The sequence below is a fragment of the Cryptomeria japonica genome, chromosome 3, assembly GCF_030272615.1.
Source record: "Cryptomeria japonica chromosome 3, Sugi_1.0, whole genome shotgun sequence".
Classification (NCBI taxonomy): domain Eukaryota; kingdom Viridiplantae; phylum Streptophyta; class Pinopsida; order Cupressales; family Cupressaceae; genus Cryptomeria; species Cryptomeria japonica.
Genome location: NC_081407.1, coordinates 652,468,835 through 652,540,923, shown reverse-complemented (window position 1 = coordinate 652,540,923; position 72,089 = coordinate 652,468,835). Strand labels below are relative to the sequence as shown.

The 72,089-nt window shown below is 35.3% G+C and overlaps 1 pseudogene; it reads left to right on the top strand.

The window, feature by feature from the left end:
* The first annotated feature begins 24,892 nt into the window (after nt 1–24,892).
* LOC131033787 (uncharacterized) lies at nt 24,893–36,539 on the top strand (annotated as a pseudogene).
* The last annotated feature ends 35,550 nt before the right edge of the window (nt 36,540–72,089 follow it).

Here is a 72,089-nt window from a genome sequence, read left to right as displayed (position 1 = left end):
GATAAATCGACTCTTCCATATCTTGGTACATATGTCATGCATCTGCTTTCCACCATCATTGTACATATCAAAAATAAAACCTTGTGTACATAATCAGGCATTGCAACATCATCTCACCATGTCTCGGTGATCATTGTGTATATTCATAATAAAAGGTTTGTTTTTGGACTGGGGGCAAAATCCTAAACCTAATTAGGGCAATATGCATTGAGCTTACACCAAACGGGTAGCCAAACAACAATACTAACATCACAAAACAAAGGTCATTGAAAACCAATGGTGAACATTGAACCAAACTTCAAATACATGTAAAATCAAAAAATTCAAACTAACTAGCAGGATGGATTTTATCTAACAAATTACATGAATAAGCATGAATGTTCATCTATGGTATCTTGATTTTTATTATCATGTTTCCTAAGCAACTTCAAGATGTCATCAACTAGAGCAGCAAGGATGGGGCATGATATTTTCTTTGTTTGTTGTTTGTGAGTTGATCTGTATACATATTTGAGTAGGTCTAAGAACAAAATCTACAAATAGATCATCGAGGGCCATTCCAATTCACATATGAAGAAGATTAACTCTTGCATGTTTAACACAAGAAATACTCAAGTCATCTCAGTTAATCATACCTAGATGCTTGTAAAACTTGCAAAACCAAAAAACATTTAAGAAGTAACTAGGTCATCATGGTACTAAAGGAGAATCCCCACAATCAAAAGGATCGAGAAAAGAAAGGAAAATTTGAGCCTAATTGGCTAGGTCCTTTTGTCATCATTTCAGCATATGGATCAAGGGCATATCAGTTATCTACACCTGAAGGGGACCTATTTGAAGACCTTATCAATAGCTTCCACCTCAAGAAGTTCTACACCTAATTCATCCAATGCACAGATGGGAAAAATAATAATAATAAATTTAAAAAGCAAAAATAAAAATAAAAATAAAGCAAAAATTTAAAAAAAGAAGTGAAAAATTAGAAAAATCCAAAAACATAATCATAAAAGAAAAAAAAAATGTGCAATAAAAACAAGTGGTGAAAACTTGGAAATGGGCACTACTTGTGATAAATTGGCTCTTCCATCTCTTGGTACATATGTCATGCATTCGCTTTCCGCCATCATTGTACATATCCATAATAAAGCATTGTGTACATAATCAAGCATTGCAGTATCATCTCACCATGGCTTGGTAATCATTATTTATATTCATAAATAAAAGGTTTGTTTCTAGACTGGGGGCAAAATCTTAAACCTATTTAAGGCAATCCACGTTGATCTTACACCAAACAGGCAACCAAACAAAAAGACTAACATTGCAAAACAAAGGTCATTGAAAACCAGCAGTGAACATCGAACCAAACTCTGTACACGTGTAAAATCAAAACAAAATAAAAAAATTCAAACTAACTAGCAGGATGGATTTTATCTGACAAATGACATGAATAAGCATGAATGTTCATCTGTGGTATCTTGATTTTTGTTATCATGTTTCCTAAGAAACTCCAGGATGTCATTGACTAGAGAAGCAAGGATGGGGCATGATATTTTTTGTGTCTATTGTCTGTGAGTTGATCTTTATACATATGTGAGTACGTCCAAGGACAAAATATACAAATAGATCATCGAGGACTATTCCAATTCACATATGAAGAAGATTAACTCTTGCCTTTTTAACACAAGCAATACTCAGGTCATCTTGGTTAATTATACCTAGATGCTTATAAAACTTGCAAAATCAAAACCCATGTAAGAAGTACTCAGGTCATCATGGTTCAATTATACCTTGATGTTTGTACTATCTTCCAATATTTTAAAAGCTCGATGATGATAAAAAGCACAATGGGACAACTGAAAAGATGGATTTCATTGCATTCATTATTAGTTTGCATTGATTAGATTAAAGTGCATTCATATTGCATATCATTAAATAGATTTTCTAAGGCTCATGTCCTAGATTGGTTATTTCTTCAAGTCCTTATATTTCTTATTGATGATTGAGTACACTTGGTATTAACAAAAACATTTACATTCATAATCATTTCATTTAGTTGATCCCTATGATGGGGGAGTCACCACTTTCATCAAGCTACAAGTATCCTTTCAAAAGGCCTTGTTTCTACTCAGGGAAATATGTATGGTGAGTATCTTGGGAGCAAAATCATCTATGCTCTTGCACTGAACTTTTCACAAATATCCTCAATCAATAGAATGGGTGGGCTTCTAAAATAAGAGGTGTCTAGTAATGTTCAATGTCTTTGGACGTAAGTTCATTCTGCAGTGACTCACTTAAGAGCCTTGTAACTCACGGTGGGGCCCATATGTCCTTTCAGAAATTTACACTATAGGAACAATTACACCCAAGGCTACAACTTTCATTCTCACCTGATTTCTATAGCGGCTCGAAGGATTTACCGCGCAAGGTTGTCCTAAGAGTGATGTGTCTCTTGGCAAGCCTCTCTTAAAAATAGAAAATCTAGAGCGTTACTAACACTTTTCTCTTGCACCTAGGACCACGAGAGCCAAGGGAGAGAATAGTGTGTGTTAGAACTGAGACCACTCTACAAAATTGCACAAGCATGCCAAACATAAAAGACACTTGTTCTTTTTAACCTTGTTATTGCAATGTGATCTATTTGCTATTTGGAGATGTTGCTCCAACATATATGGTGTTCTTTATATCCCACAAAGAAATTTGTTTGTTTAATTGGGAATGAAAATCCTGGTCAACAAAATGAAAGCACATTGCTTAAAAGAAAATCGCTTTATAAGTAAAATGTACAAGTTGTTTGTTCTTTTTATAGCCCAAATTTGAAGTGTGAATCTAATTTGCAAAAAGAAATGTTAAAGTTGTTGTAAATTTTAGCTTTGCAAATGATGTTCTTTTTAAGCCCAAAAGACAAGTTTTGATTTGTTTTAAAGCACCAAAAACTAAAATGTGAGGTTCTTTTTACCAAAAAAGAGGAAATATGAATTCTTTTTAACCAATTTTTTAAAATAAGCTAAAAAGAAATTAAAATCCTAAATTTAACTCCTCCACCCTGCAAGAAATTGTTAAAAACCTGCAAATAAAGAAGTTAGTAAAATCCAAAATCTTATGTGGGCTTCCATAAGCCTAAATTTAATTTTTTCGGTTACAATTTTGAACTCTCTGGAACAAAAGTGCTACTCTATGAGAACATCTAAGTGCTAATTCAGACAACAACGCTGAATTATTAACAAAAGTGCAATACTATTAACAACAACGCTATACTATTAACAAAAACGCTATAATAAAAGTGTCAAACAAAATTAAAACTCATAGACAGAGAGAACAAAAGAGCTATATCAATACAAAGGCGATGATTAATGTGCAAAAGCGCTAAAACCCTAACTAAAGCACTAAAACTATCTGACAAAGGTGTGAAAATGTGGGACAAAAGTGCTAAAGCGTAACCTGTGCATGAAAATTCAAGAAAATCACAAAAACAAAGTCAAATCAGAAGGTTGCGTGTTCAATTGACGTCAGGTTCACCAAATGATGCAAGGCAAAAGGGGCACAAGGCACAAAATACAAGTTAAAACATTAGTAGATTAGTTACAACCAAAACTAAATACAAATGAACTTAAAAACCTTAAGATGCATATCAAGAGAGATATAAAGCACACAATAAAGAGTATACATAAACGAAAAAGGGAAAGAAAACCCCCCAAGATGCTCCCAAGGATGCTCATAGATGTTTCTCCCTTGTTCCTCTCCTCTCCAAGTCCCACATGAGTGTAGCTCTCAGCTTTTAGCACTATCCATGGGTGTCATATGAAGATTCAAGATGGTTGTAAAAATGAAAATAAATGCTTATGCAAGTGTAAATGATTTACTATGAGAAAGCTCCTGATTAGTCTATGTGAATCTTAGTATAATAACAATGCAAAATGTTTTCTAATGCTCTCAAAATGACTATAAGTTTGATGCACACAAGATTCTTATTCTGAAAATGAAGAATGAGAGCTCTATTTATAGGGGAAATAGGGCAATGGATGGTCGAGATTGAGTGAGTTTGTGAAGGGCTAGGATTGATGGGTTTGTGATCCATGTGATGGATTTCAACCCAATCCCATGATGACAAGTGTCAACATGAGATGGCTTGAGAGGAGAGGGAAGAAGCATTAAATGCTTGAGATGACATGAAGGTTACCCTAGGAGGGTTTGGTTAGACTTGAGTTAGTGGATAAAGCTTTTATCCAAGGGTAATTGCTTTTATCCAATGGATAAACTCTTGTGAAAGAGTTAAAGGGATAATCATGGTCAAAGAAATAAATGCTTGAAAAGACTGATGAATAATGATGAATAGTAAATACTCAACAGATACTGAGAGGGGGGGTGAATCATTATGGACAAAAACTTTCACAAACAACTCAAACTACAAAGACTACACTAATTGGTAAACAACATCACTGATCTAAATCAAGGCAATACCGGTAAAACACAGTGACTATAAAAGTCATAAACTGGTAACACTTAGATCATCACAAAACCTAATATAACATTTCCACTTCACCCATATTCTTAAACAAGTAATACATCAGAAATATAATGACCACTGGATCAACTTGCATTACCGCTTAACAAGAAGCACTAAAGCATCACATGAAAAAAGCATCACACATGACACACTTATTTTTCACATGGAAACCCAACTGGGAAAAACCACGGTGGGGATGAGTACCCACAAGTTGTTCTTGAACTCTTTTGAAGTTCGCTCTGTTAGGAGCCTAGTCTAGTTAAAGACTTTACAACAGGTTTTGCTAGGAACCGATCCTGCTAGGGATCACCTGGTTAAGGGATGGCTAAATACCCTGTTAAAGGTTAAAAACCCGTTAAATGTTACCTTGCAAGAGGATTTGAAGAACTCAATGATTTTGAGTCACCCTGTTAAAGGATTTACAAAAAGCCTGTTAAAGCTACCCGGTAAAGGGATTTTCCAACTGCTGAAATTTCTTAGAAGTCAACAGGTAATACACTGATCTGATAACAACACTTAATGCCAAGATAGATCCACTTTAGTTCCTTTACATCTGCAATTACACACTACAGTAATCTACTCACTTCTCTGGTCTGGCAAGAATCACCTCACATACAATCATTTGCCAACAAACTCAAACAAAAATAATCATCGACCTTATAGACAACAATTAGGTCGGTAGCATAAACCCTAAACCCCTAAGCATCTAGGTTATCAATACAGTCGGTCTAATCCCGACCGTTTAATCACATTGCATAGAGTAAAACAATCTTGAACAAATCTCAAGACGTTCTCCATCGTTCATTCTTCACCGCTTCCGGAAGCTGATAACCCATCACCCGCTCTCCACCATTTACTGAGATTTTGCACATTCCTGAGGTGGATAGAATCAATCTTCTTCATTCAAGATCCTCAAGAAGATTCTTCGCGCGCACAAGGCTGACGTGGCAATGCAATCTAATCTTCATTTCAATGCTAACTCATCATAGGATGTCGTCGATTGAATCACACAAACTTGGAATGCATCAACCAGAAACCCTGAAGCTGAGACTACCAGCCGGTAGTCATATCAAATGAAACCCTGATACAAACTTTGCATATACTGGTTCACCTTTTCACATATATCGGTTCATACCATCATACCAGTTCTCTTGCTAGTTTGCTTACTTCAATATACTAGTTCATACTTCGGCATATTGACATCAATGACAACATACAATACTATCATGTCATCATACTCTGCACATATGCCAACAAAGACCCCTAAGTTAAATGAGGGTTGAGTTAGAGGGAAAGCCTCTAACCATGTGGGTAAGTTGAGTTAACCATTAATAGTTATGTAAGAGCCATAAATGGTTATGTAAGAGCCATAAATGGTTTGGAAGACTTTGGGGGTTAACTTATTGAATAATAAAAACCTTTAATGCATTTCAAAGACTTTGGAGGCTTTAAGAAGTGACTTCTCTTTTCTTAGGAATGTGACAATAATTAGGAGATGAATTAGGCTAAATTGGAATGGATTAGAAGAATCTAGAAGGGGTTTAGGAGGCAAGTGGGTTTGGTGGGTGAGAGAAAATAGGATTTTATTTAAAAATAAAATCTATTTATTGGTGCAACTTGCATTTGTAGGAGAATGCAAGTGGGAGGCTTTTAGAGATTTAAATAAAGATTTAAATGAGGAAAGGGGTTAATTTAAACAAATATGCTTTATTCATTTAATTAATTGTTAGAGTATGGTTTAATGAATTAATTTAAATAAATTGAATAATTTATTTAATTAATAGAAGTAGAGGTTTAAGATGAATTAATTTAATTAATTGGTGATTGATGTTTTAAATAATCAAATAAATACTAAATATTCATTTAATTAAGTGGACAGATTCAAGTGTCTACAATAGCTATCTGCATTTGTTGTTGATGGGGTGGCACTACAATTTGAACTAACTTTTGTTGTGATGGTTGTGAATCTTGTGCAGTCAATGATAGCACATCTTGTAATGGAACTGATATCGAAGGTCTATCTGATCACCTCCTCCAAATTAAAGGTTGATTCTCCTCCTCCTCCTCTGTCTCATCATCCTCACCATCACCACCACCTCTCCCACCATTTCTCCCTCTCCTAGTTGCTCCTCTCCCCGCACTCGCCTCCAATCTCCCCCTACCTTGACCAACTCCCTCTCTTGATCTTTGTCTTTGCCCTCGAGGTCAAGGTCGGTCCTCTGTAGGTCCCGGAGACAACTGCGAGGTGGGGGAGTGAATCAATTGTCAAATAAATTCAAACCAAAATCTTATTAACCAACTTAATGCTTAATACCGGTAAGACGGTTAAGTATGCCAGTAAACAGTGTTAACAGAAAATTGCTATACCGGTAAGAATTAATACATGAAACATAAGCACAAAGTCATCCACAACACATGACACCAATATTTGTACGTGGAAACCCTGTAAGGGGAAAAACCATGGTGGGAAACCTTACCCATAATCAGATGATACTACTGCAGATAGTAAGTGTACAAAGAGGGGTCTGCACATGCAGAAAGGCCAACAGCCTAGAGCTCACTACTCAATCACAAATGGGAGTCACACTGACTACTGTTGGATGGTTAAATCCAATAAGAATGTACTACACAAAATAGCATCTTCATATGCTGGATTCAGTACCGGTGTAGTGCTGATATGCTTCTACAAAAACCTAACTTCACCTTCAAATGATGTCTTCGTGTATATCCCTGCTTGATCTCGCATATACCCTTCCTTAAATCTTTTTTCACATTTCTCACTTGATCTTACAAATAAGATCTTACATTTATATCATACCCTAAGACCAATTTTAGTAGGTCGGCTCTACAAGATATTACAATAAAAACATTTTACAAATAATACAATATCTGATGCAATAATCGATTGAACACGTTGGCTTGATGCATTTACAACAATAATAAATCATTTCCATAGCGTGCCATGCTGATCCGAAAAAGATAAGCTTGTCGGTGTAACCCTAGATAACCTGGACCTATTTGCCGGTAAAAGCAAATATGCAAATAAGAATATACCAATGATTATTACTTCAAAATAAAGTGTCCACATGATGTCTTCGACATTACCAAGTGTCTTTCATGTCATTTCAGGTATCGGTGAACATTATATCCTACCGGTTAACCATATACCGGTAACTGTTGCACAGTTTACTGTTTGCCAGTGAATGTTGTTGGATCTCCAAAGTAGGTGAATTTAGCAGGTGTTGACATCAATGACAAAACCATACCAAAATACCAACAATCTCCCCCTTTGGCATTGATGGCAACACAAGATGAAAAAACCATCAAAGTGCCAAAACAGAAATGCCAAGTACAAAAATCAACAATCTCCATTTCTCCCCCTAAGAGTAACATGTGTTTATTCAAAGATTTATTTTAAATACCAATCTCTCATACCAATCTCTCCTCAAAAAGATAATGCATTTTTCATATATCTTTCCCTAATGTTTTTCCATATATCTCTCCCCCTTTGACATCAAACGCCAAAGTCACAAAAAGTCAAGTTCATACAAAATACCAACCAGTTCAATATACCAACTACTCCCCCTGAGAAGTAGCTTCCTCATCAAATACCGGAATAAAATATTTGTCCATTTAATTCTGTCGGTTGATGACAATCATCAACTATCTAAGTCTCTACTGGTGGAGGTAAGACTCCGAGCTGATCTCTAAGATACTCAAAAGTTTCCTTAGGCAAAGGTTTTGTGAAAATATCTGCAAGCTGTTCTTTAGTATTCACATAAACCAGTTTTATCTCCTTTTCTTCAACTTTTTCCCTTAGAAAATTCAGTTTGATAGAAACATGTTTTGTTTTAGAATGTAATACTGGATTCTTAGATATATCAATTGCTACAGTGTTATCACAATATATAGTAATGGGTTCCTTGCATTTTACCTTTATGTCTTTCAACATTTGCTTAAGCCAAAGTACCTGTGTATAGTTTGTTTTTGCTACAACATATTCTGATTCTGCTATTGATAAAGATGTACAACTCTATTTCTTTCTTAACCAAGAAACTAATCTTTTTCCAAGAAAGAATGCTCCTCCAGTGGTTCTTTTTCTATCATCCACATCTCCTACCCAATTTGCATCTGTGTATGCATATAGATCAAAATTTTCATCTTTAGGATACCATAATCCAAGATTTGTTGTGCCTTGTAAGTACCGAAAAATCCTTTTTACTGCTGATTCATGATTTTCCCTATGATTACTCTGAAATATAGAAACTATACATACTGCATTCATAATATCAGGTCTGGTTTGCGTTAAATACAGTAAACCTCCTATCATAGATTTGTATCTAGTTGGATTAACAGGTGTAGATTCATCTCTTTGAGATAATTTGTCATTTGTAGTCATAGGTGTGCTTACCGGTTTAGAGTTTTCCATACCAAATTTCTTGAGTAGTTCTTTCAAGTACTTAGATTGACTCAAAAATATGCCTTTATCAGTCTGTAAAATCTGCAATCCTAAAAAGAATTTTATTTCTCCTATCATAGACATTTCAAATTCATGCTGCATTTCAAGAGAAAATTCTTTGCATAATCCATCTTCTCCTCCAAAGATTATATCATCAACAAATACTTCCATAATCAAGATGTCATCATTAGTTACTTTGTAATATAAATTGCTATCTGCATTTCCTTTAGTAAAACCAATCTTTAAAAGATACTTATCCAATCTTGCATACCAAGCTCTTGGAGCTTGTTTTAATCCATATAGAGCTTTTCTTAATCTGCAAACCATATCATTGTCATCTGTCAAGGAAAATCCATTAGGTTGTTCAATATAGACTTCCTCTTCAAGATCTCCATTCAAAAATGCACATTTAATATCCATTTGATAAACTTTGTAATCCTTGTGAGCTGCAAAGGCCAAGAATAATCTAACTGCCTCAATTCTGGCTATTGGTGCAAAGGTTTCATTGTAATCAACTCCTTCTTTTTGAGAATATCCCTTACACACTAGTCTTGCTTTATTTCTAACAACCTTACCATCTTCATTGAGTTTGTTTCTAAATACCCATTTGGTTCCAATTACATTTTTATTTTTAGGCCAGGGAACTAATGTCCAAGTATTATTTTTCTCAATTTGTCCTAATTCTTCTTCCATAGCTTTAATCCAAAATTTATCTTCACATGCCTCATTGATAGATAATGGTTCAATTTGAGAAATAAGACATACCTCTTCATTTGCCAATCTTCCTCTTGTCATGACTCCTTTAAATTTGCTTCCAATTATCTGATCTTCAGAATGATTCAGTCTTACATACTGGGGTGTCTTAGTCTGTTGTCGTTCTTCAATTACTGTGGAATCCTCTGATGATACCGGAGTAATTGGATCATCATTATGTACCGGTGGATTTATTGTAGGTTCATTTGTCATAATTTATGTTACCAGTTCAGAGTCTATATACCTTGAAGTTCCTCTGAATTGTTCATCAATCTTTACATTTGTACTCTCAACAATTTTTTGTAATCTTTTATTAAAACATCTATAAGCTTTACTCTTCGATGAATAACCAAGAAATATTCCTTAATCACTTCTAGGATCAAACTTGCCAATATACTCATCTCTTCTAATATAACATTTACTTCCAAAAATTCTGAAATACTTAAGAGTAGGAGTATTACCAAACCATAGTTCATGAGGGGTCTTACTGGTTTCACCTTTGATGTGAACTTTGTTGAATGTATAAACAACAGTGCTTACTGCCTCTCTCCAGTACACGTGGTAGATTTGCTTTTGATAACATACTTCTTGTTGCATCCAAAATAGTTATGTTTTTCCTTTCAACAACCCCATTCTGTTGTGGTGTCCGAGGTGCTGATAATTGTCTTTTGATTCCATTTACTTCATAGAATGTATTAAAATCTCTAGATGTGAATTCTCCTCCTTGATCTGATCTTAAACATTTAATTTTCTTACCGGTTTCATTTTCAACCATTGCTTTGAATAGTTTGAACTTCCCAAGTGCTTCTGATTTTTCTCTGAGAAAAGTAACCCAACACATTCTAGAATAATCATCAATAATTAGCATGAAATATCTATCACCTTGTAAGCTTTTAGTTCTAGCTGGACCACATAAATCAGTGTGAATTAAATCAAGAGCATTATTGGATTTTTCTGGAATACTTTTGAAACTAGCTCTAACTTGTTTTCCAAATTGACATTCCTTGCAAATTGTATTATGAGGTTTCACAATTTTAGGTAGATCTCTAACTGCCTTAGAAGTACTGATTTTTACCATGCAATCAAAATTTACATGACATAGTCTTTTATGCCATAGCCAACTTTCATCTATATGTGCGATTAAGCATGCCTTTTCACTGTTATTCAAATGAAAGATATTACCTCTAGTCTGATTACCGGTTGCAATTTCCAAACCAGTTCTATTCATGATTCTGCATTTTCCATTTTTTAACTGTAACTGAAAACCTTTCTCAACTAATTGACCAACACTTAAAAGATTATGTTTTAATCCTTCAACATAGTAGACATTGTCAATGTTATGTTTACCATCAAGAGATATTGAACCCTTACCTTTGATTGAATAGGCTTTGTCATCTCTGAATCTTACTAAATCTCCATTGTATTCTTGAAAGTTCAAGAATTTACCTTTGTCTCCAGTCATGTTATGTGAGTATCCTGAGTCAATAATCCATTCATCCTTTGATTCAACTTTAGCCGCTAGGGCTTGTTCTACCGGTTGAGCAATAGGTACCGGTTGATCTTCTATTAGAGCAACAAAGACCCATCCATTGTTTGCTGCATCCTCATCAGAATCATCAGTCACACCTTCATCAGCAATGTAACAGGATTTATCTTTGTTTTTGTTAAATCTGTATCTCTGATATTCAAGATTAGGTTTGTATGTCCTTCTAGCTTCTTCTTTCAGTCTAGCATGTCTATCAGGGCATCTTGAAGCCATATGACCAATCTTATTGCAATTGAAACATTTAAAGGGTGCTTTACCTTCATACTTGCTTCCAATTGGACCTTTTGACATTTTTCTTGCAAATAGTGCTTCAAGTTCTTCAAGCTCTTCATTCTCCTTCCTGGTTTCTTCAAGTTCTCTTGCATAAAAGGCTCTCCAGTCTGATTTGTCAAAAGATGGAGAAGATGATGTTGATGCTTTGAAGGCCAAATTAGTTTTTATAGTAGCAATAGGACCAAATTCCTCAATTTCAAAAGCTGAAAGTTTTCCAATCAATGTATCCCTAGTTACTGATGTATTAGGCATTGTTCTCAACTCATTTATAGCAGTAACCTTCATTTTATATGCCGGTGGCAAACCCCTTAAGATTTTTGAAACAATCTCATCTTCACTTAAGGTTCTTCCACAACATTTGATACCCAAAACAATTTCATTTACTCTTTCCATAAAAGCAGAAATCCTTTCATCTTCTTCCATTTTCAGATGTTCATACTTGACTTGGAAGCTTTCAAGTTTTGCAATTTTGAGTGTGGAATCCCCTTCATTCAATGTTTCCAAATGATCCCAGATAGCTTTTGTAGTGGACCTATATGATAATCCCATGATTTGTTGATCTGATAATGCGCTCAAAAGTGCTTCTCTTGCTTTGCAATCATTTTCTTCATCTTTAGCTAAAGTTATGGGAGCAGTATGACCAGCTACAACAGCAATATAACCATTCTTAGTAACTTCCTAGATGTCTTTACCAATGCAATTCAGATGTGTCTCCATTCTAATTTTCCATATCCCATAGTTGGTTCCATCCAGTTTAGGACTATCCTTTCTGAAATAATTAGTAGACATTGGATCTCCTCAAGTTGTTAAACTTTTGCAAAAAGAGGACTAGGCTCTGATACCAATTGTAGGTCCCGGAGACAACTGAGAGGGGGGGGTGAATCAGTTGTCAAATAAATTCAAACCAAAATCTTATTAACCAACTTAATGCTTAATACCGGTAAGACAGTTAAGTATGCCGGTAAACAATGTTAATAGAAAATTGCTATACCGGTAAGAATTAATACATGAAACATAAGCACAAAGTCATCCACAACACATGACACCAATATTTTTACGTGGAAATCCTGTAAGGGGAAAAACCACGGTGGGAAACCTTACCCACAATCAGATGATACTACTGCAGATAGTAAGTGTACAAAGAGGGGTCTGCACATGTAAAAAGGCCAACAGCCTAGAGCTCACTACTCAATCACAAATGGGAGTCACACTGACTACAGTTGGATGGTTAAATCCAATAAGAATGTACTGCACAAAATAGCATCTTCATATGTTGGATTTAGTACTGGTGTAGTGCTGATATGCTTCTACAAAAACCTAACTTCACCTTCAAATGATGTCTTCATGTATATCCTTGCTTGATCTCACATACACCCTTCCTTAAAATTTTTTTCGCATTTCTCACTTGATCTTACAAATAAGATCTTACATTTATGTCATACCCTAAGACCAATTTTAGTAGGTCGGCTCTACAAGATATTACAATAAAAACATTTTACAAATAATACAATATCCGATGCAATAACCGATTGAACATGTCGGCTTGATGCATTTACAACAATAATAAATCATCTCCATAGCATGCCATGCTGATCTGGAAAAGATAAGCCTGCCGGTGTAACCCTAGATAACCTGGACCTATTTGCCAGTAAAAGCAAATATGCAAATAAGAATATACCAATGATTATTACTTCAAAATAAAGTGTCCACATGATGTCTTCGACATTACCAAGTGTCTTCCATGTCATTTCAGGTACCGGTGAACATTATATCCTGCCAGTTAACCATATATCGGTAATTGTTGCACAGTTTACTGTTTGCCGGTGAATGTTGTTGGATCTCCAAAGTAGGTGAATTTAGCAGGTGTTGACATCAATGACAAAACCATACCAAAATACCAACATCCTCGTCATCCTCAACTACCTCTAAGGGAGGTATTGGCTCTCCAGGCCCTATCAGTCAAGGGAATGGATGCTTGACCATGAACTGTGAAAATTGTGGTATCATCCCCCATCAGAAATATCAAGATACATGTTCCAAGCAGAACAAGGGAGTGCATATAAATCTATTCTAGCCATATCAAAATCCAGCAATGGACCCCAATTTTCTCTATCCTTGTGTGTATGGGCATATAAGGCAAAACCCTAAGGCATACCCTAGGTTTGATCAAACTGCCTCCAACACACATGAGTAAGGATGAATCTCTCAATGATACATGGATTCTAGTCAATCAAGTATTGACTCTGCAGAAGATAAGGTATCTTTGTCACATCCTCCTGCCAGACCTTATAATCAATATAAGATCTCCATGTAACCCTATCCGAGTCGTCAAGAGCCCATCTCTAGTACTCTGTTTTCCCTAGCATAGGCTAGGAAACTGCACCATTGTACGCATGAATGTACACCTATCCTAGTGCACATACTTAGTCTACAACTAGTCGAGTCATAACTATGTGCTCCCAGGCCCATATCTATAGTGAAGTGACTCCAACTAATAAATTGGCAACCCTATCATATACCACCTGATGCAAATCATGATACAAGTGGGTTAACATACAAATCCCCCAAGCATATTGGCTGTCCTGTGTAACCATGCACTCTAGAATCTAGCCCCATCCCATCGTGAATCTATGAGATCTCCTGTTAGGATAGAGAAAACCTCCTACCAAACTAGTTAGGACTGAGGGCAAAGGCTCGAAGAACTGCACCATGTACTCCCAAAAAATATTGGGTCCCGCAATCTCATCACTCCCAAAGACCCTCTGCAAGGTGTTTGTCCCTCTCACCTCATGAAGATTGTACTAAACCAACTATCCAGTGATCAGGATGCGAAGAATCCTGTATACATCCTTGGGTGTCACTGTCATCTCTCTAGTGTGCAAGTGGGATGTGTTATGGTCACTATGCCACCTCTCAGCCAACACAGTCATTAAACCCCTATTCATTCTATACTCCAACTTGAATAGAATGTGTGATAAACCACAGGTATAAATGATCACCCTATCAACATTCGTGAGGTTTCCTCTCATAGAAAAAGTCTTTGAGTATCGCTCCTAAGACATCAACACACCTAGATCCTCTTGCAACGTAATATCAACAAAATGTCAAGTTTTCTTTATCCAATCAATCACATATCTATATGTCAATCAATTATCCTATCCGCTCACTTGAGATTTTAATCAAACTCTTTGGTGCACCTATCATCGATGCTCATCAATCATGAGGTCACGCAATCATCAAAATTTTGAGTTTATATTATTGACGCTCATCAATCATGAGGTCAATCAAACTCACCCTATCAATGACACCCATCAATCATGAAATCATGCATCTAATCTATCAGATCATCAATCTTTGAGTTTATATCATTGATGCTCATCAATCATGAGGTCAATCAAACTCAATCAATCATCTAATCAAGGGAACACATCAAAGCAATCAAAGAAATTGACATTTTCATCAATCAAATTTGCAAAAACAAAAAATTAAGTCTTTGTTTTAAATGTGCCAAAATCGTCATCATATGCGCTAAAATAGAATTTAAATGTGCTATTGAAATTATCAAATGCGCTAAAATCTATCAGATGCACTAATCTAAAATGTAGAAACCCTAACTCATATGCACTAAAACAAAATTCAAATATGCCAAAATTCACATTGAATGCGCCACGACAAAATTCAAATGTGCAACAAGAAAAATCGAATGTGCTAAGAGAATTCAAAAGCACCAAAAACAAGAAAAAGGGCATAAAAACGGAAAACTCGCAAGAAAATTTTTAAAAACTCAAAAACTTGCTCAAAAATAAAAAAAATTCAATCAAAAGTGGTTAGAAATCGACTTACCAAAGGTCCATACTCCACTGGCCTATTGAATTGATGAACTTTCTCAAATCAATGAGTGTGATAGGGTGACACCATTTTCTCTAAGCTCCTCTTCTCTCCAATGCTCTATTCACCAAATGACAAATGTGCAAATGAGGTGGAAAGTGCCCAAACCTCCAAGGCTTATATAGCTAGTGGGAGTATGTGAGAGGAATGTGTCATAGTGATCAATGTGTGGGGCATGTACATGTTGGATGTGTAATCACATAAATTTTAAACTAATCAAATAAAAAAATTAATAGGGAGATCAATTTCGCAAAAAATCCTAAAAATTAAAAAAAATAAAAATCCTAAAAGTCGAAATTTTAAAAAAAAATCCTTAAAAATAAAAAATTTTAAAAGACCAAAAACACCAAAAAATTAATTTTAAAAAATCATAAAAAATAAAAAAATCATAAAAAATCAAAATTTTCTCAATTGATCTCTCGAGGGGGCATCTATCCGTAATAAAAAAATGAAATCTTTGTCCAGGCAACTAATCGAATTTTTCTTTGAAACGATGTATTGGAAACACATCATCTCAAAGAGGGGCAAAATGTATACACCTCAAAATTGGCTTGAGATAATTAATTAAATACATGTTATTTAATTAATAATTCCTCTACCTATGAATAAATTCTTTAATTTATTTATATGGTTCATAACATTTTATTCCTCTTATCCTAAGATCATTTCCATATCATCTAACCAATTTGTCCTATCTTGCCACATCAACATGTGTCTCATAAATTAAATATCCCTAAATATTTAATTGATCAATTATCCTCAACCAGTTCAACACACTAAATGGACACATGGCATTTGTAAAAAATTGAGAAATTAAATTTACTAAATATTTAATTAATCAAATATCTCCAACAAACTTGGAAGAGACACATGGCATCTTCAACCAACTGAGGACACTTGGCATTCCTCTCTCTTCTCCATCCTCCACATAGCATTTGTTTCCTCTTGACGGAGCAAGATCCACTTTTCTCTCATCTCCAACCATTCAATTCCTCAAATCGCATTTGAACCATCCATATTTGCCACCTAGGACATGGGCTATGGAAAATCTATAAATAGGATCTCGTTTGCACAAATCAAGGTCTAGATTCTAGAAGCATTTTTAGCAAGCATAGAGACCATTTTAGCAAATCTTTAAGCATTTTCATAGTAGCATAGCAGACCATTTTATCATAGATCAATATGTAGAAGCATTTTTAGTATCATGTAGATCTTAATTTGCATATCATCTAACCTATCATCATATAGTGTAGGAAGAGTTTTCTTGCATTTTGATATATCTCATTATTTAGGTTGTCATTTTGAAAGCCAAGTGCACAAAATCTGAGAGCAAAATGGTTTAAAGAATCCTTAAAGATAGAGGACAATGGGACACTTCTAAGAAGGTAGAATTTTAGTTTATTTACTCAACTTGATTTCAATTTAAGTCTCGTTGATGTGTTTAGGATGTTAAGCGATTCACACATAATTCTTGATCACAATACCTTCTGCGATAATGTCTGCAAAATTGTACCAGACAAGCTCCTTTTCCCTTCTAAGCAAAAAAACCAAGCTCATTTGGAATTATCCCACCAAATTATCACTATCATGACCATAAATGAAGGCCAACATCGAAAACACATTCTACATGTCATCTTTAAAATTTGTAATCCCCATAAGGAAGTAGGGCAACACTATTTCATTTATGCTTTTGTTCATATCCTCATTGCAAAACAAAAGTGCCACATCCTTGCCTAACCAATACCATTCCATATTTTTGTTACTGAAAAATTCTATTGCTATCAGTCATAGAGAATGCAGAGCATGTCCCTAATGGTGTTTTGGCTGATGAAAAGCTTTAATACCCTCCCTCAAATGATTCCTTCATGCTTGTCAAAATTCATTGCACATAAATGTATCAACTAAGGGCGTGGATGCACGAAGGGTAGTACTAGGAAATACCGCAGTTCCAAAGTCTAAACCCTAGAGTTTCATTTCTATTTTATTTTACCCTTTTCATCATTCTTTGCATGACACCTTCATAGAGGGTTTTGGGACTCATATGTAGCTCAGGATCATGAATTTGGTCTGTAAAATCCTTAACCAATACTGGATCTTTGTGATTTTCTTACTTCAAAGACCTATTGTTTTCTACTACTGCCCTTTGTGGTATTAACACCAAGGCATACAAGATGTCTCCATAAATATCTACATACTAAACGAATGCCAAAGCCCCCTGTATTCATCCACTAGAGGATGCTCCTCTCGTAGCCATTGTATAAAGAATTGCTTTCAAACACACCTATCTATGATTTTTAGTGTTACTCTTGAAATTCAGATCTTCAACTTCACCAAATTAACACCTCAACTTTTCTTTGCAAATTTTCCCTACTTATCTTTTTCTCTACTTGCTAATTAGTTTGCAGAATGAATGCAAAAGATGGTAAAGTTAATATTTCTATGGTAGTTGTGAAGCTAGTTTGTGTAAATTAAATGCAACTTTTTTGAAAACACCCACAATCTAGGAGGTACATGCAACTCATTATGCTGCTAATTTTGAAAAATGAGGCGCTCTAAAAGGAAACAAAAGGGTAACATGCAAGCTTTGCATGAATTTTAGTTTCAAAAATGGTTAGTTAGGGTTGTTTCATCTAATGATTGTAGCTAAAGGGGACACCACAGTGGCAAAATTTGGGTAGGACACCTAACAGCTTGTACCTAATGATACTTATTGAAAACAACACACCACACAATTCAAGAAAACTAACCTAATATTACAAGTTTGAAGAGGGTAAGGGATTTAATAAAAATGTTTTAAATGAATCATGTTAACTGGGATTCTAAGGGTTTTCCCAGAATTACTTTATTTGCATTTAATAATACAAAATAGACCACCCAATAGAGCATCAAACTTTGCGCAATGACCTGGCTTGGTGGCAAGCTCATCATATTTCAAAACTAAATCACCTTCTTTGAACTTGAGGTATGATGTCCTTTTATCAAACCAAACTCCAATGACAACTTGTTGATGGATTACTAAAGCATCGAAGGCCTTTTCTAGAGACTCCTAGACATCTAATAAATTTGCCAACCTCACATTCATGGCTCCATCTTCTTCTATTTCCAGGGATTTGAGCAATTGATGCACGAGAATCTCCATAGAAATAGGTAACACAACCTCTTTACCATACACCAATTCATAGAGAGATGTCTTCAACACCTTATTGGGTGTGATGTGATTGGCCCACAAGGCAATCTACAGATGTTTAAATCTCTCTGATAAACTAAACCTAAATGTTTAATTAGCCTAATTAGATTCTTATTTGTTGATTCCGCCAACCCATTTACTCGAGGATAATAGTTTGATGAAGTCTTGAGAAAAATTCCATGATTCAGTGCAAACTTTTACATCTTATATTTGATAAAAGTCACACATTACAAGAGATGATAGTTTTAGGAGGGCCAAACCTTGCTACTAGTTCCTTGAGGAAATTAACTATTTCATATTGAACTAGCAGCTTTCAGGGGCACTACTTCTAACTAGTGGGTGAAGTAATCTATTGCAGTTAAAATCCACTTATGCCCAATGTTGGATGCAAGATTGATCACCCTTATAAAATCTAAAGCCCATTTGACAAAGAGTTCGTCAATTACAATCAAAATCAAAGGCATGGTAAACTTATTCCTTTTTTCAATGAATAATTGACATTTCTAACACTTTTTAACCAACTGATGACAATCTATAAATAAGGTAGGCCAAAAATAACTTGCATGCATAATTTTGGAGTGGTGGTCTTTTGAGAATAATGTCCTCTCGTAGGACTAATAAGTATCTCATCTAAAATCTTTTCTGCTTGTGCTTTATCCACACAACGAAGGAGGACACCATCAAAATTTATTTTGAGCAACACCCCTTCAACTAAAGCATATCTAGATCTTTGTAGCCTAAGAAATCTTCTTTATAATGAAGGGAGATCAGACAAATTTCTACCAATCTACATAAAATTTATCCGATCTATTATACAATCTCCTTTGAATGTAGATTGATTAACCAACACAAACTCTTAGGCCCCTTTAAATGCTGGAAACTCATTTTGTTTAGCCAAATATTTTCAAAGTTGTCTTCCATGGATAACTTTAGTTGGTCAAACTTCTACATCATACTCTACGATCTTTGTGATCCAATTGTCTCTCTTTTTTGTGATTTCCACTTCCATTATATATTCTCACACACTTGAATGTGCTACCTATATCAAAACCTTTTTTCCTGCAATCACGCGTCAAAACTCCCTGAGGCCTTTGATGATGGAAAAATATTTCTTCTCAACAAAGTTATAATTTGTTTCATATCCCTTAAGGGTCCTTGAATGTAAAGCAATTAGATGCTCTCCTTTATAATCTTCATCTTTTTGGGTTAGCATTGCAGTGATAGTATGTTCACTTCCATACACATACATAATAAAATCTTTGGAAAAGTATGGATTGACTAACACTAGAGCAAAGGATACAACTTCCTTGATTTTCTCAAAAGTTATTCTTCCTTCAAAAGTTCACTTGAATACTTTCTCTTTCCACAACATGAGAGTGATTGGCCTAACCAATTCGTTAAAGTAAAATATAAATCTCCTTACAAAATTCATCCTTTTGAGGAAATATTGCACTCCCTTTTTATTTATAGGCAAGGGTAATTATTTGAAGGCCTTAATTATTTTGGGATCAATAGAGATTCCTTCCCTTGATACAACATATCCAAGGAGTTTCCCTTACAAAACTCCAAATAGACATTTCTTGGAGTTCAATGATACCTCAAACTCTTGACACCTTTGAAAGATCTTCTTAAGATGATCAAAACGATCTTTTTTCTTTAACAACACTGTAAGATCATCTAGATAAATAAGGATGATTATGTCAATCAAATACTTTAAAGCAATATCCATTGCACGCTAGAAAGTGACTCCATCATTTGAAAGACCAAAAGGCATCTTAGCATATGCAAAGGTTCCCCACTTATTAGTGAACGTTGTCTTGTGTTGGTCCTCTTCCTTCACCAAACCCTAGTTATATCTAGAGAAAAAAATGAGCAATGAAAACATCTTAGATCCTGTAATTGTCTGCAAGATCTACTCCATAAAAGGCAATGGATAATGGTCTTTCAAAGATGATTTGTTCAAGTCATGGATATCCACACATAAGCTTATGTCACCATTTTTCTTTTGGACCGACACTAGATTGGATACTCATGTGCTATGTTTGATGGGATGTATGACCCAAGAGTCAATACGCTTCTTCAATTCCTGTCATAAGAGACTCAAACTTAGGGTTAACTGACCTCTATTTTTATTAGATCGACTTAGCTCCTTGAACTAACTCTATAGTATGTTGAATAATTTCATGATCACATCCTTTCAGATCATCATAGGTCCATGCTATGACTCCTTCATATTCATCACATAAGGATATAAGTCAGTCTCATTCCTTCTAGGGTACCTCTTTTCCAACCTTTATTTTTTTGTCATTTTCAACATCAAGGTTAGTGTATCTCCTTTGTCATTGGCAAACTTCCATTTTTCATTCCTTGCATCATCACAATCAAATGGATTCTCTAAGGTTATTAACCCTCTAGGGAGCTTATTAATTTGGATAATCTAATCTTTGTATGCTTCCTCGATCTTAGGTTGCAGGTGTTCTGCAAACTTGCTAGCTTGTTGAATGAATACAATAATTTGAGAATCGATTTAATTTTTTTGCCAATTTTGATTGTTATCTAGTACCAATGGCCTCATAATCACTCGCACCAAGTGTTTGTTTGTGAGAAAGTCTATCACTGGGTTATTTTGAGATCCAATTGTGGCTAATCGATTTGCTTTAGTGTTTTAATTCCTCAAAACCACTTGAATGCCAAAGGCTTCAAAACCTTCCATCAAATCCCAAACTCTGTGTCGGTAAGACCTCATACAAATATTTTAAGTAGCAGAGGTATTCTGCACTCGTTTGACAACCAACTTGGAATGCATCAATACTTTCAATTGCTTGATCCTCATTCACTTAGTAAGGATGAGTCCTCTAACTAGACATTTATATTTTACTTCATTATTTTCACAAGCAAATTTAAAGTAGAAATACCTTAATATTTTCTTTCCAGTCAGAGAGGTTATACAAACACTAGCTCCAAAGCTAGTTTTACATCTTGCACCATCAAAGTCCATAGGCCATAGCTTGGATTCATGATCATCCTTATTTTTAGAAACATTCACTTTTTCTTTGGTGACTAGGGGAACATGTTGGTCTTCATCATAGATCACATATGTCCGTAGACTGGTAGCATAATAGTTTCTGAAAGGGTCACAATCTATGAATTGATTTAGTAAAATCTCTTCCTCTTCATTCCTATCTCTAGTTATATTCTCTTCTTCCAACATCTCGACACAACACATTTCATTTTTAGAGAAGGAAATATGGGTAGGTTCAAAATTCATCATAACATCATCTGCAATATGTTTGGAGAGAAAGGACTCTAACAATACTTTCAATTTGGACCCATACCTGGTTCTTAGGATTAAGTGGGACCAATCAAGGGACATATAGCCACCAATCTTTGCAGTAAAATCTTGGGATAAACAAAGGCCAAAGATGGGGGGGGGGGGGAATCAATTATATCCACCTCTTGGGACATTGTGATACTGCTCGTAAGAATATAAGGTCAAAGTAAGTCCAAATTATTTTGGCTAGCAATCATCTCTATGTTTAGGTTTGACGATATAGCCTGAAGAGGAGTAGGAACATGAATGATCTGATTCAAGGGTTGAGGCTAACCATTCCCTTTAGTGCCTCCTTGATACCAAATTTACTGGAAAGGCAACATTATGCTTTGGTAGCCCTAATACAGAGGCCTTAAAGGCATCACTTGTTGACACTTAATGTTGATGATCTCATTTGAGAACATTTGCAACAAGTTCTTCATGTTACTTATCTCTGTGACCAACGTGGGTGATGGAGCAACATTACATTGTTGAGCATTCAAAAATACATATAGTGACGGAGAAGGTGCAACCGTGCTAGGAAAAGCTTCCACTAGAGGTTGAGCTTATAGTTTAGGAAACATGTGTTGATCAAATTATTTTCTGCTCTTATTGCCAACTCGTATGCCTGTGGTAAAGTATTGCCTCTCAGAGACTAGATCATTACTAATACATCTGGATTAAAAGCTCCAAGGTAGAGCAAAAAGGGCATAGCAAGAGAGGGACAAGCCACTAAGGGAATTCTTTCCTAGGTCTTATAGAATTGGTGTTGAAATCTACTATTGATTCTTGCGGAGCTCTCTTGATGGTTATCAACTGCTGCAACAAGGATGATCGATCTCTCTTTTTAGAAAATCTATCAAAGAATCGGTCTCAAAGTTGGTCCCAATCCACTATACAATTTAGAGTCAAAGATCTATACCAGTCTTGTGCTTTTCCTATAAAAGAGGTGAAAAGCAACCTAAGCACAATATTTTGTTCTATGATATTATGAATAGTATAGACATTGAAACTACATCTTGTAGGTGTTTAACAGGAATGTTAAAATATTTTCCACTAAAATTGGGTAAAGATTTTAATGCAAAAGTAGGGAAGGGATCCCATTGACATGGGGGGTAGGAGGGATCCGTGAGATTCCACTATTCCAAGTGATAGTTTCTAGGTAGTGGACGAGCCATATGTGGTTCTGGTTGTGCTTGAATTCATGTTGCAACTTACCTAGTGGCTTTGTCTTGGGCTATAGTTAGTAAATGAGGTAGTAGAAATCTTGAATTCTGGGTGGTTTGTGACCTAGTAAGAAGCTTGTGACTCATATACCTACTTAAGATCTAAACTTTGCCTCCCATCAAATGTGTTAGAAAAAGAATTGTTGATCCCTAAAGTTTACACCTATGAGAAAACAATCTTTTGGGAAGTTTAGTGAATGAGGGACTAAATGTGCTTCACTAAACAACCTCCAAGATTTTAGAAGCCGACTCTTTAACTAGTTTTTGATAGAAAAAGGGAAAGAAATAACCAAAAAAATTAAATCTATATCTATGACAGAATGGCAAAACTTTTGCAAAATTTTTAAAATATATTAAAAAAGATAAGAAGTATGCAATTTTTGAATTATAAGCACAAAAAACCACTATCTCTTCATTGCTATAAAGGGAACAAAATGCACAAGGTCATAAGACACATAACATAATATTTTGATCTTTCTGCGAGAAGCATCTATTAAGGCTCACTAGAGTGCAGGTTTCTTAACTAGTTCAAGCCAATATTTATTTAATAGCTTTCAACTCACCAAATTGACATGATGTAGTATCAAATCACAAACATTATAGACCACCAAAAGAGTGTAGCAACACGATTCGATAACCCATATATTTGAATTGAAATCATAAGAGTTAGAAAGTAATACAAGTTATTCCAATAGCTTGTGATATAGAACTTTAAATCATTCATCAAATAGAAATCAAACACACATGAGAGGCAAACCAGGCACACTCTAATATGCTTTCTTTCATGATCAATAAAATAAAACTAAAGTTTGTGAAATGATAGAGTCTATAAATCCTACTAAAAGCTAGTGAACCCCTTAATACATAATGCTTGCGAGCTTAAATAGAACATAGAACATCTAACGACCAAGAAAAATGCAATTGAAAAAGGCTTTGCATATCTGCCGCATGTAGATGTCATCATGAAGATTGTTGCAACAATCTTGAACCCACGATTCCAACTTCATTATTATCTCCTTGTACACATGGTGAGTGGATCCACCTGGATTAATTCACCATCCTCGATGTAATGGCTTTGAATATTGTTGCCTCATTTTTCTCATTCCTTTATTGTTGTTAACTCATCTGAAAATTAGACACATGGAATGCGAGCAAAGTTCGTAAAATCCTCCCTTTTCCCTTCTTCTCAAAATCCCACAAGGGTGATACCTGGCAACCTTCGAGGTGAGTGCCTTGAAAAGAAAAGCCTTAAAAATGAAAGTGCACGAAATCAACAAGTGGCAACTTGGTGTGCCTTAAGAGAATCTCGAGTCGCGACATTGCAACAACTCCACCAAGCCACCAAGTGGCACTTTTTAGTGCGGCTTATTATAATCAAAATTTAGTCCTTAGGCTATAAAAGGTTGAAATTAAATAAAGGTAAGAACCACAAACTATAGAAAAATATTACTTTTATGACTTAGCCTCCTACATAATGTTGTAAATAGATCTATACAAGAGTCACAACTTAGAATTCCACAAAGGTGTCCCTCATGGGAGTTGAACTTGGGTCTCCACATTGAGAACTCAATGTTTTAACCAACTAAGCTCAACCCCTTGGACGTCTTAAATTATTTAAATTTTAATTATATAAATATATGATTAAGTTATTAATTCAATTAATTATTAAAGTTGAAAATATTCATTTTCATATTATTATATATATAGAAATTAAAAAAATATATTGTTAATATATGTAAAGGAGCCGTAGTTTATGTCCCTGTGGTTTACAAGGGTTTTAGGAGATAGAGAATACGACAGTGAGCGATGTCGAGAAAGAGTTTTGAATTTTAATCGCAGAGCATAAAACAATTTTCCCCAGCCATGGGAAAGAAGAAGAGCTTCTTGAACAAGAGAAACGCTGCAACGTTTCGTCTGGTTTGTAGAGATTCAGCCGACGCGGATCCTTTTGGGTTCTCTGTACACTCAGACAAAGTTTTTACTCGTGTTGATGATGGCACCAACCACGTTCCCGGCTTCTCAGATCACCACCGGAGACCCCACATTGCAACAGATTGTGATTCCATTTTTGCAGATGCCGAAGAGGAAAAAGAAAAAGATTTATATTTTGAAGAAAACAATGCAAAATTTTCAGCCCGAAATAGTCATTCAATCCCCAATCCATACAGCATTGAAGAAGAACGTTCTGGTCCTCTTCCTGATCATGTGAGACGAGAAATTTTAGAGCTGGGTTTACCTGATGACGGCTATAACTATCTGCTTCATATGAGGGGAATTAGGGCTTCTGGAGGGGGTTCTTCATTTGTTCCCAACGCTAAAGCTAACCTCAGTTCCTTGCCTGCTGATGTCAAGGTAATTGACAATGCCTTACTTCTCTTTTGTGTCTGTCCTAAAGGATCACCATTTTTAAATTTATAGAAGTTAAGAGTTCATGAAGTCATCGGTCAAGGTTCCTGTATATTGCGAGCCAGGCCTTTTATGAACATAATGAATATATATATAAGATGCTTGAGGTAAATAAAATAAATATATTAGTACGCCTAACGAGAAGTTTACCCATAGCAGAGAGGAATCTTCCATAGAAGCTGTTTTCTAATATCTTATTATGTCTCAGCAGTTTTAATGATAACACATAAGGATCATTTAATTTGAGCGTACAGCTACTTACATGTTGAAATATGTAGTCTACCATGTTTCACCATCCATCTAATTGACAAAGCTATATTCCGCTCAGTCATTTCATTTCAAATTCTTCTATTGGCAAAGATTTTGCAATTCAAAGAAGTGGGTAGTGGTTCTTGTCACCCCTCGTCAATGAAGTTATTTGCCCTTTGTGAAAGTGCATATTATACTCAACACCCTCACATGGATTGTCAATGAACTCGGTAATTGTGTTGGCCGTTTGCAATACATTCTTAGTCCATTCAAGTTTTCCAGTTTCCTCTAGGGTTAGGTTAAGATAGTGTGATGCACATTGGGTTCTAAGAAGAGTGGGATACTTATCCATTACAAGTCTTCTAGTAGCAAAACAAGCGACGCCATTATTTGTAATTAATTAGACCACATTTTGTGGCCCTACAACCTTATCAAACAATTCAAAACATTTGTAGATTTGGCCTTCTTTGATGCATCTACAGATATTAGGAAGATTGTGTCAATATCACATGAAAAAAGGAAGTTGATGAGAGCATGTTTTTTTATATCTATCCACCAGTATGAAATGATAGTACATACTCTTTGCCCATTCCTTGCGATGTTGGGCAACAATATTGCTCACATCTTGCGCTGTATCCTTTAGTATATCAACCTTCAAAACTTCGTCTGATGGGGCTTTGAACCTAAGATACTTTGCTAGTATGTAGCCCTAGCAACATGGAATGACAGACTAGAATAGTACAAAAAAACTTGTCTGTGAACGTTCTTCATTCACCTTGTACTCTCTAAAGTGAGCTGTAGCCTTTGATGCAAAGAAGACGTTAATGTTTCCCTTTGTGTTTGGCTCACAACTTGCAAAACTAGGTGTAGATTGTGAGTCTTTCATAATTTGTTATTTTAGTTTTGGCTTATCAAAAATATTCACCCTAGACTTTGAATGATTTGATCCGGCCTTTGTGCCTTTGCTTGGCATTTTGGCCTTACTCCTTGAATGTGCCTTAAAAGCCTACCATGCTTGATGTGTTTCGTGCACAAATCCATGCAATTTGCACTCCTATGCATCGGCTATACCAAACTCTTCTCATGTCACATTATTCCCTTGCACACACAATGCATCTCTAAGATGTTTTGCAAATGGATGAGAATCGGGTATCACAATGCTCTCTTTTTCTTCATATCTCTAGCAGAAAGAAGAAAGCATAGAGCAAAGCAACCCTTATAGATTTGAAAATTTTCGCTAACTTTTTTGGATGAAAGAAGTTCTTTGTTAGCCTCGTTGGATGAATGTAAGTGTTTTGTGGGGGCAACATAGCCTCATTGAAATGGGCCCTAGTTGTTGCCACATGCTCAAGTCACGAGTTCTGAGTTTTGACATCACCTGATAGAACTCCTTAGTAACATGCCATTACACCACTAGTTCGTGGCTTCTTGTCCTAAGAGGTGTGACTTCCCTTGGGAGAGCAATGATCATGCTCATCGGAAGAAACCCCATTGCTAGCCAACAACACACCATGCACCAACAAAGTGGTAGCCGCTGGCAACTTCTTGTGTAAGAGGAACCTTTTGGAGTTCTTGACTCCTTCGCCATGTGTGTGGTAGCCACAGGCTATTTTGTGTGATATGGTTTGTTTTTATCCCTGGTAACGATCCGTTATACAGTTTTGATGCTCACAGTAAATATTAAACAGCAAGATAATGATTTAACATTAGCCCAATCAATAGGGACTGAAACATGCATGTAATAGCAGTACTTGTAGACATAGTTTGTAATAAAAATTGCTGGTACACAGTCAGATGTGGGGTTACAAAACAGTATATCCTTCACTTGCTATATATTTGTTTGACCAACATAGGGGTTTTTGTAGATATCAACATCCCTAGGAGAAAAAATCATGAATCACTTACAGAGTGCAGGCATATACATTGCCTATTGATGAGCTTCATCAGAATATCCAATTATTTTGCTATGCCCTGCACCTTGCAATATGTCAAATCTGAGTATGCTATGGCGGTCAGAGTTTTTGCTGGTCTGTAACTTGTTGATGTGGCAATCTGAATAAGGTCTATGCCTGATAAACCAGTGATCTGATGCGCCAATCTAATTATTAGCCTTGCAAGGTGATGGCGCTGTAGATGGTTCAATCAGATTTATGGACTCTCCAAGCTGGGAAATGGGTGTGATTTGCAGCTGGTGATGACTGCACTGAAAATATTTTGATTTGTGCAGTATACTTGTCCAAGGTGTGTCTTCAACTTGGCAGTGCTAGGATGTCCCTTCTCAAGATGGTACGACAATGAAGAAGGCTGCGCTAAGCTTGGCTGGCGTGAAAAAATGAATCATTGTCAAAGTCCACACAAACCTGAGTAAAAGCTGAACAACTCAATTTAGTCACTGCACTCAACAAGGAATGGATGAATTGAGAGGAAAGGGTTTGCGACCTGACCTCTGGGACTGCAGACAAGGGATTTCATCCTTGAATGCAGGTTGCATGAACTCAAAGAGCAATTTTAAAAAATGATAGATTGATGCCAGAATGAGAAATGAAACATGCTTTTATACCTTCCACAATTTTGGGACCATAGGTCCCATTTTCAGGCCCGAGTTTAAGTTTATAAAAGAATTTATATTAATATATTTTCTATTTAAATATTTGTTAATACATATGTCTATATCTGTATAGTGTTAGTTAACACCTATTTTTGTTTGAGGATGTTGGAGGTCAGACATGAGAGAGTGGTGGTACGCATATTAATCCAACACCCATGCTTTCCAATTGTGAGCTGTACAGTGCCTAGGAAAGTATACTCCTTTGGACCACATGCGATCAGCACCAAAACCTTCAACTGATCACAAGATTGGCTTCTAGCAATGCTGAAGTCAAATAGTTGAATAGACTGCTCTTTCACAAATTTCAATGAAACTATGACTTCAATGGCCAATATGTGTAAAAATATGGAACTCACAACAATCTGCATAGGAATAACAAATTGTTCCTTAGGGGCATCTGCATAGAAGTCTAGCCTCTGCAGCTTAGCACTTGCAATAGGCAATATTCACGCACACATTTGAAGCTCACAGCTTTCATCAAGACTACAAGCACATGGAGCCTCCGCAACTTCACTCTGATGGCTGAACTCTTGGTTTGACCACACCAAACTCATGGTGTGCCAATCAATAACCACATTAAAGTGCTTTTCAACAATGCCTAGCACAATCTTGCACAACAATTTTAGCATTCTGTGCAACGAGCCATTTCAAGCAATGACCAAGTCATTGAGTCCAACACTATGCACTGTTTTGTGTTCTATCTCTTGCATACAATACCAAGCTTCAATAGGACACATCGGTTCAACAACACCCTCTCCCTTTTCAGTGCTAGAGCATAGGGGCAAATTCTTATCTTTTGCAAGTATGCATGGTTAAGGTCATTTGTTTAGACATCAATTACACCAACATACTCCAAATTTTCACTAGTTCTTGGATTCAAGGATAACTAATTCGGGTATTTATATTCTTAATTTTTGTAAAGGATTTTGGCTTTACATTTGTAAGTTATTAGCAAGATGTGCATCAACAAGCCGTGCTCTGTGTGCAAATTGTCCCACTTTTAGTGTTTCATCTTTCAATTTTGCTAACATAATGGGGGTGTTGCTCAACAAGAAAGGGCGAAGTGATCTAGATACAATTGTGTAATGGCTCAATATGGCTAGTGGTTTTTCAAATCAACATCAACTAAGTTCTTCATTTCTGCATTAGATGCATCGAAGGCCATCACTTTACAAGAAAGATTGAATGATCCATGCATGAATCCATGCAACTCATACTCATGCACATTGGCCATACTAAACTCATATCATGCAGTTTTATTCCCTTGCACACGCAAAATGACGCTAAGATGTTTTGTGCATTGTTGAGAATCTAGCAAAATGTCTTCACTTATATTTGTGTAAGCATTGTTTCTAAGAAGCGCTTTGGGAGATAGTTTAGGACAAGTGCACATGCTCCCTTTAGCCACGATTTTCCTCTTGTAGGAGTCTTTACTTCAACTTCGACAAGATAGCCAACATCTATAATATTCGTGCTTAGTTTGGCTCCATTTGCATTCGACATTTGGTGGCATCTGGTTCACACAGTCATACCAATTAACTGGCACCATATATATCTGCCACCCAATACAACTATAACCACATGGAAAGTGCACTATACGTGCATGACACTGGTCAGTATATTGTGCAGGGATTAGTAATGGGCTATTGTATAAAATTATAAATACACGCTACTCTAAATTTTGTAAACTAGTCTACAATTGGGCCTAGTCTATTGATTAATCTAACTACTAATGATCAAACTTATATCATCAGGACTAGTTTGGTGGTTGTACTTTGGAGTACCTCTAGCAAATTAGGTGTACGCATTATTCACTATCTCATCACGAGACTATGCTCACATTGTTGCCTTTGTATACTCTTTGTACATTCACACAACATCGAAGGATATAGGACAATATATTCACTACTTGATTGTGGGACAATGTTCCCACCATTGCCTTTGTATACTTTTTGTACATTCACACAACATCAGTGAATATAGGACGATATTCTTAATGCATTTTTGGTGTCTAATTTGCTTCAACTGTGGTAGTATACGTGTAGATATCTTAAATACATCTATCTAAACAAATGCCGAGAGATATCAATTGGAGCTATTTTATTTACCATACAATTATTTTACTTTACTTTCAATTATATTAACCAAATACAGACATTTAAATTTTATTGTATTACATCTAATTTTTATATTTAAATTGTAAACTTATTATTATTATTTACAAAATATTATTAAAAATAAAAAATTATAACTTATCATTATTTTAAAAATTATTAAAATAAAAAATTCCTAAAATATATAATTTAATTGAATTTATTATTCCTAATGTCTACTCATAATTTTGATATTTTTTATTCTATACATTGTAATTATGAAAAGTAGATTCTTTTAATGTGTTTTTTATTTTATTTTATATTTATACATTATCTAAAACTTTTAATTTCTGTGAGAGCATATGTTTGTTTTTATGTGATGTTTATTTTGAAAATATTTATGTTATAGTTAATATTAATATTTTGACCTGTAAATAGTTGTCAAATTGAAATTGAAGCTAAAAGGTAAGAGTTTTTGTTAACATTAACACGCTCACACCATCACACTCCACCCCATGCTGCCATTGCAGAATGCCTTTCAGCATTAATAACAATATTGAAGCAACTTTAGCTTGCCATCAGAAGTAAACCTATTTACATGTCTTAGCCATAACTTTGCCTACATGTAAAGTTGTCCTTCGATTGTAGAGAAAAAATTGGATCATTGGTATCAAAGAATAAAGGATCAATCTCATGTCATCCATCATCATCATCAGATGCATCTGTCTAGGTTCTAGGTATTTAGGGATGAGGTTAAGAATTTTTGTTAGAAAAAAAGATCCTAACCCTAACTAGGGTTAAGGTTATTTTGTTTAAAAATGCCCTAACTTTCAACATTTTCAGTTAGGGTTAGGGTTTTTTGGTTAGCAAAAAGTCCCTAACCCTAACCTTAAATGTTGTTTTTTTTTCCAACATCTGGGGTAAGGATTAGGGTATAAAAAACCTCTTTTAATATTATTTTTTCAAACCTACCTTGTTTATTTTGTTTGTAGTTTAAATTTTTTTTTTTTGGTTGTTAACCTGGGAATCAGGAAGCCTCTAGGGTTCGTACATCTTAAGAGAATCAGGAAGCATTTGCTGAGATTTTGAACCTGCAACCATTATTGGTGTCGTACAATGACTTAACTGGTTAGATTACACCCTGGGAGCCATTCTAAAACCTACCTGATGACCAGCAGCAAGCCTTATTCAAAAACCTCATAATATAAAACTATATCATTTGGTAGTTAATTTTTTTCAAATAAATATCCAAGGGCTAGATGTGAAACAGCAGGTTTGTATCATGCATTGTATGTTGGCTCTGTGCCAAAATATTGTTTTTCCGGTCTCTGAACACCACCTAAGTACTCTTATCTCAATGATGACATACTTTTCCTGGGTCTGGCATATGGAGTGCACCGAATGCACTCTGTAACACTTACACATTGATCTCCATATTTCAAAGAAATGCCTAATCCTTTAGTAGATTTCATTTGACAGTCTTGTGTTTTCTGTGGAAGATACTGAGAATGACCTTTGCAAGGTGCTTGTTTTTCTTTGTGTTACTGCAATGAAACGCTGATTCCTGAGAATGTCTTAATTGTCCTGAAATCACTACCAATTAAATTCAGGAACTGCAGTAGGAAGGGCAAGATCCTATATGAGACATGTTGAACTTTTATATTTCCGGTAGAATCTTCTATAAAAGTGTTGTTTATGCTCAGTAAGAGCTTCATATCTTGAAGTTGGATATCAGTCACTAGTAAAGGAAAGCCTTAGTGTTTCACTGCTTTTGTTAAATTTCAATATTGACAAATGAGAAGGTTTGTTGGTGCGAAAGTTGAGCTTGTGGATGATTTGTAAATGGTAGTGTTAGTTGCAGGACAAGGCATTTGGTCTCCATCTACTTTTCCATAAATGAGGTAGCTTTTTTAATCTAGATGTTATGTCCTATTTTTACTTTCACGGAATGGAAAAGAACCAAATTTAGCTGAGGATTTTTTATTTTAGAACATTTACATAATCATTAATCATATGACAATAATAAGGCTTTCCCAATTGTTGTATTTACAAATAAAAAATGGTGATGGGATTAGAGCTTGTTACCCTATATGCATCTGGCTTTGTCAACAGACTAAGGCATGCCTATTTGCCTGATAAGTAAAGCTGAGATTTAAATAACCTGCAAGAGGTTTTCTCAAAAAAGAAAAGAAAAAATTACAGTTTATTAATATTTTTTAGAAGTAATGAGACAATACAAAATGTTGAAGCAGCCTTTGGATTTACTACAAGCCCCCGAATTAATTTTAAATTTATTACTTGCTTATACAGTCTAATACCTAGCTTTCCAGGGCTGTGGGGTATTTCAATTTGTGTAAGATTTGTAATACTTGGATCTTAGTGGGAAGTTTATATCTAAAAGTTGGAAATAAAATGTACCGTTCATTTAGCATTTTCCATATCCTTTTCTTTTAATTTGTGGCAAAGGTGGACAAAGCTTTGAAGAATGTCAGAATTAAGTTTTGAAAATTTGCAATCAGCTGCAAATAAATATGTAGAATAACTGTTCCAATTATGTTTATTCCTACAAGATTTGTTTTGGGGTCAATTTATCTTCATTAATTTTGATTTTTTTTTTGATTGATTTAGGCTTATGATGCATCTAAATTACAAGTTCAAGCCTGTAATGAAGTTGACTTACATTCAGAGTCTCTGTATGCGGTAAGTTCAAGAACACACTATGTTTGTAACATTAAGAAGGCTTCTGACCCTGAAATCCTTGCTCACCTTGAGAAAAGTGATTCTGAGGTTGATTCTGATGAAGAGCTGGAGGAGGATTTCATTATTCAAGCCAATGAACTGGAAGAAGAAGAGCGAGGAGAAGCTTCTGCCAAAGCACCAGAAATTAGACAAGAACATCTTTGTCGCACTCAATCTTCAAGTGGTCAAGATAACTGTGTTGCATCTTCATTTGGAAAGTGCTTTGATGATGCATATGAATTTTCTACAAGTGATGCAGCAGGACTTGTGCAGGGCAGTGAAGAAAAAAGAACTCCCAGAGTTCTAGATGAGCAGTTTGAACTGGTAATCTGCTTGGATGGAATTCCTGATTGATGAACCGGGTTTGCATAAACTTGTTTCCTATTTATACTGTTTTTTATTTATTTAGTTTCTTTCATAAGTTGTTAGTAAATTCCTGTGAAGAACAACAAAAGAAAAAGATAAGTTTTAACAATAAAATTGTATACAACCAATGGCAGATAAAATAGGAGTTTGCACTAAATAATATGACAGTAAAAAATTCAGGTGTCAGACTAGTAGGATGTAATTTATATCTGTCCCAAGCTGAATAACGTGCCCAATTGCAAATTCATTTTCACTTTTAATGAAAGTTTTTGAGCAGCCACATTGAAATTTTGTTTGTTGTAGTAGTGAAATAAAGAGAATTTGTATGAGCGAAGATGATTATGGTTTAGGGTGTTTGAGAGGAGCTCATGTCATGTGACATTGTTTCTTTATTCTTAAATTTAAATGAGTTTTATGTGGGTATGGCAGCCTACCTATAGGTTTTGTAGTAGCTATTCTTGGATGTAGAAAAATGCTATAAATTCGTTTCTCTGGATTTTGATGCATGATTGTTATGCCTGCTTAGTTTAATTGCTACTATGTGGTATGTATATATCTATAAACTTTGATTAGCTGATGCAGATGTTTTTATCCTTTGAAAGTGTTATGAGAGAATTCATGCATACCAGGTTAAAATTTTAAACACAAAATGACATTTAGGGATTGCTTACCTCGATGCAATTTCTTCTTGAATGTCATGGTTTTCCTAATTACTGCTGTTGGGAGGGCAATCATATGAGACATTAAACTTTTATATTCTTGCATTTAAGGTGTATGTATGGGTGATGGGTTACTTCTCAATATTTCTTTTTTCGCGTGCAGCCCTTGATTAATTTTTTCATTATTTATTACTGTAATGTGATTAATAATAACGTGGTTGGGATTTATGTTTTAGAGGGTCTTGTATTGCTTTTAATAACATGAGAGATTATCTTAGGAGGCATTTGATTTGCATGGTTTAGCAGTACTTTTAAATGTTCATTCCATTACCATGATCAGTTTGTTTTGTTAATACATTCCAATATGATTATGTTTTACTGTAGAATAAAGGAAAACTATTGTTGTGACCATTATCATATACTGTTCTCTATCTGCAATGATGGTAATCAATGTCTATCTAGTTATAGCGTGTTAGGAAGCTCAAATCTTAACCTTATATTATTATTCTGAGCATTATAATAATCATAGTTTAGCTAATTAGTTAATATTGCATTGGGCAGATTCATCCCATATGTATCAGATGAAGTTGTAGTAGTATAATGGGTTTATATTAAGTGTGGACTTATCCCACATGGGTTGAACCTTATAGTTCACTTGTTGTGATGCTTATTTATTGGTGTTGTAATGAATAGAGAATCATATTGATTCATATTTTGTATTAGAGCTTCTGCGCTGAAGGAGGTTGCTCCTTGAAGAGGCCCATGATACTTTATATTTGATTCATGAATATAAGCATATTTGCAGCTATTTTCTGGATTCACTAAGCATCTTGTTCTTTTCACATTTTGTTGTTTCTGTTTTCAATCATCTTTTGCGTATAAGGTTGTTTTATATTGTCTGTTTTTGGTTTTGGCATTACGTTTCCAATTTATTCTTGTATACTTACAGCTTGCTCTAGGGGAATATAGTGATGGTGATGATGCTGCTGCTGATGTCTTTGATTATGATATTATGGGTGCTGGTGATTTTCATGCCCCTGAAATTGATAGTGCAATGAAAGAGTTTCTGACTAATAACTTAGACTATCAAGATTCAAGATAAATATACAGTTCCTGCTGATGTCCACATCCATAGTACTTCAGCTGAAAATTCAAGGCAGAATCCAAACATTCCAACAGTACATGATTATGTCAAATTCCAATCTCAGGATACTACTGTGAATGATGTGATTCGTAAATGTGCTGAGTATGCTGAAATGTATGCAAATGAAGCAGAGGAAGAGAAAGAAATTGTGCTTGTTGAAGAAAGCAGTGACAGTGAAGTGTGGGACTGTGAAAGCATTGTTTCGACATATTCCAATCTTGATAATCATCCTGCAAAGATAGGTGCTCCTCAAAAGCCAGGCAGGAAAGATCTTTTTGAAATTTCCCAAATAAATACAGATTTGAATGGCTCAATGATCTCTCTTCGAGGAAGGCAACAGCTTCCAGTGGACTTTCTTCCCAAGAGGAGGGGTTCTAGCAAGGGGAGAAAGGAAGAAAAGTCAAAATCTGAAACTAGTTCAAAAATTCTGGCACATGGCAGGGTTGGGGAAACACCAGAACAAAAGAAATCACGGAAGGTATTTATGTAATAAATGAACTAGTTAAGTGTTGTGCTTTTTAGTTCGTGCTAACCTGGATCTTACTTTAATTGTGTCATCACTCATCTTGCAGTCTGCAGTGAAAGAGGAGAAAAGAGAAGCAAGAAGAAACAAAAAGGAGCTGAAAGCACTTTATAGAGGTGAATTGCAACGTGCTCAGCATGTTGTTACTGTTGCTGGACCACCTGCCATTCATCTCATGTAACATCAGACTAGGCTTGAACTTTTCCCTGGAGAGGATGTCATTGGCATGAAACAACTTACGAATTTAGTAAATTCTTGACTGAAGTTGCAATTACGGTGAGTGTACCGTAATCATATTTTTCCAATGTAGGGATGCTGATGACACGTCTTTGAGTATTTGATATTTTTGTATCAATCGTAATTAACAATTCATTGATTTTTATGCATTGTCAACCAATGCTGTCACATTTTTCTCTTCATCAGCAATTTCTGATATTTTTATGGGCATTTCCGGGTAGTTCATGCCTATGATCGAGTTAGACATTTTAGGCTGGATGTGAGTTTGATGCTTGTAAAATAGAGACACCCAAGGGAAGGTGATAGTGAGAAAAAGACCAGATTCCTCAAACTGAAAGAAAGTATATGCAAGTTTATTTCAATTTTTAACCTGGTCATATCTTTTTAAAAACTTGAGCGCTGCTATAACAAAAACAATATGGCCAACTTTTTCACATTTGTTAAGTATGATGTAAATAATCTTTTATTATTTCAAATTTTAGTTGGATCATTGTATTAACCATAGAAGCAGATATCTTCAAAATATTGCAATTTATCAGATCCCGTTAGGGTTCTTGATATTTTCATAAAAATGTTGCTAGTTTTTGAATTTCTCGTTTACTGAGATTTTGAGTGAAGAACTTGTTGATTTGTCACAATAATTGTCGAGTGAATTTTTTTTGGCTACAGAACCCTTTAAACTCTGGTTTTTCATTGTATTAAGTGATTAACCATAGAAGTAGATATCTTCAAAATGTTGCAATTTATCATATCACGGTAGGGTTCTTCACATTTTCATAAAAATGTTGCTAGTTTTTGAATTTCTCGTTGACTGAGATTTTGAGTGAAGAACTTGATATATTGCAATATTTGGCGAGTGATTTTTTTTGGCTATAGAACCTTTTAACCTTTGGGTTTTTCACCATTTTTCTTTTATTTTTTCTGCCAAAAATCTGTATTTTTTTAATGTTTTCCTAGGTGTACTTATAGGCTAGAAGAATAATCTCTATTGATCTTTGCCGTTCCTTGGAGAGCATTGCTTACCAAATCAGATATACTTGGCCATAATCTGATAGAAGCTCCACTAATTCTTGCCAAACTCTTTCATACTCTCTAATACCCTTACAAATATTTTATGATTGGCCTTCTGTCAAATCTTTTGAACAAGCGAACTGATACCAAATAAGGACATGTATTACTACTTGTACAATTCTTAAACTTCTTCCATGCCCTTGTCCATGGCAGCAATATTCCATAGTAAGCTTCTGTCAAGTATATCTACCACATTGTTAGGAAAGGCTGAGTTTACCCACTTGTGTACGTTAAAACCTTCAAATATGTACTTTGTTGGTCTCTTTCTCTTTCTTGTTAGTATTTCTAACCCTCACCTGTTCTATCATGTGAGGGTTAGAGGGGTATTACATCCTCCCCCCCTTGGGCTCAACTTACTCTTGGAAGTTGCAAAATACTAAGATGAAAATATCACATATTAGTCCTGAAACTTCTTTAACCAATCTTAAATATGCGTCTTTTCTTAGATATATAGAACAATATTGCTAAATTTCTCATAAAGATGGTTAGCCAGTATGGAGAAGCATCCAAATTCATCTATTAAAAATTCAAAATCCATACATTACTCATAAAGAACAACAAGATACATCATTCTTCACCCATTTAAATAGAGTAACACACTAATTCATTCAATTTCTCTTTAGGTCTGTTTGGCCTGAATTGGATTGCATCATGTATACATATGTTTCTCTATGCTTGTATGAAAATAAATCCAATTGTTACTGCTTTCGGAAGTGGATTGATTGATGTATCTTGATAGATAAGGCCTAGAGAGGCTTATGTATGATTTATGATTTTGATTTTTGAATTATGGATTCATGCATGATTCATTTGAGTATCTATATTGTCGATGCCTATCCTTCCTTGTTATTTGGAACCCTAGGCCAGAGGTGTCTAGGTGCAAATTAGGGAGAGTGGCTCACAATTGGGCTCTGGGGCCCTAAAGTGGCTACTAGGGAAACCTATTGTGAGTTTTGTCATCAAGTGATAATTTAATTAATGAGTTGGGAGGGAAAAACACATTAATAAGATAATTGTGATGCCTCGCCCATGGCCTTAAGTTCTTGTATAGACTAAGGATGGGAGTGGGAAGGCCTATCCGTCTTGAGGACATTGTTATAGCATAATCGAACCTCCTTGTCTCCATGAAATGATTGTTTGGTTCTACATGGGCTATCAAATGGGCATCGGGGCCTTGAGAGGTTGCCAGGGAAACTCATGTTGAAGCCATGTGATGACACTCTTTCCTATTTGTACCCTAGAACCCTATTCTCTGTGGTTGTGTCAGAAGCCTCTGGTGGAATCTTGTGGTGTGACCAATTTGCCTATGTGTAGCTTTTATGTTTCCCTTGGATGTTGGTGATATCGACCTTGTTTGCTTGTGTATGTGGGGCTTTGTGTCCATCTCTCGAGCAATGGTGGGGTAGACCTAAGGGTTCCACATGGTCGGGTGGTTGTTGCCAACCTCCATTGGGCATCAGTGGATTTGTTCTCTTGCTATCTTCCTTCTAATGCCTTTCAATTTCATTCATGATGCATATTTATTAGTTACTGTTTCAATAGATGTTATTCATTATTGGTATCATTGTAATGTATCGTTATTATTGTAATTTGGACACTCCCTTAAGGAGATTGATGTAATATAATGTAATCAATAGAAATGTAATTCTAGAATAGTGTTAATTGGTTCAATGTTGGTACTAACCGCTCTTATGTGATTGGATGTTTTATCATATCTTATGCAAAGGTTATCATAGGAGCACCTAGTTTGGTGCTTAAAATGAACCTAGTGTTAGATGTGAATGTTTTAGCATTATGTGATGTTAATGATATTTCATTATGGTTTAAGTTTATTAGATTTTAGTTTGAGAGTGTGGCATAAGTAGCGATGTTAGGGAACTTGCAAGAGGACTTAGTTTATGTGAATGTTTATCTTCCGCATGTGCATATGTTATAATTAATTTCATAATGAGTTATTAATTTAGTGAACTTTGTTAAAAAAATTATTGCCTTGTTAGATTGGTTAGTTAGCTGTTGTTCTCTTGGGTTCCTTAGTGAGGCGTTACATGTATGTTCATGAATATCACATGTATGTGTAATGGTAATTATGTGTCTATAATGTATGCAAATAATGATGATTATGATGGAAAAGATGCATAAACTAACAAATGAAAAATGATGATTATGATCATTAGGGCTACCTTGCATTCATTAGGGTCGTCTTAGGTTCATTAGGGCTTAATATAGGCTTGCTAGCCTATATTTATCCTTTTCATCCTTATTATCATTTCGTTACATGGCTGCCTTACATTCATTAGGGTTGTCCTAGGTTCATTAGGGCTTGGTATAGGCTTGTTAGTCTATATTTATCCTTATCATCCTCATTATTGTTTCATTACTTGATTGCCTTACATTCATTAGGGTTGTCCTAGGGTCATTAGGGCTTAGTATAGGCTTGTTAGTCTATATTTATCATTTTCATCCTCATCCTCACTATCATTTCATTACTTGAGTGCCCTACATTCATTAGGGTTGTCTTAGGTTCATTAGGGCTTAGTTCAAACTTGTTAGTCTATATTTATTCTTTTCATCCTCATTATCATTTTGTTACTTGACTGCCCTACATTCATTAGGGTTATCGTATGTTTATTAGGTTTGTCCTAGATTTTTTAGAATTGTTGGGTCCTGACATGACCTCGTAGGTTCAAACAAATTATTTGTATGTGCCCTGAATTTCGAGAAACAACCTGTCAAAAACATTTTTTGAATTTAGGGCACTTAAGAGACAACACCGCTATAGAATGGCCCTAAGCATTTGAGCGAGTTGGGAAGCAAAATAGGAGCATGCTTAACATAAACCAACCTACTCAGACGTATTCACGTTGATGGTTTGTGCCCATGGTGAAGATATGAAAAGTAGGCTACCTTACAACTTTGCATTACATGCATTTGATGTTTTTTACATCAACAAAAAGTTTGTTATACTAGGAAAATGGTTTCGAGTTTTCAAAATATGACATAGGTTATTGTAGAGGGTCTTCACTTAACCTCGTAGGTTCAAATGGATTGTTTGTATGTGCCTCGAATTTCGAGAAACAACTCCTTAAAGTTTGATGGTGTTAAGAATTGCATGCAGAAAATATCAATTATATGCAGATAAATATTAACACAGGAATGAACAACACAAAAATAATAATAATGAAGAGAATATTTAACGTGGTTCACCCAATCCCAGGCGACATCCACCAAACAAAGAGTCCAATATTATTATCCACTAAATCAAAAATCGATTACAACCAACAATCCCTTGCAACTCAATACCGCTACAAAATGATATAAAATTCTCTACAGAAAAACCCCAATCCTTAGCCTTTTTATCGAGACTTATGTCGGTTGCACAATTATGGTTACAACATGTCAGCCAATAGAAAATAACACTCTACGCCTTTATAAAATAATAAGTCTTTTTGGCTTCGCAGGGCGTTGCCCTTCGACCCCGCCTTGTATCGCGATAGGGAGCGCGCAAGGGGCGATGCCCCTTGACCCCACCTTAGGGATGCCGCCCCCAAACCCTCGTCAAAAAATATTGGGAGAAACCGTGCCGATAGAAGTAGGGAAAATTTAACCTCCGAGTTTGATTAGGCTCCATATAACAACATATAGTTTTTTGAACTTAAGGCAGTTAAGAGCCAACATTGCTACAATGTGGCCTTAAACGTTTGAGCAAGTTGGGAAACCAAATAGGAGCATGTTTTGCATATCGGTCTACCTAGATGTGTTCATACTGATGGTTCGTGCTCAAGACACTTTGCAATTTTTTGCAACTTTTGCAACATTTTTGCAAATTTTTGAAACTATTTGCAACTTTTTTGTGCATTCTCTATGCATCACCATTTTGCAATTTTTTGTGCACTCTCCATGTATATTTTCGATATGTTCTTTTGGTTTAGTTTTTTCTATGCATGACACAATGTCATGATGCTACAGGCTCACAATTTTTAAAGTATTACAATCCTATTGGTTGAGGTATCACTTGTCTCCATGGTGGCACCTAGTGTAAAGGTAAAATCATAACTTTTTTCTATCTTATCATGTGCATACATTCTCCAAGAAATATGAGGGCATTCTTTTTACCCAACATGAGATGCATGTTCAATAGTTAGGTGATCATAGACAAAGTAAGTAATCTATTATATCATAGGCATACTAAGCAATTTGTTTGATAACGTCATGAAAATTTAGAAAAAGGAAAGGAAGTAGAACATGAAATTGAATCCAATTTTGAATACTTGATATCCATCATTATTAAGCATCCATGTTGTGAATGATAACATTAGAAAGATAGTCATAAAATTAGTGAAGTTGTCCAAGGCAACCAAATTTAAAGCTTATAATATATAGATGGATTACCAATTGTAATTCATAAGTTGTATTGAAACACAATATCATTAAGATTCTATAACATGCTATTGTTCATAACTAAACCAGTCTAAACTAATTATATACATTCAAAATATAAGTTTCAAAGTAGGAAGACTTGCACACGAGGAACAAATTATATCAAATATCAACTTTTGTATATCAAAATGTATAATAATTATGTATGCACATATACAAAAATGACATATATGCCAACTCAATAAAAGATATGAAATGTGGTGTAAAAATTATGCCAAATGTGGCATATGCTATATAGATTTAAATACAAAATGTGGCATATGCCATATAGATCTAAAAATAATATGTTGCATATGCCATACAGATCCAAAGTGATGTTATACATCTCTAGCAAATCCTAAACTGTTGGTCGATTGTCAAAATGGAGCCTCTTCGAAGTACTTAATGTCTTTGTAGATGACTACACAATAGCTATACAAACCACAAATTAGATTCATTATGTACTAAATTTATAATTGGACTAAGTTAACATCAAAATCAATATATATATATATATATATATATATATATATATATATATATATATATATATATATATATATATATATATATATATATATATTTGTTGAATTATAATCTCTAAAATTGAATTTTGATTACCTCATCTATCGATCTTTTCTTCGAAAGACGATCCACATATGGTGCTCCCGTATGATGATTAGGAGTCCTAGAATATATTATTGGCAGATGCTCGACAACAATGTCAACTTGGGTAAAAGACTATAACATGAAAAAAATAAAATAGATACAAATTAGGATATAATTTAACTGACAATGAAACTTAAACTAACATATATCTAGATCTACTTCTATCTAAACATATCGAGAATATAAAAATAAACACACCTCTTGCGTTGTGAAGTCAACTGTGTCAGGAGTATTCAACATTGATGTAAAGTCAACTAATTGCTGTATCAAAATGACAAGAATGTGAGATAATCAATCCATGCACACGTATAATCATCTAATACAATTGAAAAACTAGCATCTAAATTGAATGCTACAATAAGTTATGTAAATTATATAAACTAATAATTCAACAAAAGTTGTGTTCAATTACCTTTCCTTGATTAGTAGTTGCAGCGTGAGAAGTTGGGAAAGGTGGCACCTCATCCACACTAGTAGTTTCCTACAATAGTAAAATGAGATAAACATATATAAATTAATATATAGTTTAGTTAATGACAATTTAAATGAAATATGCATATACAATATAAAATTTGTAAACATGCATGTGCAAAAAACTATACCATGTAACTCTCTAGGCCAAATAAAATGACTGATATGATGCCTTGATGGACCTGTCTCAAATCATCCTCAAACATCAACTGCTAAATCCCACATAAATATACATGTTAGTATTACCATCTCTTATAAATATTGTAGCGTCGTAAATTGTACACCCTTAATTAGGGTTGTCCAATTCCACGTTTTGGTTAGCACCCACCTTAGTGTGTCTCATTTCATTTTACATTTTCAAGCCTCCTTTAAGTATTTAATTATTAATTTAATTAAATCTTAAGTCCTCTCTCATCAATTCACATATTATAAAATTGGGCCCTTAACCCTAAGCGTGCCCCTTTTTATTTCATTTTAATTAATCTTAATAAAGTCCTAATTCTCATTTTCAAAGCATATTTTCGCATTTCTAAACACCTTGGATCGACTTATCATGTTGGATTTGACTTTATAATCATAATATCTTGCATCCCTAGAAATTTGGAAAAAGTTGGCCGGACTAGTATGCCCACCATTTTGGTCCCGAATTTTTCTCCTCAAATTTTGGGAGCTTAATTTGGTAGCATTATAATGTTTAAATCCCACTTTGTGTCGATTTTCATCAATTCTAAGTTGGCTTATGATTAAAATTAAAGTTAGGGTTTCATATATATAACCTTTTCTTTCCCTCATTTGAGGATCCATTCTCTAGCAATTGAAAGAGATCCTTGTGAAGTGAAAGTATAGGTTTTATGTGAAGTCTTCAATCAACAAATTTATCATTCATCAAGCCTTCACCAACCTTTTTCATCAATCATGGAAGCTTAGGAGATATTGAAGAATGATAAGGAGATCGCAACTGTTGATTGGCTTGTACCTCTCCTTAGGGTTTGGTATGGTTCCATGTTATTTTCATATCTTTATGTGAATTTCAAATCTACACATTATTGATTTTCAGGTTGACATTATTGCTTTAGATCTACATTACATTTGTGATTTGAAGCATTTACATTACATTCATTTAGGATTTTAACTCAAAATAAAGGGTAGAGCTCTAGTTTGCATTTTAGCTCATAGGAATCTTACAAAGACATGAGATTCTAGGGTAGACACACTTTTCAATACATTATCGGCTATTTGTGGAGGTGGAAATCACCAAAACAAGGGGTTTGACTAAGGCAAAACCTTATATAGCCACAAAGACACCATTTTCCATCTAGCAGGTATAGGTATAGATTTCCATTGGAGCCGACAATTTTTTAGTAGTCTTAGTCAACTGTCATAGAATCATCCTCAGAAGTTGGTCCCAAATCTTAGGGACTGCAGTGCCCAACACCCTAGTCCTCCCCAATCAGGTGCAAATTTTGGCAGACAGAGTCCAGATTAGCTCAATTTGCAGACTTGCAGTTTTCAACTCAGTATAGTAACTGGGATTAGAGCACCCAACTTTCTTGATCATTCAAATTAGGCTTAGTTTTCAGTATTAGGTGCACATCAAATTTCTCTTTCCAAATCTGTACTTTGTGTTTCAGTGTCATCTTTGTATCAAACTATTATTTTTGTTGTTCTAGTTCTTTCCATTCATCCTACTAGCTTAGTTTTGTATTCTCTCACATTTGACACATTCCCTTTCATATCAACAAAGCAATAAAAACCCTTTAAAAGTATTCCTTGACTCTCTTTGGCAAGGGTAAGTCAAAGTGAATCACTTCCTTAGGCTCTTTTGTATTCCAATGTATGGATGAAAGTGGGATTAGGTCCTAAACTACACGATCCCATTTTTCACCTACACAAATATTATTTTTTAATATAATTTAATGTTCTATGAATTACAAGTTAAATCTTACCAGTGTTTCAACTCTAGTACCCAATGAATCTCCAACATATGCTCTCACCCCTATTGTCTCATCTTCTACATGTGACATGTGATGGACCTCGTACTCAGATATGTCAATGGGAGACTCCCTAAGATTTCCAAGTGGGCTCAAACATGTGTGCTTGCACATAGTGCAATTATGTGACACACAAATATGTGGAGATGATGAGGGTACATGACCATCAATCAATTCACTTGGCATATCAAGGTCAACGTGTTGAGAAAATTGAGAGCATTGGGTGATCATATGGTGGCTCAAAGAGTGTATGACCATGATGCTATGTGAAGCTGCATCGACAAAAATGTTTGGATGTTGTATAGGAGGTGGGAGAGGAATAGGAGGGGGAACATATGTACCTTGTACCATTTGAATTGCCCCAAGTCTATCCTAAGGCATTCTTCCACCCACACCTTGCACGTCTCATGCAAAATTGTTGAATTTCTTCCCCAAGATAAACACAACATATAGCTTCCTAAGGAAAAATAAGGGGACATCAAATTGTTGTTGTGTGGTTTATCAAAAACCATCCATGAACGATCCTAAAAATTATATTTTATACCTTGATGTTGGCACAATTTGATTGAATATTTGAGCTTTCACACATCAACAATTTGTCTTGTTTTGGGATTCTTACAAAGTGCGGCTAATTTAACTTAAAAAAATTCCAAGTCTTTTGACTTGGTCATATGGTAAACCACCAACATATTGTTGTCTCATGGCATATCGCTACTATATAAATGAACCATGCTGGGATGTAAGGGTTCCCATATTGGAAATGATGACATCTAAGGAGTTTATGATTGGAGACAAATGAGGGTGCCTACAGTAAAACTGAGAAATATCCTTCAATTCAGTCAGATTTGCATTAATTAAGTTCTAAATTGAAGGAGGGTTTTGTTGGGGAGGTTTTGATGGTGTAGGGTTTTCATTGTCATCCATGGACAGACCTAGTTGAAGTAGAGAATAGAAAAAAAGGAATGCAAAAACCAAAAAAAGAAGTGAAAGGGGTATGATATCACCATACTTTGTTAAATTTGGCCAAGAAATTTGGTTGTTCGAAATGGATATTAGTTATTTAATGATATCTATTTTTTTTTGCTCTCCTTTGTCACCCAAAACACAACTATGACTGACGAAAATGACCCTCAGATTGGGTTTTGGTTTTTATTGTGTTGCACATAACTGATATCCGTTACGTGGTGGTTAATTTTTTTTATCATGATAAATCCACTATGTTTTTTATTAAATTAGCAACAAAACAAGGGTATTGTCCCTTTTACAAACAAGCCATAGGCGAAAAAAGAAAGGTAGCAAAACAAGGGTGCTAACCCAAAACAAACTCAGGTTAGAGATACCTTTAACAACAAGACAAAACCACTATTAAAGGCATGCCAAACCAATAAAATCCCAAAAGGACTCAACTCAAGGGTGAGGAGAAACACCCAAAGCTTGATCAAAGGAGTTTGGGGGAGGGACTTCCCTTTCCGCCTGCGAAAAACAATAGTCCAGGTATGTTGGAGTTGTTGGATTGCTGTTGCTAGGATATGTTGTCATTGATGTCATTATATTCCTGTGGTTTATTCCGGTGAGTTTGGGGAGATCTTCTGATCCGGTTTTGTAGTTTGTTTATGCTGATCACTGCTTTGCAGAATCTGGTATTTTCTCTGGTATATTCCAGTGTGATCAGGTTTTGTGCTAAGGTTTTGGGATATTGTTTGGGATGATCTTGTGTATCTTCATTTCAAATGGTTCATGATTTGGTGCCCCACAAGTTATCTTTCTTCGTGACAGTTGCTGATTGGCTATGTTCTTGAGCTTCCTGATGTTGATTGATGAAGATTTGATAAGTGGTGTTGGTGCAGCTGTTGGTGATGATTCTAACATGCTTGTTGGTGTTTCCTAATCATGTCCTATTTGTTTTGGTGATCCGCATTGATCATTGTGCAAGTTTTTGGTGTTTTTTGACAACCGGTATTGATTTTCGTGTTATGTGGTATTTCTGATGGTGTAGCATGTTGCAGTTGATCTTGGCGTGATTTTTGGTGGATGAGATCATTTGGGAATTTGAATTAGGTCTATGCTATGTAATGTAAATCATTATATTGGTCTGATGATCGATCTTTGTATCGTGTAATGTAATTTTTGTAATTGTGAGTTGAGGGTTGAGGGTTTAGCCAACCTTGTTATCAAGGTTGATGAATTGTATATATAGGTGAGTTATTCAATTAGTTTTGGTGTCGGTATTATGTCTACATTATTAGAGAGAAGTGAATGTGTGAACAAGAGACTTATCATTCAGTGAAGTGTTGAGGTGAGATTGGTGTTGCAGAGCAGACAACTTTGCTTAATTGGAACTGTCATCAGGCATTTGTAGATGCTATCATTGTAGTTCATTTCTTCCGGATTGTAGTCCGAATCATATTGTAAGTCAGTAAGACTTCCCTAAGGGTTGTAGCCTTCCTGGCAAATATCTTTTGAGCAGTGAGCTCTAGGCAGTGTGCCTGAATGCATGTGGACTCCCCATTGTAATATTTTCACATACTACTGCAAAGTATCATCTTATTGTGGGTAGGTTCCCACCTTGGTTTTTCTCTTAACCGGGTTTTTCACGTCAAAAATCTTGGTGTTGTGTTTTGTGCTGTTAATTTGCTTATCTGTTTATTGTTGCAGTTTATCAGTTTATGTCTTGAAGTTTAGTTTTTGAGATCCGGTGAAGACTGATTCACCCTCAACTCTCAGTATTCCTTCTTGATTGTTGCTAACAAGGTAATACTTTGATTAGGAACATCATAAGAAGGATCAAGACGGGATGACCCCTTAGCGAATCTGCCCACAATTGGAGCAGACTGTTGCTCGGAAATGTTGGATATTTCTGCTGCTAGGATATGCTGTTGTCATTGATGTCAACATGTTCCCATGCTCCGATATTGCAGAGAGTTGGTTTGGTTGTTTCAATTGGTATGTTATAGATGTTCTTGTGCGGATTTGTGATTTCAGTAATGAAGTATCTCTAGTTGATTTAATATTGGTTTCATGATGATATGTGGTGATTTGATCGGGTTATGGATTCTGGTATGAGGATTAGTTTTTAAGTGTTCAATGTTGCAGTGTTCTGGTACTTGATCCATTGTGCTATGGAATGATTATATCTTGAGTTGCAGATTTGGGAGTGTTTGGGATGTTTATGTGTATCTTCAATTCAGATGGTTCATGATTTGGTGCTCTGCAAGTTATCTTTCTAGTCCCAGTTGCTGTTGTTGAGTGTTTTTGAGTATCAACGTGCTGATTGCTGTAGATTTGATTAAGTGGTGGTGCAACTATTGCAGATAGTTCTAACGTGCTTGTTGGTGTTTCCTAATCGTGTCCTATTTGTTTTGCTTGTCCGCATTGATCATTGTGTGTGTTATTGAAGATCTTATGGGTCCGACGATGTTCATGTTATGCAACATTTTCGGTGGTGTAGCATGTTGCGAATGATCTTGGCGAGATTTCTAGTGGTATTGCGTGCTCATGGAGTTGATTTCGGTCCATTTTATTTTGTCATGGCATTGTATTGGTCAGGTGGTCAAATTATGTATCGTGTGATGTAATTTTGTAATCAGGTATTAAGGGTTGAGCCGACCTTGTAGTCAAGGTTGATGATTTGTATAAATAGGTGTCATATTCATGTAATTTGGGTATGGATGTTGTGTCTGTATTATCAGAGAGTGGTGTATGTGTGAACAAGTGAATTCATCTTTCATTGTGAAGTGTAGAACATAGAGTGTTGTAGGGCAGACAAATGTGTTTAATTGGAACTGTCATCAGGCATTTGGAGATGCTATTCTTTTAGTTCATGTAATTTAGATTGTTGTTCGATCTTTGTAAGGCAGTGAGCCTTTCACAGGGTTGTAGCCCTTCTTGTATTGAGCAGTGAGCTCTAGGAAGTGTGCACGAATGCATGTGCATTCCCCATTGTAATATTTTCACATACTACTACAAAGTATCAATTTATTGTGGGGATGTCCCCACCATGGTTTTTCCCTTAAGCGGGGTTTCCATGTCAAAATCTTGGTGTTATGTGTGTTGCTGTTATTATGTTTATTTTTGTTCTTGTTGCAATTGGTTGGATTTGAAGTGCTTAAATTGTTAGATTCGGCTGATTCAAGCCCCCCTCTCAGTTTTTCTTCATTGTTGTTGCCAACAATTGGTATCAGAGTTAGTTCCTCTCGAAGAAGCTTGATTGCTTGAGGTGATCCGAGATGACAATCTATGTTTTCAAGAAAGAGAGTCTGAGCTTTGATGGAAGCAACTACACTATATGGAAGGACCAGATGGAGTGTCATTTGAAGCATCTTGGAAAAGATTATTGGAAGATTGCAAAGAATGCCTACACCGTTCCTCAAAACTATCTAATAAAAATAGTTAATCTAGATATTGCTGCTACTGGTAAAGAAGTTTAAGAACCCGAGAATCAGAATAATTAGAAGATTCCAAGGTATGTAAGATTAAACCATTCTCGAAAATCAGATTATTGGTGATAAAAATAAAGGTGTGATAACTAGGAGAAGGATTGGTGCTGAAAATATATGTTTGATTTCTAAGATTGAACCTAAAGATGTTGCTGAAGCTTGTAAAGATGAGAATTGGATAAAAGCTATGGAATAAGAGTTGAATCAAATTGAGAAAAACAATACATGGGAACTTGTTCTGAGACCAAAAGACAAGAATGTCCTTGGTAGAAAATGGGTATTTATAAATAAATTGAATGAAGTCGATAAAGTGGTTAGAAACAAAGCAAGATTGGTATGTAAAGGATGTTCACAGATGGAAGGAATTGATTATGAGGAAACTTTTGCTCCGGTAGCTAGAATTGAAGTTGTTAGATTACTTCTTGCATATGCTGCTTATAAGAATTTCAAGGTATATTAGATGGATGTCAAGTCAGCCTTTTTGAATGGTGATCTTGAAGAGGAAGTCTACATTGAGAAACCGAATGAATTTTCATTATTAGATGAAGAAGACATGGTATACAGATTGAAGAAAGCATTGTATGGACTTAAACAAACCCCTAGAGCTCGGTATGCTAGATTGGACAGACACTACTGTATTCGACTCCAATTTCTGACGAATGTTTGGTGACATAGCGATGAAATATTGTTGAATTACGGACGAAACCAAAGTTTGAATTTGGTCGCTGTAACGATGTTTCCTTTTTTCGTCGGAACGACGACAAGAGAAATTTTTCCAGTGTTTGTCACAAGTTTTCATCCATCTATCGATGAAAAAACCACAAAGCGTTGCAAAACACCCATTTGAAATCATTGAAAATACGTCGAATTGTCGTCTATTTTCCGATGAGGTGGAGCAAATTTTCGTTGTCATTTCGACGAAATCAACGTCGCATGTACAAAAACCTCGTCAGAAATGTTTGTGGTTCGTCGGTCTCTATACGTCGAAGGTTGGATGACAATAAATGATCAGAATAACTTTTAGAATCACTGTACCCCTTTCAAGTTATCTCGATAGTATTAGTGTAGCCAATGAGTTGTTGTTCGGGATAGCCATTACAATTCTATGTTTTTGAAATTGACTTGTGTTATCGGGGTAATTATTCTGATAGAACTATCCTTTTGGTGACCGGTATGGCTATGCCGAAAAGCTCATCTTTGAGGAAGTTTGTTTATCAGTTTAAGATAGGTCGATATCTATTTTGGTCAAAATTGCGACGAAACAAAAAATAAGAAAAATTCGATCAAAAATTATTCTAGTGGAAGAATATCGGGATAATTTACTAATGGTTAGTTTTCGGCTTGACAAGATTTGTCGGGATAGCTTAGCTAATGGCCAGGTGATCGAAATAGTTTCTACTGTCGATTTAAAGTTTTCCTACTATTTCGATACTATAAATCTGGCTGACGAGTCTTGATCGGTATAGCTATGCCGATAGTGTTATGAGGTGCATTTTTGGAATAAGTCTATATTGTCGGTTTATCCTTTTTGTGCAATTTTGATAGTGTTGGGGATTTCAATGGGATTGTGTTTCAGGATACCAATGCTGATAGAGGAAAATTGACAGTATGTCATCGAAATGACTTATACTATCATTTTAGCAGGTTTTTGTTATGCCGATAGTGTAATAGTACATTGCCACATAATGGAAGCTATAGGAAACATTATTAATTTGCATTAATAGGAAAATGTAATGAAAGCAACAACAACTTAGTGCTCAACAATTAAGAATGAAAAGTAGAGAGTCAAAAGTATCAGAGCATTTATATGCACTTCAAACTAACATGAATAATGAACATTGATATAAAAATACATAAAGTTGCAGAACCGTATGACAGTTGGTCATCCTATTACCAAAACTTCATTTTCTTATACTTCCTCCTTTTGAAATTGGACTCTAATGAATGGAAAGACATTTATCAACATGACCTGTTATATATAAGAATAGATTTGAAACCAAATAACATTATATCCTTGGAGTACTACTGTCACGGAGATCTGAAACATGAAAGAAAATGACAATTTTTATTAGTTTTCATTATCAAATCTCCTTACAAACCTCCACACCTACCATCTCTCGATGGAATCATGTTAAATATACCTTCATAAACTATCCCCATAATCAATCATATAACATTAATCATTCATTCATCCATTAATAACATATAACATTCATTCATTAACATATAACATTCATTCATTAACATATAACATTCATTCATTAACATATTCACATTCATGAATATTAACATATAACATTCATTCTTCCAATTTTTACATATTATCAAAAAATATGGTTGTCATAATATGATTACAATATCTTGTTTTTTGCAGCTAAATAAAGAAGAAGTGGAGTATCATTTTCTAAATCATCTGTCCCCCCTTCAATTTTTATGCCCTTTTCTCGTGATCTTATTGGTATGCCCAGTCATGTACTCACAACGTGGATGTCGCTGCAAGGGGGGTTCTGCTACAATAATAAATAAATTTTTAATTGATATGTTTTATTATTATTGTTACAAGTATTTAATTAATTAAAAGAACATTAGAGTGGTGCTCTTTACATGATGGGGCCACATCATGTTCCTGATCTTGTCTTATAGCCTCATGCTCAACATGCTGGACACCCTCTAAATCTTGTAGAGTTGAAACATAAAAGGTTAGTTTAATCAGTACACCAATTGCAATTAAATATATATGTTTAAAAGAACATTAGAGTGGTGCTCTTTACCTGTTGGGCCCACATCATGTTATTGATCTTGTCTTATAGCCTCATGCTCAACATACTGAACACCCTCTAAATCCTTTGGAGTTGAAACACGAAAGGTTACATTAATTAATAAACCAATTGCAATTAAATATATATGTTTAAAAGAACATTAGAGTGGTGCTCTTTACCTGTTGGGCCCACATAATGTTCCTGATCTTGTCTTATAGCCTCATGCTCAACATGCTGAACACCCTCTAAATCCTCTAGAATTGAAACACGAAAGGTTACATTAATTAAAACACCAATTGCAATTAAATATATATGTTAAAAAGAACATTAGAATGGTCCTTTTGGGCGAGTGTTGCGAGATCATAATGGCAATCTTGTTTCAGTAGTGGCGTTCCCCTTAGGAATTCAGACTAACCACCTTGCTGAAGCCATAGGACCATACCAAGGACTCAATTTAGCTAGAAAACATAACTACAAGCTTGTGTGGGTGGAGGGTGATTCCAAAAATGTTATTAACTGTCTTAAAGGTATATCGAAGCCCTCTTGGAATGTCGAAGTCTGGATTAATAAGGATAGGTCAATTATTAACTATTTTGATCAATGCTTCATATCCCATGTTTTAAGGGAGTCCAACTATGTGGCTGACTACTTAGCTAATAAGGGAGTGAGAAGTACTTGCCAAATCAGCTGGACCAATGAGGATAAATCGAACACTGAACTCTATATGCTTTCTCTTTGATGAGTTGAAATAATATCTCTTTTTGTGTCCATGTCTGTTATGTTTTTCATGATTTAAGTTGTGCAATCAGACAATGTTAAGGGTATAGGATGTGTTATAGGTTTTTGATCCTATGCATGATGAACATTAACCGAACCTTTCAAACTTTGTATTGTTTTGGCTATGAATATATTCCTGTAGCTATGCGAATTACTATGATAATTTCATGTATGGATGCATAAATGTTATGCTTGATAGAAATTGGATACATATGTGTTTGCATGCACTAACCCTTGATGTAGGAATAAATAAGTAGCTACAAAAGCGGTCAAGCTATACCAGTTTGGAGGATCGCACCATGCAAGACATTAGAGATATTTTAAGGTGGTTGAGAGAATTAAAGACAACAAGGGAGATGGTGTTCGAGTGGAGTGGCTAAAGAATAGTGAGGCAGTACCAAATTTATTTATGACTGTCTTCAGCAGGTGGCAATCTAGTGAAAACTATCATGCTATATTCCTGGCCATGTAATGATGAAAGTCTCACGATCTTTGTGGTTGACTTCTTCCTTGTTGTAATAAAAGTTTCCACCTATTCTCATGGGCGTGGTCTAGGTAGTTAATATTTTGTTATTGTTAGACAACTCAGATAACCAGAGGAAAACTGAGGGGGGGAGGGTGAATCAGTTGTCAACAGATTATAGAACTTTAATAATTAAAACCTTATTATCGGAATACATAAACCAAATACTGGAATAGAAGATATAACAATTAAGCACACATATAAACCACAAAAAATTTACCAACCATCCACAAAAAATAACACCAAGATTTGTACGTGAAAAACCTAGTAAAGGGAAAAACCATGATGGGAAGCCTACTCATAGTTAGATAATACTTCTACAGTAAGTATGTGATTACAATAAGAGGGACCTACACATGCAGGAAGGCCAACATCCTAGAGCGCACTACACTTTAGAAAAGGAGCCTCATTGACTACAAAATAAATCTAGACTACAATCTAGAAGAAGAATGAGCTGCAAGAAAAACATCTCCTATCCCTGAGTACAGTTCCGGTTAAGCTCAGTACCAGAGGTCTTAAACCTCTTTCACCAACCCAATTCGATCAACTATGATCGACCAAATCTACATATGATTACAACTTTATTCACACAAAGATAATCCCATAACCTATGACCACATTAATCCCCATGATCTACAAAGAGATCTTACATCATATTTATACCAACCCGGGACCTAAACAATTAGGTCGGCCACCTAAAAGATAATACAATAAATTCATAGCTTAAACCCGCAATCTAATGATCAACCAAGTCGACCTAAGACCTAAACAACATAATCCAATCAATAAATCCAACCAATAACGCATCGGGATCATCCACCAACATGTTACATAAATCGGTCCATAACCTAGCCGAATAAGATAGCAGTAGCTCCAGACCCAAATTCAACACCACCGATCAATAGGAACACGAACAAGATAACCAACAACATCCTGAAAGCCATCTAGAAGCCGCACCAACACCACTTATCACGTGCATCAAGAGATCTTCAACAAAGCTCTGCTAATAGAACCATTACTGGTGACCAAAAGGCTTAATAGAACAATTAATAGCTCCAAAGTCATCAAATCCTGAACCAACTGATTGTGATACCCATCTGGATAGCATGAATGACAGATCTAAACCAAGTCCACAAGCCAAAGCATACTAAATCAAATATCATAAGCCAACCACTCTACTGGAACCTACCAGAAGCCGGTAAACAACCAAAATAGTCAGTGTTGCCATCAATGACAAAACACCAATGCAAAACTTAATCAATTCCTCCAATTGCCAACAATCTCCCCCTTTGGCATTGATGGAAACACTAGATGTGAAAAACATCCAAGTGCCAAGAAGTGCCAAACAAGTCTCCCCCAAAGGAAGACAATCAACAATCTCCCAAAAGATGATATAACAATGAAGTAACAAATTCCCCCTGTGAATGATATCTCTATTAAGCTCTGATCTCTCCCCTTGACTGATATTATGTTAAGCTCTATTTTTCACATATATCTCTCCCCCTTTGACATCAATGCTAGAAATATGACATTAACATCAAAGAAAAATCATAAATCCACTGAACCACACAATTGACCACTCCCCCTGAGTAATAGCACCAACACATCAATCCAGAATGAATAATAGCTTTGTAAGTGCATGCCATACTAATGCCAATCAACATCATTCTGGTCTCTACCGGAGGGGCAGAAACCCCCAATCTGTCTCTGAAGTACTCAAATGATTCTTTAAGCAAAGGTTTAGTGAAGATATCTACAATATGCTCTTTAGTGTTCACATAAACTAGTCTGATTTCATTTGCTTCCACCTTCTCCTTCAAAAAGTTATACTTGATAGATATGTGCTTTGTTTTAGAATGAAATACCAGATTCTTTGATATATCAATACTAGCAGAATTATCACAGTGAATAACTACTGGTTCATTACAATCCACCCTTATATCCTTCAACATTTGCTTCATCCATAGAACTTGTGTACAGTTAGTAGAAGCAACAACATACTCAGCTTCAACAGTAGACAAAGATGTACATGACTACTTCTTGCTGATCCAAGAAAGACGTTTCTTTCCAAGAAAGAAAGCTCCACCAGATGTGCTCTTTTGGTCATCAACATCTCCAGCCCAATCAACATCTGTATATGCACATAGTGTAAAGTCATCATTTTTAGGTTACCACAAACCAAATTCAGTTGTTCCCTGCAAATACCTGAAAATCCTTTTCACTACACTCTCATGATTCTCTCTAGGATCACTCTGATACCTTGATACAATACAAATTGCATTCATTATATCTGGTCTAGTCTAAGTTAGATATAACAAACCTCCAATCATAGACTTATACCTTGTATGATTTACCGGTGTTGATGCATCTTTCTTAGTCAACTTCTCACTTGTAACCATAGGTGTACCAACCGGTTTATAATCTTCCATACCAAATTTATTCAACAACTCTCTAGCATACTTAGTTTGACAGATGAAAATACCTTTATCAGTCTAAGTAATCCGCAAACAAAAAAAAAATTTCATTTCCCCAATCATAGACATCTCAAATTCATTCTTCATATTTTTCAGAGAATTCCATACAAAACTTATCCTCACCTCCAAAAATGATATCATCAACAAAGACTTCAATAGTCAATATGTCATCATCAATGATCTTATAGTATAAATTATTGTCAGCATTACCTATAGTGAAACCAATCTTCAAAAGATATTTATCCAATCTTGCATACCAAGCTCTGGGGGCTTGTTTCAATCCATATAAAGGGTTCCTTAACCTGCAAACCATGTTTTTGTCATCTGAAAGAGAAAATCCATCAGGATGCTCAATGTAAACTTCTTCTTCAAGATCGTCTTTCAAAAATACACACTTAACATCCATCTGATAAACCTTGTAGTTCTTATGGGCAACATAAGCAAGAAATAATATCACAGTTTCAATCCTAACTACCAGAGCAAAAGTTTCATCATAATCAATTCCTTCCTTCTGAGAATATCCTTTACAAACCAATCTAGCTTTATTCCTAAAAACCCATTTAGTTCCAATAATATTCTTATTTTTAGGTTGGGGAACTAAAGTCCATGTGTTATTCTTTTCTATCTAATCTAATTCATCTTCCATAGTTTTCATCCAAATTTCATCTTTACATGCTTTAGTTACTGATGTCGGTTCAATTTGAGAAATTAAACATACCTCATCAAATGCCAACCTTCTTCTTGTCATTACTCCTTTGTTCTTGTCTCCAATGATCCAATCTTCTGAATGATTCAACCTTACATACTGAGGAGTTTTTTGACTTTCTATCCCTCTACTTTGATCTTCAGTTACTGTTGAATTTTCTGATTCTGCTGGAGTAACTGGTTCAACATTCTGTTTTGGTGTAGGTGCTACTAGTTCAGTTATGATCATCTCCACTGCCGGTTCTCTCTCATAAGTTCTGATTTTATATCTATTTTTCTCATCCACCTTGACATTAGTGCTCTCCATAATTCTCTGCAATCTTTTTTTTTATAACATCTATATGCTTTTCTTTCATTAGAATAACCAAGAAATATCCCTTTGTCACATCTAAGATCAAACTTTCCAATGCAATCATCTCTTTTGATATAGCATTTACTACCAAAGATTTTGAAATACTTAACTATAGGTGTATGGCCAAACCATAACTCATAATGTGTCTTATTGGTGTCACCCTTGATATGAACTCTATTAAATGTGTATACCACCATGATCACATCTTCTCTCTAGTAGATATGAAGCATATTAGCTTCCATCATCATAGTTCTAGTCACATCCAAGATAGTTCTGTTCTTCCTTTCCACAACTCCATTCTGCTGAGGTGTCTGGGGTGTAGATAACTGTCTCCTTTTCCCATTCTTTTCACAATAACTGTTAAATTTATCGGATGTGAATTCTCCACCCTGATTTGACCTTAAGCATTTAATCTTCAATCCTGTCTCTGTCTCAACTTTAGCTTTAAAAATCTTAAACTTTTCAAATGCTTCAAATTTATCCCTTAGAAAAGTGACCCACATCATTCTAGAATAGTCATCAATGATTAGTATAAAATATCTCACCCCAAAAAACTTTTGACTCTAGCAGGACCACACAAATCAGTATGAATAAGATCAAGAACATCATTAGATTTGTCTTGTTTACTCTTAAAAGAAGTTCTGACTTGCTTTCCCATTTGACATTCCTTACATACTGGATTATAGGGCTTCACAATCTTAGGTATATCTCTAACTACCTTAGTAGAACTGATCTTTATAATGCAATCAAAATTCACATGTCACAATCTCTTATGCCATAACCAACTCTCATCAATTTGTGCAATCAAACATGTCTTCTCACTGGAGTTCAAAGGAAAGATGTTACCTTTAGTTTGAGTACCGGTTGCAATCTCCAATCTAGATCTGTTGATAATATTGCATTTTTCATCCTTGAACTGTAACTATCCTACACTCAAAAGATTATACCTTAAACCTTCAATATAATAAACATTATCAGTATCGTGCTTACCATCCAATGATATAGTTCCTCTTCCCTTGATCATGCATGCTTTGTCCTCTCCAAATCTAACCAGACCGCCATCAAATTCTTGCAAAGATAGAAGCTTCCTTTTATCTCCAGTCATATGATGTGAACATCCATCATCTATCACCCATTCATCCTTGTCTTCAATATTAGCAGCAAGGGTCTTTTCTTCAGGTACCAGATCATCTTCCTTGATAGAAAAAAATACCCATTCTTTTCTATTGCCGAATCCACTAGCTAAATCTTGTGTTGGTTCATCATCAAAATTAGTCACACCTTCCTCATCAACATAGTAGCATGATTTGTCTTTATTTCTCCTGTACTTATGCTTGTTCTGATAATCATGGTTAGGTCTAAAAGATCTTCTAACTCTTTCCTCAAATCTTGAATTCCTTTCAGGACATCTAGATGCAAAATGACCAATCTTATTACATGCAAAATATTTAGAAGGTGATTTTCCTTCATACTTACTTCCTGCAGGACCTTTAGGTACTTTTATAGCAAATAGGGCTTCAAGTTGCTCAAACTCTTCATCTTCTTTCTTCATTTCCTCTAGTTCCTTAGCATATAAGGCTTTCCAATCACTCTTGCTAGAAGATGATGTAGAAGCATGAAAAGCAGGTTCAAATTTTGCGACTTTAGAAGGACCAAATTCCTCAAGCTCAAAAGTAGATAACTTCCCAACCAAGGTATCCCTATTAATAGAGGTGTTTGCCATTGTTATCAACTCATTAATTGCAGTAGCCTTCATCTTATAATCCAGTGGCAAATCTCTCAATACTTTAGAAACTATTTCATCTTCACTCAGATATCCACCACAACACTGAATTCCCATGACAATCTCATTAACTCTCTCCATAAAAGTAGTAATCATTTCATCTTCTTCCATCTCTAGGTTCTCATATCTCACCCGGTAACCATCAAGTTTAGAAATTTTAATAGTAGGGTCATCTTCATTCAGAGTCTCCAATTTATTCCATATAGCCTTCACAGTTGATTTGTCAGATAGTCCCATAATTTACTGATCAGAATGTGCACAAAAAAGGGCTTCTCTAGCTCTACAATCATTTTCAATGTCCTTATCCAATCCTGCCAGTGGAGGATTACCAGATGTCGGATTATGAGGTGTATAACCATTCTCAATGATCTCCCAAATATCCTTGCCAAGACATCTCAAATGAGTCTCCATCTGAATCTTCCATACTCTGTCATTTGTTCCATCAAGCCTTGGAATTTCTCTCCGATAAACAACAACAAATGAACTTGCACTATTAGACACCATAGGATTTTCCTCAAGCAGATAAGCTTCTATAGAGAGGACCAGGATCTGACACCAATTGTTAGATAACTCAGATAATCAGAGGACAACTAAGCAGGGGGGGTGAATCAGTTGTCCACATATTATAGAACTTTAAGCATTAAAACCTTATTACTGAAATACATAAACCAAATACTAGAATAGAAGATATAACAGTTAAGCACAAATATAAACCACAAAACATTTACCAACCATCCACAAAAGATAACACTAAGATTTGTACATGGAAAACCTGATAAAGGGAAAAACCACAGTGGGAAGCCTACCCATAGTCAGATAATACTTTTGTAGTAAGTATGTGATTACAATAAGAGGGACCTGCACATGCAGGAAGGCGAAAAACCTAGAGTGCACTGCTCATCACAAAAGGAGCCTCACTGACTACAAAATAAATCTCGAAGAAGAATGAACTGCAAGAATAACATCTCCTATGCCTGAGTACAGTTCTGGTTAAGCTCAGTACTAGAGGTCTTAAACCTCTTTCACCAACCCAATTCGATCACCTATGATCGACCAAAAACATTTACATATGATTAAAAATTTATTCACACACAGATAATCCCATAACCTATGACCACATTAATCCCCATGATCTACAAAGAGATCTTACATCATATTTATACCAACCCGGGACCTAAACAATTAGGTCGGCCACCTAAAAGATAATACAATAAATTCATAACTTAAACCCACAATCTAATGATCAACCAAGTTGTTCTGAGACTAAAACAACATAATCCAATCAATAAACCCAACTGGTAACGCATCAAGATCATCCACCAACACGTTACATAAACCGGTCCATAACCTAGCTGAATAAGATAACATTAGGTCCAGACCCAAATCCAACACCACCAATCAGTAGGAACACAAACAAGATAACCAACAACATCCCAAAAGCCATCTAGAAGCCGTACCAACACCACTTATAATGTGCATCAAAAGATCTTTAACAAAGCTCTGTTGGTAGAACCCTTACCAGTGACCAAAAGGCTTACTAGAACAAATGATACCTCCCGAGTCATCAAATATCGAACCAACTGATACCTCCCGAGTCATCAAATATCGAACCAACTGATCATGATACCCATATGGATAACATGAATGACAAATCTAAACCAAGTCCACAAGCTAAAGCATACCAAATCAGGTATCATAAACCAACCACTCTACTGGAACCTACCGGAAGCTGGTAAACAACCAAAACAGTCGGTGTTGCCATCAATGACAAAAATCAATGCAACAATTAATCAATTATGCCAATTGCAAATAGTTATAATCTTCTTATAAATAATGTTTTGAACCTCTTTGCAGAGGTTAGATAGAGTTTTAAGAGATAAGTAGTATTTTCCCTGTTTTATGTATTGTAACAACTTTTGGAGATAATGATAAAGTTATGTTATTCTGAGCATATAGAAGCATTTGAAATCTGGGTACGCTCATCCAAGGGGGTCCACTTGGTGAGTAATCCTGTGTAACTATTGAATTAAGTTTTCTTTTACTGTAGTAGTTGTTCTGGCAATTGACTGCTCCTACAACCACTGGAACCAGATCCTGTGACTGTTCATGTAGCCAGAACAGATAGTGTAGTTCCTGTTTGCTACCTTTGAACCTAGATAATAGTCATTCATTTAAATCATCTTCAATATTGAGATTTCTTGTAGCCATTTAGTTGTTTCATCTTTGTATGTTTGTTTCAGTAACTTCATTTGCTGCAGTAGGATAGAATGGCTTTTATTGGAACTTAATGCACAAACAATGCTGGCCTATTTCAAGAAATATGTCCTTGGGTTGACAAGTAAATAAAACTCAACCATAGGAATGATAGCTATTCATAATGGATGTCCAATCCCTGAGTTAAGGCTTTAAGCCAAGTTATTGTTCTAATTGGGAAGACATACATTTTTAGCGTTATTGCTAGGGATGGTGCCAAACTAAGAACCTGTCACAACCATGAGCTTTTAGTTTTCAACAATTTATTGTTTTGGTAGTTGAAGATAAGTTGTCAATTAAGTTTTCTGAATCTACATGCATAGAAGAAGAAGAGTTGACCGTGGTAGATTCCTTCCTAATCACCCAGATCATAGAGGACTCAACCCATATGAAGCACCAAATTTAAATCCTTTTGCTGCACTTTATCAAACCCCAGATAATTCAGACTATCCTGCATTTGAACTTCCAAAAAATGGCCTTCATTTTCGTTTTGGATCACCTAAAGAGAATCATTACCCTTTAGTTGTTCACCAAGGACCAATGGTGGGACAAGGAGGTGGAGCTAATCCAATGGTGGGACAAGGAGGTGGAGCTAATCCACAAGAGGTGGAGGTAATCCCCCACCTCCAGGTGGCGATAATCCACCTTTTAATACAACATTTGAATTTCCCATTTTTGATCTGCATGATAATGCCAATTTAAAGAACATTCTCGCTTCTTCTTTGCCTAAATTCTATGGGATAGTTACAGAAGACCAAGGAAATTTCTTGTTTGAACTTGATGTCCTCTGTAGGAGCTATGATTACACTACAGATGCCCATAGACTTAAAATATTCCCAACCACCTTGAAAGAATCTACCCTGAGATGGGTTATGAGCTTAGGGAGTAACTCAATAGATACATGGGATGAGATGAAACGATTGTTTTTTGAGAAATATAAGGATTATTGTAGGGGAATTGACTACCATGGAGATGATATCTTCAGAATGACACAAAAGGAGGATGAGAGTCTAGAAGACTATCTTGAGAGATTTCTATTTTCTGTTAAGAAGTCTAAACACAATACTCTAAATGAAGAATATCTCAAGCTGATCATTCTAAGAGGAATCAATGAAGAATGCATAGATGCCCTAGACCTTATGGGAAGTAGAGATATAACTCAATCATCATAGAATGACATCAACCAAATCTATCAAAAGTATTCTAGGGACACTACTAAGAAGAATAGGCGTTATAAGCCCGTAATGTCTTCATCAATTTCAAGCAGTGGAGTTTCCCAAATGAAATTAAGCCATCTTCTGAAGGATTTTAAGGAAGATATTATAAACAATATGGCCACTCAATTGGATACACTACAAGCCAAGAAGAAGCATGAAGAAGCTGAAGCAATGCTTGCAGAGTTCTGTCCACACTATAGGAAAAAGAAGAAGGACTGCAGGTTTAAGTTAGTTGCTAATCTTGATAATCACCATGTTCCTGAGTTTAAGCTAGTACATGGAGATGATAAAAAAATCTTATATGTTGATCAAAGAAGGCCATGGGCCCCAAGACAAGGTATGCCTCCCAATCCATTATCTTTTGCTTGTTATAATGGGAATTCTTATGCACAAAATAATCAGTGGCAACCTCCATATGTTCAAAATTTTGGGAACTTTCCACCTCAATCTTGGTATAATCCCCAAGGTTCATGGTCAAATTATTCCAATCCTTCATCCCAATGGAAACAACCATAGGGAAATTGGTCTCAACCTCAAGGGTCATTGTAGCCTCCACAAGGAAATTGGCAACCAACTTCTCAATGGAGAGGGGGTCAAGAGTGGTCAAATCAACCTTCTACTTATTTACAGTCACCTCAACCACCACAACAACTTGCTATAATGCCACCCCATTCTCTCAATGCCACTCCACCTAAAGATACTTAGTTGCCATCTCAGCCCGTACCAAATCCAAATAGTAAGCCCCAACCACAACAACAAGTCTAATATGTTGATCCTAACTAGTACCCTACATATTCTCTTAACATAAGTGATATTCATCTTAGGTCAGAGACTACCTTGCCTAATCTGTCTTCTCTTGTAATTACTGAAGTACCATCAGAGCAAGCCATATCAGATAACCCTCCAGATCAGTCAACCCAAGCCTAGCAGTCTAGAACTTCACCTTCAGTGAATAGAATACCTCCATTTCCTTAGAGGTTACAAGCTAAGGAGACTGAGAAAAGTGAAGACGTAACTTTTGATCTCATTGATTAGTTTAAACACATATGTGTTAAGATTCCATTGTTACGGGATATCAAGGATGTCCCCATCTATAGTTAGGTCATTAAGGAAGCAAGTTTGAAGAAACTTGGTAGGAAAAAGGAGGACCCACAAATAGTCCATGTGATGCGACAACTAGTTGATATTATGTTGGGTAAGGTTACAATACCTAAGTACACTGGTCCAGGTAGCCCTATTGTGGGAATAGTCATTAATGTTTCTTAGATTAAGAATGCTCTAATAGATCTAGGAGCCACCATTAATGTCATGACTAAGAACATCATGCAACAACTTAACATAACTAGTCTTTGACCTACTCCCATAGTCCTGCAGCTTGCTGATAGCTTCACTGTTCAACCCAATGGTATGATAGAAGATGTTGTAGTGACTATGGATTCTTGGGAATATCCAACAGATTTCATGATATTATCTGCTAAGGCCACATTAGGAGGATATCCAGTCATTCTAGGATGGCCTTAGGTTGCTACAACTGATACGTAAATTGGATGCCGATCAAGAGATAATACTATTTTGGATAGGAATTCAACTAAGAATTTAACTCTTTATTCCCCTACACAACCTCAACTTGATCAAGAGCAGGTCGTATGGCCTGATGTAGGGGAAGAGATAGAAGAAGAAGTTAACTCTGTTTGTCACCTCATGATGATAAATAGAGAGCCATTCATACACCTTCAAGATGAAGATCGAGTGCTTTCCAATATAATAGAAAATCATTATGGCTTAGAACACTAGCCGCAGGAATTAACTTCATGTGTTTTGCACTCAATTTTCCTGCCTTCCTCCTCAACCGAACTTCCTATAGCTATAGATATATTGCATACTTTGTTACCACAGGAGGATCAAACCTTTTCTCTCACGGAAGCGGCTCAAATTGACCTAACCACCAAGGTAGAAGTTGTGCTAGGCAAGTATTTAAACATTAATAATCAGCTCATGGAGGCACAAAAGGTAGCCTTGGTTGATCTACTTCAACATCATAAGTAGGATTTTGCATGGGACTATAGAGACATTAGTGGGTTAGATTCTAAAGTGTGTACCCATAGGATATATCAAGGAAGAATGCAGATTAGTTAGATAGTCACAAAGGAGGATTAATCCAACCTTAAGAGAAATAGTTAAGGGGGAATTGAAAAAAATGTTAAATGCTGGATTTATCTACCCTATATTAGATAGTCAGTGGGTGTCACCTCTAGTTATAGTTCCTAAGAAGGGAGGTAAATGGCAAGTTTGTGTGGATTATAGGGAACTTAACTCAACAACCAAGAAGGATCATTTTCCATTACCCTTTGTAGATCAAGTGTTAGATTCCTTGATAGGGAAGCAATACTTTTCATTCTTGGATGGATTTAGTGGTTACAATCAAATTAGAATAGCTCCAGAAGATCAGGAAAAGACCACATTTATGTATCCTTGGGGGACATATGCTTACTCTATTCTTCCCTTTGGGTTATGTAATTCTCAAGCTACTTTCCAAAGAGCTGTCATTAGCATATTTTTAGACATCTCAAATAACTGCATGGAAATATACATGGATGATTTTACTACTCATGGTTTAGAATTTGACGAAGCATTGGAGAAATTGAAAAAAATATTGTAGAGATGTAAAGATTATAGTCTGTCCCTGAATAATGAGAAATGTTTCATGATGATGCAGGAAGGAATAGTCTTGGGACATCATATTTCTAAAGATGGCATCCAAGTTGATCCGGCAAATATAGAGGTCATTCTTAACCTTCCAGTCCCAACCAAGCAAAAGAATGTAATAAGTTTTCTTGGACATATTGGATATTATAGAAGATTTATTAAAGACTTTAGTAAAATAACAGGGCCTTTGTATTATCTCTTATATAAAGATGTTGAAGAAACATTGACCCAGGAACGAGTCCTCAAGGACCCAAATTGGTCATTGCCCTTCCATATTCACACAGAGGCATCTAACTATGCTATAGGTGCAGTTCTGGGACAAAAAGAAATTAATTTAGAAAGTGCAATTTATTTCATCAGCAATAATTTACAGGGACCAAAACTCAACTACAATGTTACAAAAAAGGAGATGTTGGTAGTGATATATGCACTTAACAAGTTCAGACATTATATTACAGGATATCAATTTTTTGTTCATACAAATCATACAACAATAAGACATCTTATGAATAAGTCTTCAATTACAGGAAGATTGGCCTGATGGTTGTTGTTGATGTAGAAATTTGATATTATAGTTGTTGACAAGCCAGGGAAAGCTAATGTAGTTGCAAATTACCTTTCTAGGCTTTAACTATAGGATAGTCTTGCAATAATAGATGACTCCTTTCTTGATGAACACTTTTTCTTAATAAATGTCCAGAATCCCTGGTATGATGATATTGTAAATTATTTAGCTGCTAATAAGTTTCCTTCTCACTTTTCTCCCAAGGAAAGAAGGTTGTTAGTTGGGAAAAGTTTCAATTTCTCTTGGATTGTTGATTGCCTATTCTACATGGGACCTGATCAAATCCTAAGAAGGTGTGTCTGAGAGGATGAAACTTATGATATTCTTCATGCATGTCATGATGAGCCGCGTGGAGGAAATTTTGATGTAAGAGGACACGAATCAAAATTCTTAATGCAGGGTACTATTGGCCAACTTTACATAAAGATGCAACTAAATACACTAGAAAATGTGATAGATGTTAGAGAATAGGTAAGCCTACCAGATCTGATGAAATGCCATTGTATCCCTAAATACTGCCTACATCATTTGACAAATGGGGATTGGATTTTATAGGGCCAATGGACCCCCCTTCTAATGGGAAATCCTACATTCTAGTATGCACTGATTATGTCACAAAATGGGTAGAAGAAAAAGCAATGAAGCATGCTAGAGATAACAAGGTAGCTGAATTCCTCTATGAAGAGATCTTTACAAGATATGGAATGCCTAGAGAACTTATTACAGATCAAGGGCCACAATTTACCTCCACTTTAATCATAGCTCTAGTCAATGACTATAATATTAGGCATAGAAAGTATACCTCATATCATCCTTAAGCGAATGGTCAGGTCAACAGGGAGATGGAGGCTATTTTAATAAAGACACTCACCCTGCATAGAAAAGATTGGTCTAGTAGATTACCAAAAGCCATTTGTGTTAGATAGTTCAAATAATCAGAAGACAACTAAGAGGGGGGGGGGGGTGAATCAAGTATCACAGATTACAGGAACCATTAACAATTTAATACTAGAACCCAAAACATTAATACCCAAAGAGAAGATAAACAAATTAAGCATAAACAGTAATCACAGAATAAAAGTCATCCACATAACACCAATATTTGTATGTGGAAAACCTGGAAAAGGGAAAAACCATGGTGGGAAGCCTACTCACAGTCAGATAATACTTCTCCAGTAAGTATGTGAATTAAAATGAAGGGGCCTTCACTTGCAGGAAGACCAACAACCTAGAGTGTACTACTCATCAGAAAAGGAGCCTCACTGACTACATATAAATCTAGACTACAATCCAAAGAAGAGTTGAACTACAAAAGATAGCATCTCCCATGCCCGAGTACAGTTTCGGTTAAGCTCAATACCGGAAGACTAAATCCTCTTACATAAACCCAATTCGATCTCCAACAATCGACTGACTCCTCTGCCTAAATGATATTACATTATTCACACATTACATTCCTTGACCATGACCTCTTACATTAACAATGATGATCTACAATGAGATCTTACATTTATATATACAAACCCTAGACCATAAACAATCAAGTCGGCCACCAGACAATAAACCGATTACATAATTACAAACCATGTCGGCCTTAGACCAAACAAATAATTGTTAGGTCCCAGAGACAACTGAGAGGGTGGGTGAATTAGTTGTCTAATAAATTCAACCAAAATTAACTTAATCAAAACTTAATGCTTAATGCCGGTAAACCAAACTTTATGTTGGTAGATACTTTTATCAGTTAATTGTAGTACCGGTAAAGATTAATGCATGAAATAGAAAGACATTAACATCCACAACACATAACACAAATATTTGTACATGGAAACCTTGTAAGGGGAAAAACCACGGTGGTAAGCCTTACCCATAATCAAATGATACTACTGTAGATAGTATGTGTGTACAATATAGAGTCCGCACATGCAGAAAGACCAGCTGCCTAGAGCTCATTGCTCAATCACAAAATGGGAGTCACATTGACTACAATTGGATGGTTAAATCCAATGATAATGTACTGCATAAAATATCATCTTCATATGCTGGATTCAGTACCAGTTAAGTTCTGATTGCCTTCACAAAAACCTTCCTTCAATCTTCAAATGATGTCTGCATGTATAGCTCTGCTTATTTTTGCATATACCTTATTACAATCCTTTTTCTTATCGCATATCAATCTCACAAATGAGATCTTACATTTATACCATAACCTAAGACCAATTGAATAGGTCGGCTCACTAAAATATATTACAATAAAATCAATTACAAATAAATCATTATGCGATGCATCATGTCAACTCAATGCATTTATATTAATAATAAATCATCTCCATAACATGTCGTGCTGATCTGGAATAGATATGCTTGCCGGTGCATAACCTAGACCTATTTGCTGGTAACAACAACTATGAAAACCCGAATAGACCAATAACCAAATCGCCAAAACCAAGTGGCCGAATAATGTCTTTGACATAACCAAGTAGTCTCCAAGTCATTCCAAGTGCTGATGAACAATATAACCTGCCGATGAACCAAATATTGGTGACTGTGCATAAGTCACTGACTTGCGGGTGAACAAAACCAAAGATCTCCAAGTGCTGATAAGTTTGACAAGTGTTGACAAGTGTTGACATCAATGAAAAAACCATATCAACATATCCAAAATACCAACAATATCCCCAAAGTGCCAAAACAGAAATGCCAAAAACCAAAAACCAACAATATCAACATAAGAATATACCTTTATCTGTCTATGAAATCTGCAATCCTAAAAAGAATTTTATCTCTCCAATCATAGACATTTCAAATTCTTGTTGCATTTTGTTAGAAAAGTCTTTACACAACCCATCTTCTCCTCCAAAGATTATATCATCAACAAAAACTTCAATAACCAAGATGTCATCATTAGTCACTTTGTAGTATAGATTGCTGTCAGCATTACCTTTAGTGCCTCCAAGCTTCAACAGATATTTGTCCAATCTAGCATACCAAGCTCTAGGAGCTTGTTTTAGTCCATATAAAGCTTTCCTCAACCTACAAACCATGTCTTTGTTATCTGTCAAAGAAAATCCATCAGGTTGTTCAATATAAACTTCTTCTTCAAGATCTCCATTCAGAAATGCACATTTAACATCCATTTGATATACTTTATAGTTCTTGTATGCTGCAAAAACCAATAAAAGTCTGACTGCTTCAATTCTAGCTACCGGTGCAAAGGTTTCATTGAAATCAATTCCTTCTTTCTGTGAATATACCTTACACACTAATCTTGCTTTGTTTTTTATTGCCTTACCATTTTTATTAAGTTTATTTCTGAAAACCCATTTAGTTCCAATTACATTTTTGTCTTTAGGCCGGGAACTAATGACCAAGTGTTATTCCTTTCAGTTTGTTCCAATTCATCTTCCATAGCTTTAATCCAATATTTATCTTCACATGCCTCATTAATTGATGTAGGTTCAATTTGAGAAATAAGACATACCTCTTCATTTGCCAATCTTCCTCTAGTCATAACTCGAAATTTGTTTCCAATTATCTAACTTTCAGAGTGGTTCAATCTAACATACCTGGGTGTTTTTACTTGCTGTTGTTCTTCAGTAACTGTTGAATCTTCAGATGATGCCGATGTAACCAGATCAACATTCAGTACCGGTGTACTCACAATAGGTTCATTTGTGATTATCTCTATTGCCGGTTTAGAGTCCATGTACCTTGAATTTCCTCTAAACTGTTCATCAATCTTCACATTTGCACTCTCAACAATTTTCTGCAATCTCTTGTTAAAACATCTATATGCCTTGCTCTTAGATGAATAACCAAGAAATATTCCTTCATCACTTCTAGGATCAAATTTGACAATATACTCATCTCTTCTAATATAGCATTTACTTCCAAATATTCTGAAATATTTAAGAGTAGGAGTATTACCAAACCATAGTTCAAGAGGGGTCTTACCGGTTTCACTTTTGATGTGCACTCAGTTGAATATATAAACTGCTGTATTGACCACTTCTCTCCAATATATATGAGGTAGATTTGCTTCTGATATCATACTTCTGGCTGCATCCAAAATAGTTCTATTTTTCCTTTCAACAACTCCATTCTGCTATGGTGTCTGGGGTGTTGATAACTGTCTTCTGATCCTATTCACTTCACAGAATGTATTAAATTCCTTAGATGTGAATTCACCTCCTTGATTTGATCTCAAACATTTGATTTTCTTGCCGATTTCATTCTCTATCATCACTTTGAATAGTTTGAATTTCCCAAATGCTTCAGATTTCTCCCTGAGAAAAGTAACCCAACACATTCTAGAATAGTCATCAATGATTAGCATAAAATACCTATCTCCTTGTATACTTTTAGTTCTTACTGGACCACATAAATCGATATGAATTAAATCAAGAATATCGTCAGATTTTTCTAGAATACTCTTGAAAGCTACTCTAACTTGCTTTCCAAATTGACATTCCTTACATACTGGATTGTGAGGTTTAACAATCTTAGGTAAATCTCTTACCACCTTAGTTGTACTAATTTTCACAATGCAATCAAAATTTACATGACAAAGTCTCTTATGCCATAACCATCTTTCATCAATATTTGCAATCAAACATGCTTTTCATTGTTGTTCAAATGAAAGATGTAATACTCACCCTAGCGGCTTCTCTTAGCATGGACATTATTTGTTATATTTGGTGATATTGGACTCTATATTTCCTTATTAGAGTAGATGACGAGACATATTTAGTTATATTTGCACCTTTATCGTTCAGTATGTTATCTAATGCATTACTGAGTTAGGGGTTTCATTTGGTTTATGTACATGATTTCATTATGATAATCTTTTCATATGGCTGCTATATTATATGTTTATTATCTCGAGCTAACAATGGTAACCCAATCATGCTTGGAATAGATTACTATATGAGATATCTATAGGATGAGGGGAGGTAGTCATAGTTACTCTATGGAGACCCACACGATGCCGCACTCCCCCTCCTTGTTTGTCATTTGTATATGGATATATATTTCTATCGTTCGGTGATGCAGGGTTGCAGGTACTAGGCATCGACTCCACCTGGCTACACAGGTCTGAGCATGCCTCTACATCCTCGAATGTTGTTGTTGTGGAGATAACACCAAGGTTCCCACAAGTAAACCTATTGGATGTAGGTATCTTGTTTAGGAAGATCACCCTATCTTGAGGGTTGGGCAATGTCATGTTTATGATGGGTATTGGGTTGAGTATTTTGATTGGTTTTGATTTATGTTGTTCGTAATGATTTTTATATAATGTATGATTATTTCTTTGATAGGATACCTACACATTAAAAGATTTAAGTGGCTTATGTTATGTTGCATTAAAAAAATGAAACAAAAGCAATATGGATGTATTATGTTATATTTATGAACACACACACACACACACACACACATATTTACATTTATGGATGCACACACACACACACACACACACACACACACACACACACACACACACACAAGATAAAATAAAAAAGATCGAGGTTTAAAATAATGTTATCTTAGTCAACGAGTTTTGAACCTATGACTTCTCTTGTATGAGTCTTGATAGTTACCATTGAGCTATGTGTGTTATTTGAGATTTTTATTAGCTATCTAGTATTTAGTATACTTATTTCCGTGGGGTATCTATTAAATTTTAAATAAACTATTATAGTTAGTGTTAATAAATAATACCAACCATAGGGGTTGGAACGGTTGCTTCCTGTAAAACAACCTCTCCAACTATACAAGTTGGTATTATTTATTGAAGTTTGTATTTTTGGAGGGGGGGTTGGTAATTTTCGGGAAGATGAAGAGTAGGAAGAGAGATTCGCACAGCAAGAGGTTGAATTTTTGCTTGTTCTTTCTCAAAAGATTTTCTCTGCAGGATCCAAGGTAGGCCTCATTCCAGGAAGAATCCATGTGGCTTGCTTATGCTATGCTTGCATAATTTAAATAAATATTAGATGAAAATTTAAATTTAAAAGTCTTGAGTATTACTCTGGAAATAATTTCTTCTGCTTCTTTCCTTGTTTGTGTAAGGGACATGCTTTGGTTGGGAAATTCAATTTGTAGAAAATGAGTGTCATGTTGGGGAGTATTGACTCTTGTATTTATTTTTATATATTTAAAAAGAAAATTATTTATGATCTTTAGTGATTCAAATATAAATATACATCTATAATTAAATGTCATATTTCAACCAACAACTATTCTTCAGGTGTCAAGTATCAGCCCAACAAACAAGATTTCCATTGATTGTCCCAGTTTTGATAGTTCTGATTCTGTTATTAATAACTTTAATTTTAGATAATATTTTTCAAATCACTTCAGTGAAAACGTAGAAATATAGGTTTATTAAAACATATTAAAAATTTAGGAACATCCAATGGTTAGTTTGAAAGTTACATTCTTTGTATCGAGACTAATTTTCTATCAATCAAAAACTCAAAAAAATTCATTGTTTGTGTCACTAGGGCATCAAATATCTTCCTCAAACTAAAACCAAATGATACTAAAATAAATGGATATGAAAGATAAATATTATAATAATCCAAAAAATTTCATCTTTTAATGGTTTAAAATGAATTTACGAACATACTCTTTTACACAACTCTATCAAAGAGGGTTTTAAATTGTTTTAAGAAAATTTATTTAAACTTTTATTATAATCTTTGGTTGAGGCTAAAATTAAATATAAATCATACTATTTTTTCAAATATAT